The sequence below is a fragment of the Lipotes vexillifer genome, unplaced genomic scaffold, assembly GCF_000442215.2.
Source record: "Lipotes vexillifer unplaced genomic scaffold, Lipotes_vexillifer_v1.1 scaffold1067, whole genome shotgun sequence".
NCBI classification, from domain to species: domain Eukaryota; kingdom Metazoa; phylum Chordata; class Mammalia; order Artiodactyla; family Lipotidae; genus Lipotes; species Lipotes vexillifer.
The window spans coordinates 1,481,692-1,549,922 of NW_006775205.1; the positions used below are offsets into that span (position 1 = coordinate 1,481,692).

Sequence of the window (68,231 nt, forward strand, 5' to 3'; positions counted from 1 at the left end):
TCACATTGGGAGATGGGGCTAAATCAAGCAATCCAGTGTGGTTTAATGGCAGGAACACTAGAGTAAGAAGTCCAAACTCTGGCTTACATTATGTTTCTGTGACCTGCCAGCGGCATGATCCCTCTGAGATTCAATTGCCTTATGTGTAAATAGGGAAAGGCCTACTGAGCTCAAAGTACTGGTGTGAAGATTCGGTGAAATAACATAGTCTCGATCTCCCAGCACCTAACCTGACACACAGTAGGCATTCAGTAAACGTCAGTGAGACCTGAATTGGAATCAATAACCATCTCCTAGCGTGTACAGGTGATGGGAACTTTACAGGGACTCCTGACATACTGACAGGGAACAGGTCATTTTCCCAGTGGCTTGTGTACACTCTAGCAGTCTGAACTGTTGTTGTTTCTCGTGTGTGTGTCGTCATCTGTTTGCGTGGAGATTGGGCTTTTAAGACGTTGCAAGCTTGGTCATGTTTAGGAAGTATGTACTACTTTTTTAAACCTGACCTTCCACTTCAGTGAAGAAAGTACACAAGAGGATGCAGGGGAGAAAGGGTGAGAGGAAAGGAGGAAGGCAGGGAGAGAATAAAAAAGTCAGGATGCACAGCAGCTAGTCTCCAGTGCTTGAGGTTATGTGTCTAAATAATTATCTAAATAATGAAGCTTATGGTCCTGTGGGTGTAACAGGCAATAATCACACCAAATACTGTTTTAGGGTTTTGGATTTTGTTTTTATTGAAATATAACTGACATATAACATTGTGTAAGTTAAAGGTGTACACCATGTTGATTGATACACTTAGACCTACTCAGAGAGCTGAGCAGAGGCCCCACAAGGAAAAGAAAATTGAACCAGTTTCACACGCTGGTTTTCCACACCAATATTCCCATCTATTGCCAACGCCTGCCCCCTTGTGGCCGTTCTTCACACTGCTTGGATTTTCTAAACTGCAAGGAAGCGGAAAGCCTCACAGTGGAAAAAAGTGTTTTAAGCTTTCAGAGGTTCCCCAATGCCTGCAAGACAAAATTCACTGAACAGAGATCCTTCATGATCCAGCCCCTGCCAACCGAGACAGCCAGAATGGACTAAGACAAGAATGGATACGAAGCTTGGACATATCATGTTCAAGTTACCTCTGGGACACCCAAGTGGAAAGGGTGAGGCAGCTCCTAGGAAGCTTTAGCGCGAGAGTATGGAGAGATGGAACAGGATGTTGAAAGGGACCTGGTGTGTCAGTTTTTCTGTTGATGCCCACAGGTGAGAAGGTGATAGGTACTAGGTCCCCACATGCCCAGACACAGCATTAGATCATTTATGCAGGGCCCATCGAGAGCCTGGGAAGTCATTGCCAGAGTCCTTGACACCCACCTCCAGTCTGGGACAGAGGAGAGACTGCAGAGGGGGAGACAATGTCTTGGGTGAGAACTACTGCAGAGCTATGGCACTTCCCTTCCCTTCTCTGTAAGTGACAGGAGGCAAAGGCTTATGTTTTCCCACAGGCCAGATGTGGGCCATGTAAGAAGGAGCCAACCTCGAGGCATCTTGTAAAGGACACCGCCCAGGAGAATGGCCTGGAAGGACAAAGTGGCCCAGCACAGAAGGGAACCATGGCAGGTTAGCAGCCGAGGGTTACACCTGCTCAAGGAACAAACTATATTCAGGGTTGCTGGTCAGAGGACTCCAGCAGGGACGCACCCAACAAAAGAACCAGCATTTAAAACTCTGCCATTCCCAGACAGCACGTGTAGCTGAATATATCTGAACTAGTCCAGCACATCCTTCCTGTCCTGTACCGTTCCTGGGACCAACTTCCCAGCACTTTTGGAAGTGGATACTCCAGCCCCACTCAAGCCTCCAGATGACATCTGACAGCAACTTCATGGGAGACCCTGAGCCAGAATCCCCAAATTAGCCCCTTCCAAATTCCAGACCCACAGAAACTGTGGGAGATAATAAGTACTGTTCTTTTAAGCCACTATTTGTTATGCAGTAGCAGACAACTAATACATGACTCTACCCTACAACTACGATTCAGATCTGGGGAGGGTCCCAGGAATCCATTTTTAATAAGCTCCCTAGATGGTCCTTTTGACAACTAACTAAAGTTAGAGGAAGAAGAGGACTGAGGCAGTATCTGGGAGCCCTGACATTCAGTGCCCCCATGAAGCTTACAGTCCTGTGGGTGCAACAGGCAATAAGCACACCAAATACTGGTTTAGGGCTTTGGATTTTGTTTTTATTGAAATATAACTGACATATAACATTGTGTAAGTTATAGGTGTACATCATGTTGATTGATACACTTATATACTGTAATATGATAACCACTATAGCTTTCAATGATATCTCTATCACATCACAGAATTATCATTTCTCTTCCGTGGTGACAGCATTTAAGATCTACTCTTTTAGAACTCTGAAGTATATAATATAGCAATATTGACTATAATCCTTATGCTGTGCATCAGATCCCCAGAACTTACGCATCTTCTTGTTGCACGTTGTTTAGTTATAATCGTAGAATGTGGGTTTGAAGGAGCTAGGAGTTGTCTGGGGCATCAATTTCCAAGAGTCATTGAAACAGCACTGAAAATTACTTGCAGGTAAGCAAGCCAATCACACTTCCACCTAAGCTGACAGCTCCACCAAGTGGACATTTCAAAAACTCCTCTCATCTGAGTGTTTCCCTTTTCTACACTCGAAGTCACAAGCAGCTAAAAGCCCAGCGTCACCACGGGCTGAAATGCTGATTCAGAACTTGTTTGCCTCTCTGCTGCTAAACAGCTATTGGCCTCCTAAACTGCAAGCCCCTCCATCTGCCTCCTGAGAAGTCTGCTTTAGAAGATCAGACAGGAAAACTGTGAATTCAGAACAAACACTACAAAAAAGTGATGTTGCAAAAGTATCTTCAAAATATTGGGTCTGCTTCTGCCCATGGAAATAAATATGCTTAAAAAAAAAAAGCATTCTGCATGAAGTCTTTATTAACCAAAAGTCTATTTCTCCACAACAGACAATTTTCACATTCCTTGAGGATTGCCTCATATCAATAAGAATTGTTTGAAAATGTGGTCTTTGATAATGGTGTTATATTTGTTATTGGCATAACTAAATTGTGCTAATCATATGGCTTATTTGCAGGCTGCTGTAGTGTAGTGGCTGAGAACACAAACGTTGAGTCGAAATGCCTGTTCAAATCCTGGCTCTCACTACCTCCTAACTGTGTAAACTTGGGTGAGTAACTTCTCTCTATGCCTCATTCTTCTCAACTGTAAAATGGACTTAAAAATAGGAGTTTCTTCAATAGAATTGTGAGGATTTGTTAATCCTTGTAAAGCCGTACCTACAGCATAGAAAGTGCTCAGTAAATGTTAGCTACAGTGATTACTTAACAATACTTTATTGTTGGTCTTTTGAGTTGTTTCAAAGATTGCAGGAATTAATATATTTGTTATATTTCTTGCCCTTGTTTCTTATTTTATTGAAGTATAGCTGATTTACGATGTTATGTTCATTTCTGCTATACAGCAAAGCGACTCATATATATCAATATATACATTCTTTTTCATATTCTTTTCCATAATGGTTTATTACAGGATATTGAATATAGTTCCCTGCGTTATACAGTAGCACCTTGCTGTTTATCCGTTCTGTCTTGTTTCTGATTATTTCATAGAATCTAAGAGATGGGATTACTAGATCAAATGGTGAAAAGTTTTAAGAGTATTGATAGAGTATCAAGTTACTCTCCTAAACAGTTCTATGTGGCCCTCCCACCAACAGGGTTCAAAAACACATGTCAGCACATGCTTTAAAAATAGTTGCTATGGGCTTCCCTGGTGGCGCAGTGGTTGAGAGTCTGCCTGCCAATGCAGGGGACACGGGTTCGAGCCCTGGTCTGGGAAGATCCCACATGCCGCGGAGCAACTGGGCCCGTGAGCCACGACTACTGAGCCTGCGCGTCTGGAGCCTGTGCTCTGCAACAAGAGAGGCCGTGGCAGTGAGAGTCCCCCGCACCGCGATGAAGAGTGGCCCCCGCTTGCCACAACTAGAGAAAGCCCTCGCACAGAAACGAAGACCCAACACAGCCAAAAATAAATAAATTTATTTAAAAAAAAAAAAAAATAGTTGCTAGTTTGTGCCGGGGGGGTGGGGGGGAAGAAATTTTCCTCTACCCTTCTAGGCTCTTCTGGCTGGTCTAAGAATGAAATTGACATGAGACACATTAAAAGGAGAAAATCAAATAAAAGCTTAATAACATGTATGCATGGGAGAGACCCAGGAAAATAGTAGTAACTCACCGAAATGGCCGAAGCCCTCACCTTAAACACCATCTTTAGCTAAAGACAAAAGAGGACATTGAGGGTAGTGGTTGGGGACTTCAAAGGGGAGAAAGACAATTCACATGAAGATGAAAAAGAAAATGTTTGATAAACAAATGTTTGCTAGGCCCTGCAGAGACAAGGGACACAGAGTGGACTCTGATCTCTCTCCCACCACGCCCGCCCATATTCTGTGCAGATATCTCTGGTGGTAGCTCTATTCTGGGAACAGTCCCTTTATCTAAATTCTTTAGGCAGCTAAGGGAGAGGTCAAAAGAAGGAATTCCTGAATCTTCTTCTTAAAGATAATCAGCCTAAAACAATCCTCATGCCAAAGATATACATGTTTCCGTGGCAAATTTGCTCCCCTGCATTTACCTAGTACGACTGCCATCTCATTGTTTCAGTTTGCATTTCTTAAATAACCAGTGAAGTGGGACATTTAATTTTTCTCAGTCAGACTTCTAGTCCAAATTACTTTATCCAGAGATAACGTAATTGGCAAAAATTTTAGTAAGAAATTCTCCCTGAAAATGGAGCAAATGTATCTCTAGGAAACTGAGGCAGAGGCCAGAAAGGGACTGGCTTAACTTGGGAGTATTCCTCAGGACACAGTCTCTCCATGCTAAGAACATTCTAGAAACACAGCAGGTTTCTACCCGTAATCCCCTGCACACAGGCTGGTCTGGACCCCAAGACAACAGAAGCCTCTGGCTGAGTAGGATTCTCTAGCTAATGTGCTTCCCTTAGCCTCCGTGGAGGTTCTTCCCCCTAGAATGTCCCAGATGGTATTTATTTTATAATCTAAGTGATAGAGTGTCACAATAGAATTGATCTATGGAGAAAAAGTTGGACTCAACCCCGACTTTTTTCCACCAACAGAGACCCAGAAGCAGAACCTTCCCAGCCCTCTTTCCAAGCCCCCAGAGAGGCTCTCGGCTGCACTTTGGATGAAGCGTCTGCCTTCACGTTTTCCTTAGACACAACTTCAGCCTTTCATTTTCTAGGCTTAGAGTAGTAGCACTGCTCTCCCCAGGTCCCCGGCTGAGCTCACCTGCCACAGAAGGAACATGGGCACACTGGGAGGGTCTCTCTCCAGTCCCAGGTTGTTCGGCTGCACTGATCCAGCCCCTCAGGAGTGTCCGGAAGGGTGAGTGGTGATACTGCCACCACCTCCCTTGAGTGAGAAGTGAACTTGAGGACCAATGACTTTGAGGCAAATTAAAAAGTCAGAAGTCAAAACATACTCTTTCCTAAAATAGGCCCACTATTTCCCCCTGAAGTATGATAATAAGAATAAATAATCATGTACTATTTCACTGAATCTCCGTAAGGCAGGTATGATCATTCCCATTTCACAGACGAGGACCAGCCAGCAAACAGGAACTACTCAAACGGGGGGGATTTAATAAAGGAAATAAGCCATATGGGAGGTGGAGAAAACCAGAATCCAAACGTGGGATGGTGAGGTGACCCACAGGGGAGGGGCTGGCCAGTGGGAGCTGGGGCTGTGGAAGTGATACTGCCATGGCCAAAGATGCCACTGCCCCCAGAGATGCCACCAGAGGCAGGAGGGGACATGGAGATACTGTGGTTTCTCCCCTCTGGCCCCCTTCAGTATTCCACAAGGGACCCCACTGCCAAAACCTATAGGAAGACAGTTGGCAAGGGAGCCTGGGAAAGGCAGGTCCCTGCAATACAGAGCAGGACAGAGAAGGGCAATGAACGGGGCTGAGAAAAGAGACCAGTTCTGGCCCATTGCTCATGGTCCTTCCACTACCATGTGGCAGAGCCAGGCATGCAAACAAGTTGCACTTGAGTCCATCAGCCTGGGAGAGACAACAAGGGAGATGAGAGGTGGACAAAATAGCAGGTGGAAGAAATAAGATGGTTTAAAAACTGGCTGTGGGAAGGGAAATGACAGTCTTATGTCTCTAGCCAGGGTATCATACAAGCAACAAGGGGTGGGGACCTGTGGACACCTGGCTCCATCACTTACTTGCATCAGGTACTAGGAGCACACTGTTTAGTTAACTTCTCCAAGCCTGCCTTTCCTCCCCTCATTCAACATTTACTGAACACTGAGGATGGGGCGATGCAAAATGGAAAATAATGCTTTAGGAGTTCAGGGGAATCTAACCTTCATGCCTGTTCTCCTCTAAGTTCCTAACCTTTGGGAACAGGCAAAAGGAGACAAAAAGGCAAGAGAGAGGGCAGGGGAGTGGGAGACCTACACTGCCCACAATCCATGTGGTGGCCTGGCCCCTGGTCCACATGGCCAGCCAGTCACTCTTTATGCCCAGTCTCTCCAGTCGGATAAATCCCTCAGCCCCCTGTGGCATGGACCTCAAGAGAGGAAAAGATGTGTCCCTGCAAAAACTGCCCCTGGATGTGGACCCCTTAAGAATCCATGAGGAAGAGGAACCAGGAATGCACAGGCTGACCTCCGAGCTGGTGAGAGCCCACCTGTGGAGGGAGCAGAGGCCGACCTCTGGAGTGTGGCAGGAAATGAGCACCTGGGACAAGGGTGCTTCAGGTGAGCTCAGGTGAAGGCAATCAGAAGATGCCATAAACCAGGCTGCAAATTACATGCCTCAGATCAGCTCCCCGAGAAAGGGCTTCAGCAATAAAGTAAATCTATGAGAACAAAGCAGACCCAAAAGCCTGGTAGACTTTTTTAGATTCTGTTCAAGGATAAAGTTTAGAAGACTCTAACAACGCTAACTCCTCTAACTGAGTTAAAGGCGTCTGTACACCCATTCCTTTTCTCCCCTGCTCTCTTAAGCTCACTCTAATCTTTGACCCCCACTGAGCTACTGAAAGTGCTTGTCAGCACCATCCTTGAACTCCCCACGGCTAAGTCCAATGGTCAGTTTCTAGCCTTTATCTTCCTTCACTTCCCAGCAGCATTTGGCATTGCTGTTCACTCCTTCTTTCTCGATACACTTTCTTCACTTAACTCCCAGGACTGCACGTTCTGCCTTATTGGTTGCTCCTTCCAGTGTCCTTTGTTGATTTTTCCTCTTCCTCCCCATCTTAGAGAGCTCAGTCCATGGTCATCTTCTCTGCACACATTTAATGTTTTGCTAGTGTCTTAGTTCAGGCTGCTATAACAAACTACCATGGATTGGGTAGCTTATAAAAAAACAGAAATGTATGTCTCACAGTTCTGGAAGCTGGAAGCCTGAGATCAGAGGGTCAGCATGTCTGGATCAGGGGTCCTGATTAGGACCCACTTCTCAGCTGCAGCATGCTGACTTCTCACTGTGTCCTTCCGTGGCAGAGCAGAGTACTGGGAAGCAAGCTGTCCCGTGACTCTCATAAGGGCACTGATCCCATTCATGAGGGTTTCACCCAATGATCTCGTCTCATCCTAATTATCTCCCAAAGGCCCCACCTCCTAACATCATCACATTGAGAGGGTAGACTTTCAACATATGAGTTTTGGAAGGACACAAACATTCAGCCCATAACAGCCAGTGTTTTGCCACACTGCTCCAAGGTCACCTTCATGGGCTGCTCTGCAGGGATGGTGGTAGACCCTGTGAGCCTTCCTGCGCAGTTGACATCACACAAAGTTTTGCCAACAGAGAGTGTTGGAAACCCTGCAAGAAGAAGGGGCTTCTCCTCCTGGTTCTGGCGTGTTTCCTTTCTGCTCCTGCCACATGGATACCACATGCGTGTGGGAGACATGAAGCAGCACTCCCAGGGACAGCTTTGCCTTGAGGTTCGGCAGCACCCCATGGGCAGGATCCCCAGGGAGTCTCAAAGGCACCCCAGTGGGAGTGCTTCTAGCCTCGGTCTCCCTGCACCTTAACGGGGTGTTTCCTGTTTCCCCAGTGACTGTAGGGCAGCAATGGCCCAGGAAACCCAGCGAAGCCACAACCAAGCGGCATGTGGCATGTGCCAGCCACGGAGCCACAACCATCCTGGCTCCAATGAGGTTCAGATCCCAGCCTTGGGGAGGGGTCTGTCTTCCAAATGCGTCTTTCCTTGAGTACCCTCCCCCAGCCAAAAGGTATTCTTTGGGGTTCTCTTTAGTCCCTTATAGTTAATCTCTTGTTATTCAATAATTCTTTATGTTAAACTTGCCCTGCTTACATCACTGTGTGGTTTCCACCTCCTCGATGCCACTGACGCACTCCCTTAGTGACCTCAGCTAGTCTCCTAGCTTTAAAGCTGTGACAAAGCAAGAGAGAGGCATGGACATATACACACTACCAAACGTAAGGTAGATAGCTAGTGGGAAGCAGCCGCATAGCACAGGGAGATCAGCTCTCGGTGCTCTGTGACCACCTGGAGGGGTGGGATAGGGAGGGTGGGAGGGAGGGAGATGCAAGAGGGAAGAGATATGGGAACATATGTATATGTATAACCGATTCACTTGGTTATAAAGCAGAAACTAACACACCATTGTAAAGCAATTATACTCCAGTAAAAAATAATAATAATAATAAAAAAAATAAATGTCAACTGTATGCTCATGACCCCAAGTTTTCATCTCCATCCCAGTTCTCTCTCTTGAACGCCAGACTCAAAATACAATTCGACATCACCACCGGGAGAGGAAAGAGCAAACCTGTAAGTCCAAAACTACATTCCTGATATTCCCAGCAAAACTTGCTCTATCCACAGCCTTCTCCATCACATTTGGCAAAAAACTCAATCCTTCCTTCTGCTCATGTCAAAAACCTTGGGAGTCATCTCTGACTCTTCTCTCTCACCCTCACATTCAGTCCACCAGGAAATCCTGTTGACTCTACCTTCAGAATACACTTTCCTCTCACCACCTCCACTGCTACCACCCTAGCCACCATCATTTCTTGCCTGGATCATCACAACAGTCTCAGGATTATCTTCAGCGTAACAACTGGAGCAATCTTTTAAAATATATCATGTCACGCCTTTGCTCAAAATCCCCACAACGGCTGCCAAAAGCCAAAGTCCTTAAAATGCACACCACCTTACATTTTCCATTTTCAAACTGCACCAGGCACCCCAGGGAATTCACAGGGTCACCACAGGATAGTTTCCATCTCCTAGGTTAACATAGCGATATCTGTCCCACTGTGACTATTAGATTGTTAGGATCTAACTACTTATAAAGCCACTGTTAGGTATTTCCTTTGATGTAGGGGCACCATGAAAAATTGCTAAGACACTAACAGCACCACGGACCTAGGAAGTTTGGGAACCTCTGCGCCACACGATCACGTCTCTGGTCTCATCTACAATGGCTCCTTTACTGACCCTACTCACTCCACTCCAGTGCCCAAGTTCTCCTTAAGCTCCTCAGCCATACCTGGCACACTCATGTGGTGGGGCTTTTGTCTAAAACACTCATACTTCAGATATCCAAGGGGCTAACTTCTGCACCTCCTTTAAGATTTGCTCAAATGTCATCTCTTCAAATGAGGTCCTCCCTCACTGTCTTAGTCAGCTCTGGCTGCCATAACAAAATACCACAGACTGGGCGGCCCAAAGGACTGAACATAATTTTCTAGAGGTCAGAAGTCCAAGACCAAGGTGCCAGGTGATTTGTTCTTATAAGGACTCTCCTGGCTTGCAGATGGCCACCTTCTCACATGTATCTTCACGTGGCCTTTCCTTGGTGTGTGCACTGAGACAGACAGATGGAACATACTCTCTGGTGTCTCTTCTTATAAGGACACTAATTGTATGAGATCTGGGCCCCACCCTTGTCACCTCAATCAACCTTACTTACTTCTTTAGAGGCTCCATCTTCAGCCACACTGGGGCTTAGGGTTTCAACATAGGGATCTGCAGGGGGGACACAAACATTCAGTCCATAACTCTACACTGTCTGAAATTGCAACCTCACCTCCTCAACATTCCTTAACCCCCTTACCTTGCTCTTCTTTCCTCACAGTTCACACCTTTTTCACCTACTCTAACTTATATTCAGGCTATATTTCATTGTTTATTGTGTCTGCCCTCAGTGAAACTCTATTGAGGGCAGACAGAGGGCTTTGCCTACTCCATTCATGACATGCCATACATTAGCGCCTATTACATAGCTGGCACTCAAAACTTACTTGTTGAATGACTGGCTAAAGCATAAGAGAAAAAACATCCCACCTTCCTCATACCTGATCCCATTGCATTCTCTTGGCATGTCACCAGATTGCAAGGCCTAAGGAAAGGAAAAGAAACACAACTAAATAATCAATGATAAGGTCTGGTTTCTAAATGGAATGAAAACGTCTCCTGAAATTAATTGTATCCTTAGCAAGTCACTTAACTTATGGGACCGTTTCTTCATCTGAAAACGGCAACCATCTATCTCAGGTATTTTGGGGAGGATGAGATGGAAGAGTGGGCATGTAAGATGCTGTGACTTCCAGCTGTACTGCTCTCTGGCTGGGGGTCTTGAGCCACTCGGGATGCTATAACGAAATACCAAAGACTGGATGGCTGATAAAAAAAGAAGTTGATTTCTCACAGTTCTGGAGCCTGTAAGTCTGAGATCAAGGTGCCAGCAGGGTTTGGTGAGAGCCCTCTTCCAGGTCACAGACTTCTTATTTTGTCCTCACTTGGCTACAGGGCTAGGGATCTTGCTGGACCTGCTTTTAAAAGGGCACTAATCCTATACATAAGGGCTCACCTCCCAATGGCCCCACCTCCTAACACCATCACATTGGGCATTAGGATTTCAAGATATGAATGTACGAATTTTGGAGGGGACACAAAACATTCAGACCACAGCATTGGGTGACTTTGAAGAAATGAGTCCTATCTTTCTGAGCTCACATCTTCTTTCCTATAAAAGTTGGATAATATCTCCTTGAAATGCAGTGTCAAGAATCAAAAGACTCCTCAAATAGTTACACACAGAATTACCAGATGACTGAGCAACACCACACCTGGGTACATATCCCAAAGAACTGAAAAGAGGTACTCAAATACCTGTACAGGAATACGCACGGCAATACTATTCACGGCAGCCAGAAGGCAGAAACAACCCAAATGTCTATCAACAGATGAATGGATGAATGGAGTGTAGTATATACAAACAATGGAATATTATTCAGCCACAAAAAGGAATGAAGTGCTAATAGCTGCTCCAAAGTAGATGAACCTTGAAAACATGCTAAGTGAAAGAAGCCAGATGCAAAAGGCCAGAGAGTTCATGACAGTATTTACATGAAATATCCAGAACAGGTAAATTCACAGACAGAGAACAGATTGGTGGCTGCTAGGGGCTGGAGACATGCGGAATGAGGAGTGACTGCTTAGTGGGTATGGGGCTGGATTTTGGGGTGATGAACATGTTTACAGAACACTGTGAATAGACTAAACGCCACCAAATTTTTTCATTTTAAGATGGTTAATTTTATGTTATGTGAATTTTACCTCAATAAAAATTTTTTTTTTAAGAATTGAAAAAGAAAACACATGGTAAAAGGCTTTATGAATAGCAGCCATCTAGTGACTGGGTTCTGGGCTTCGTTCTGCCACTTACTGGCCATAAGGATGGAAAGTCATTGCTCTGGGTCTCAGTTTCCTCATCTGTAAAATGATGGGGTGCACTAGACCACTAATTCTCAATCAGAATGGCCGGTATCATTCACGTGGGGCACTGCTTCTAAATGCACAGGGCCATCCCCCCAGCTTCAGATTCTGATACGCACAAGAAGGAAATGTGCCTCTGTCACTGTGCTGAGAACACTTACTTCAGGATTTGAATCCACCCCCCTTTTCGAGAACATCAGGCTAAAGACCACTAGCAGCCTGTGATTCTAGTACTTTCATCTATGACTGTTTATAAGATGCGTTTTGATTAAAGAAGACAACACAGTAAATGAAGTCCATTTATTAAGAAGATAAACTCCAAACAATCACAAGTAGTTCTCTTGCGCACTTGGCAAATGCACAGGAAAAAGGTACCTTAACAGAGTCCACAGGATTTTGCTTACACTACAGAAGGAGTTTTATGGCAGTTTAACTCGAGGCTACAAAAACTACAGCTGTGACATAAACATAACATTCAAAAATAACTCAGGGTCCAGATGTCCCTGACCCAACAAAGCTCTGAACTAGTCAGGTCGACACAGTCACTGGCAGGGACACAGAAACTGAGCCTCAAAATCAATTCAACATGACACTGAGGCGGAGGGGGCCATCCTGAGACCTCCTAAATTCCGTGGTTAACACAGACTGACAGTGCTATCTATCTGTGGGCTCCACATGTCTTTATTTCACATAAACCTGTTACACTGTCCTAGGAGAACAAATGCACATTAGATGAGAGAAAGATAGGACTCACTGTCTCGTACCACGAACAGGATTACAGAAAATGCAAGGCTGGATGTGGCCACGCTAATAGATTAATGACTTTTCTGACAGGCACCTCACAGGCAATGAAATGTAGCTTAAAAATACGCTGGGGTAAGCTCCGTCCTTCCCTTTGTGGTTACCACCTGGATTAGGCTTCCTGAGCTTGGTCGGTTTTTCTCTGTGATCCAGTCATGGAAGGTTCTAGAACAAAGAAGAGAAGCTATACATTTTAAAAGGAAAAATCTGGATACATGCTTAGAGTCACATTACTGGTTGGGCGGGTCGGGGGTGAGGGCACAGCAGCAGCTGTAAAAAAGTCTCTAAAGTCTCATGGACACAAACCTAGGCCCCTGATGATTTCAGAACTTTACTCCTAATTCCTGAATGGCTAGATTTGGCAAGGTTTTCATTTTGCTATTTTTCTGCATTGTTGGAATCCTTTATAACACGGTGGTATGATTTTGTGATTAAAAAAAGATTTTAGTTAGTTCATTCTAAGAGACAGACATAGGCACAATACTTGACACTTAGCTTATATCACTTCCCAGAATTTAAGAAGAAAGAGAAAAAATTTATTATTATTTTTTTAACAGATATTTATGGAGCGCCCACAGCTGTGCCAAGCAATGGAAAAAGATGAAAGAACAGACTATTACAATAAAACGCGTTCGGTGTTGGAATGGGGCATTTAATAACCAACTCTGTGTGGGGAGGGGCAACCAACCATGCCTGCGGAAGACGGGAGACCTCGTCTAAGAAGAGAGGAATGAAAAAGGGCACAAGGAATTCACAAGGTTTAACAAGTAGCTGATCACTTAAAATATTTACTCTCGGTGCTGAGTATACCATCCCCTCCAACAAACCCCAGGTGGGACCTTGGCCCTTCCTTCGCCAGAGAACTCGCAGGAGCTCCCGGGATCTTTAATGCCGATAAGCAACCTGTTGGACCACAGCAGATGTTCAGCTGTCCAGTCATTCGAGCTCCCACTCTGGGGGTTGAACACGTGCAGGCTCAAAACTCCAAGCGCTGTTCCAACTCCCTAAAGTACTGTCATGTGTCCTGAGCCGTCTCTGGGGGTAGGGCTCAGGGGACAGCTCTGAAGGAGACCAGTCGCAGCTGGATGTGCAGAGGCGTATGTGTTACTTAGGCAGGTTAATAAATGGTCTTACTTCTCCCTCCTCCTTGTCAGCCGTCTGGAGTGGGTGGGAGAGAACGCCATTCTAACCATGAACAGCCAAGAAGGTAACATGCTCACAGACATTGCAAAGCCAGCTTTATGTCAACTTGTCACGTGAGTTTTCAAATACCACAAATGGGTGAGCATGATTTCTGAGGCAAGGCATGGCTGTCCCAGCCCACCCTCTGTCAGCTGTGGCCCAGCACTGAATTACACACATGGCCCCAGATGTTCCATCTAGGGTCCTGGGTCAATGTCTCTGTCAAGAGACATTGCTGGCAGTAGTAGCCTTTAAAAAGAAACTCAAATGCAAACACCACTCAAGAGTTGTTCCTTCCACAACTTCAATTTTTTTTTTCTTTTGCAGATCCAACATTAAGCATGATACCCGGCAAAGACAGGAGTAACTGTCGGGACAGTGGTTAAGACTGAGGGCTCTGCAGCCACACTGCCCGGGTCAGATCCTGGCTCTGCTGTGCGACCTTGGGCAAGCTCCTTAGGCCCACACTCCCCATGCCTCCGAGCCCCCAAACCTTAAATAAAAGATGACGGCACCTCCCTCACAGACCTGCTATGAGCATTTAATAAGATCATGGTTATGAAGTGCTTCAACGGTGCCTAGCATGTAAGTGCTATGTAAGTGCTTGTTCCAAACACAGAAGTCCCAAATAGCTCCCAATTCCATTTAAATAAGATGTAACCTCAGGCCAGAAGCAAGCTTCTTCTCAGCCCAACCTTTAGAAACATCCTGTGCAAATAGCCGTCAAAGCGGCTCAGATACCAGCTCTGCTGGGCGAGTCCATCCCCACTCCACGAAGGCAGGGCCTGCATCTTATTCCTCGTCGCCCCCAGGCCCAGCAGAGCCCCTGGCCCGAGTGGGTGCTCAGTGAACACATGCTTAACACCCCCTTAAATAGAGGAGTGTGGGAAATTGAGATCTAGGCAAACACAAAAGAGCTCACTCTCTCTGTGACCTTGCAGTGCCACCCATACTCACAAAGGGCTGAATATGATTTTGGGGACAAAGGATGCTTCCTGTGGGTTTGTGGCCTGGCACTAATTCAGGCATGTGGGCCCAGATGTCCCACCTAGATCAGTGGCAGATTCCATGCAGCTACTCCTCTTTAACAGACAGAACACAGTTTACAGGCTCCAGGCTTACCCAGCCCTGCTATGGGTCACACACAGTGCTGAGACCTTGGCACACACTTCCACGTCTTACCCTCCTAACAATTATCACCAACCCCCATTATACAGACGGGGAAACTGAGGCCTAGAGCAGTTAAACAACATGCTCAGATTGGCCAGCTGGTGGGTAGAGGAGCCAGGATTCAGGTCGGCACCATCAACCCCTCCACCCCGTGATATTGACAATAAGGTGCAAGGTGCCCTCGGAGGTCAGGCCCTCACGAACCACCCAAGCTGATAAGCCAAGATAACACAGGCCTGTCCTTTCTCCCACAAGAGGCAGAGAATGGAAGCTGCTGAGTCACTGAAATGATTGTGATACTCACTCGACCAGGAATTCCAAGGGTGTCCAGGAGCTGAAGTCGGCCTCAGGCATTGATTTTCTGTTCATCGGTGTGTCCAGGGTAACCCTGCAAGCCCAGAGATAAGCGTGTCACATGTGCCTCCCCCTCAGAACAACAGCTGCCCGGCCCTCCTTGGCCAGGAAAGTATGTGGAGAGATCACACGAAGATAATCAGAGAGGCCAGGAAGCCGTCCACAGTTACAGAGATCACATCCCAGCCTGACTCAGCCAAGCGCTTCAGAACTCACCCTTCAGGCAGACAGGAACAAAATGAAAGGGCCATGTTTTGCCTTTTTTCTAAAACACTGTCTTTATTAAAGTAAACTGTTCTGCTATTTATGTCTCCATTCACTCCCTAAAATGTGGCAGACTCATTTCTCAGGTTTTTGTATGTGTAATCATAATATTCCTTTAAATATGGGGAAAAGACAGCCTCATCCTTCATTTTGTGGCTGTTTTCCATGAAATCTTCCAATTTTCAGCAAGGGAATACAGAATTCAGATATGTATGACTTTCCCAAGAAACTTCAGGCCTCGGAAATCATTCAGAATAGCCGTGAGACCAAGTCACAGAATTGCAGCCCACAAATGAATACGTGGACAGCCCAGTCCCCTAGCAGACAGACATCCTCTTTATAGGAGCACAGCTAAGAGACAAGCCATTTGGTCCTGGAATCCCTCCAGAAACGTCTCCCCGTAGTTTCCCATATTCTTCCCCAGACTCCCTCTCCCCCATCCCACAAACCTAATACAGTCTCTCTTCCACACCAACCTTATAATGACTTGAAAGACAGAACTACAAATAATAAAATTAAATGTGTAAACTATTTTTTAACAAGGAGGGAGGGAGGGACAGATAGAGGGAAGGAAAAAACACAAGAAAGAGGCAAGAGAGACCCATTCCATCAGCCAAGCAACCATTCTGGAAAGCCCAGGATAATCCAAAACCTAAACAGGTACCTTCAGGGCCTCTGGTGAATTTCAGAAGCCAAGGTGACGGCACACACGCACCCCTGGTGTAGAGTGACTCTAGGACACATGTGAACTCTCAGCCGTGGGGCAGAGGTGGGGGAGACTCCCCAGCACTTACGGGAGCACAGCGATGGCAGCAGACCCGGACGGCATGCCGCTGTCCTTCCCGGCCAGGCTCTGGCAAAGCTGGTGAACCGCACCCTTGGCCATGCCGTAGCCAATCATCCCTGGGAAATAAGGAGAAAGCATTTCAGTGACCACTGGCCGCCACTGGTATGTCCAAAGAACATCACGCCAGGGTCCAGAAGAGGACAGGAAAAGAGAACCAGGGACGTCCATGGAGAGAAAGTGGAAGGGACATAACCTTCTATTTGCCTGGTACTTAATATTTATCACAGAAGCCATGAGGTTAATCCTATTTTTATTGCTAAGGAAACAGAGGCTCGGACAAGGTGAGTAATACGCCCAGGCTCACACACAGACTCGCACCGAGGCCAATGGAGAGGTTAAAAGCCAAGCAAGAGTTCTGAACCCTTGTATCGACAACTGCTTGTGAGCGGCCTGCACACACCCACCCTGGGTGCCCAATGGGTCAGCAAAACCGAGCAGTCACTTGAAGCGCAGGCTTTAGAGTCAGGCTGAGCAGGTTCAAAGCCCACCTCTTCCACTTACCACTAAAGAAATCCAGGCGGGTTCTCAAAACCTTTCTAATCCTCAGTTATCCCATCTGTAAAATGGGGATAAAGTACTTAATTCTAGGCTCAGGACAGGGTAGGACTTCCATAAATGTTTCCCACCAAATTAACAGAAGTGCTATGGCCTGGAGTCCAACTCCTTGTTTAAAGTATACCATCTGGGGAAATTCCTTAGCAGTCCAGGGTTAGGACTCCACACTACCACTGCATGGGGCACAAGTTCGATACCTGGTCCAGGAACTAAGATCCCACAAGCCACGCAGCACAGCCAAAAAATAAAAAAATAAAGTATACCATTTGAGCAATTGTGACATATTGGGCATGCAAGCCACCTATTAGCCCTCCTTTCCTCCCATCAGTCAGCAAATGCTTGCCGACAGAAGTAAGGCATATGCCTTCTTTTACTGAAGTATAGTTGATTTACAATGTTGTGTTAATTTCTGCTATGCAGCAAAGTGATTCAGTTATACATCTATATACATTCTTTTTTTAATATTCTCTTCCATTATGGTTTATTACAGGATGTTGAATAGGGTTCTCTGTGCTTCACAGTAGGACCTTGCTGTTTATCCAGTCTATATATTGAATACAGTAGCTTATTAGGACAGGGTTCCGTCTGAACCCCCAGACACATGGCAAGCGAGATCTCTCTCCTCTCCAAAGTTCCCCACAGCACCCAGCTGTAGGTGCACTAAATGCAGCTATCACAGTAACAAAGAATGGTTAACTGCTGGCAACACCCCTCCACCTTCGGAAAACCACTGCTTCCAAAGGTCAGCAGTGCCCTTAAAAACCCCAGCAGGCATGCTGTTTAAAGAATAACAACTGAGGAGGCATCAGAGGTCCAGGCGGAGGTGGGGCTCATAGACCAGCCAAGAAACCAATCACTGAACCGCTTCCACAGTAACCTCAAATTGCAAAAGAGGGTCAAGGTTTCAAAAAGTTATTTAGAAGTACGAGAAATAATATATTGAGGCTTCTTGCATTGTAATCACATAAAAATAGCAAAATCATCTATAACAACAACCACATCAATCAAAAAGTTATTTAGAAGTACGAGAAGAATATTTCACCAAACCTGGCTTCTCTGTTTAATTAGGGGCAGGAGGCCAACAACGGCGGGAAGATCTAACAGTAATTAAAATAAACCAGTGCATGAATCTCATTCGTTCAGCCCCTGTCCCCAGCAAACTCCTAAGGACTCTCTCTTCATTCCACTCAAACAGCATGAAAGCAGGGAATCGGATGAAGAAAGAAACAAGCAGCCAGCAGCCAGCAGCCCTAATGGTTTAATTCCACAGAATTCTACACAATGCGGGTAAGGGCATCACTGGCAAGATATGGAAAAAAGTACATTTCATTAAGAAGATAAAAACTGTCATTCCAATTACAAAATGATCAGTGTAGTCCCTAAGGGCTGATTTCCAAACATAAAACAGATCCTTAAATGGTAAACAAAAGTGATCACCATCACTTCGATACAGTTTATGCTCCAGTGGACAGTCTACAAATACAACCTTGGACATAGGAGGGTGAGAGTTTTCTCAGTATCTTTCCAAGTGAAAAACTTGCTATTCTTGAACAACTCTTCTTGGGTTTGAGGGACTCTTAAGCCTGTTCATCACCTGCTTTCACCGATTTCCCCAGATTTTTCTGGGGTCCGAATCAGTTAAAAGATTTCATGACTCAAATAAGTTTAACAACATCTAACTAACGAGCTGAAAGATGAACAAATTTATTAACATCTGAAGCAAGAGTAACTGAGCAAAAGTAAGCCTGGAGTAAATAATAATAATAGTTCACATTTACTACTGACTCTAATACCTTTTCTAAACCATTTACATCCATTAAGATGTTTACAAGTCACAACTACCATATAAAGGAGGTATTACTTTTTACCTTCATTTTACAGATGACAAAACTGAGGTTCAGAGAGGTTAAGTAACTTGCCAAATATCGCACAGTAACTAAATGGCAAAACCACAATACAAAACCAACCCGTGTAGTTCCAGATCCCATAGTCTTAATCAGTATCTGAAACTATAAGCAAAGAATGATATTTACATACCAAAGGAAAGTAGAAGACTGTTTTGTCCTTCAGAAAAATTAGTCTTTCAGTCCTAGGGTTTTTTTTCAATGTCAAACTATTACTCATTTCTCTATTTACTTTCTAGTACCTCTGCTCTATGTCACCTTTAATAAAAATCAGATCTTAACCCAACTAGCATCTAACATATGCACAGCTTTAATCATTGCAACAGCCACGGACTTGTAAGATCACATGCTGAGAAATATGATAAGAAAATGAGTGGCAAGAAATTATTAATTTGTAACAGCCTCACAGTTAAGTTAGTTACATTAAAATCGAAAAAGGTGCTCAAGGTTTCCACCACTTACTAAAGAGATCCCAAAAAAGTTCCCCCCTTTTTTTTATAGAAGAGTTCAATGTAGGTAGTCGAGATAAGACAGTTTCTGCCTCCCTGTGCTAACTCCCTGACCCCCTGCTTAAATTCTTTTAGCCCGATCCCAAAGGGAGAGTGATGGGTTGAACTGTGCCCCCCAGCCAAATTCATATATTGAAGTCCTAACCCCCATACCTCAGAATGTGACTATATTTGGAGATGGGAGGTAATTAAGTTAAAATGAGGTCATTAGGGTGGGTCCTAATCCAATATGACTGGTATACTTCTAAGAAGAGGCAATTTGGACACAAACACAGAGGGAGGACAATGCAAAGACACAGGGAGAAGACAGCCATTCACAAGCCAAGGAGAGAGGCCTCAGAAGAAATCAACCCTGCTAACACCTTGATCTTGAACTTCTAGCCTCCAGAACTGTGAGAAAATACTTATGCCACCCAGTCTGCGGTACTTTGTTATGGCAACCCTAGCAAGCTAACACAGGGAGTACAAAATGCAAAGGGAACTTTGATCTGCATGATGTAATGAAAAAGCACAGAATTTAAAAATGATCAGGGTTTCAATTCAATGTACACTTGCAACTTATTTTTTGCATAACCCAGACAAATTACTTACCCTAAGTTTTAGTTTCCTTATCTGTAATATGAAAAAGATAATAATGACCTCTACCCCAGGATTAAATGACTATATATAATAAGACTTACCATGTGCCGGGCACTTTGTACATATTAATACCTCTAACACCTTATAACTACTCTTCAAGGTAGATATTACTGTCACTATGTTACAATTAAGGAAACTACAGCAGAAATATCGTCAAAGAGAACAAATGATTTGTTCTAGGCCACACAGCTAGGGTGAAGAATCTACCTCAGCGTCTCTCGCTCTGCAGCTCACACTATCCTTGGGACACGTGAACACAATGTGACTATTACCTAGCTGATAGCTACTGCAGCACCATTCATTCCCTGGGTGCATCACAGATAAATAAACAAGATGAGAGGCTGCCAGACTACAGCGGTCCTTCACCACCGCGAACATGAGGACAATGCAAATGAAAAGATCAGGAGTTCTTCCTCTAAAAAACTTTGGGTCTAAAAGGAAGCAAAATCCATCAAACTGTAAAGCACCTGAGAGGGTAAAGGGCTTTAATAGTCCTCATCTCACGGAAGTGTCCAGCAACGCCAGCAAGCAAGTATTAGCATCCCCATTTCACAGACAGGGGAATGGAGGCTCACCTGGAGTCCCATCCAGGGCGGCCTTGGCCCCTGCCAAGGTCAGGAGGCCTCCTTCTTTGAGGTGCTTGGTGGCCAGGTGGCTGGAGATGGTCGACGTCCACATGCTCTGCTTCCACATCAGGTCACAGTTTTTAAAGAGAGCTGAGCAAAGAAACACATGAGGTGAGCATTCACAGGGAAGAAAATGACAGGTGAGCTCGACTCATGGTGCCCGACACTCCAGGAAGCCCTCACGGCCACTCTGTGTCTACAAGGAGATCTAATACAAACAGCCCAGGGCTTGCAGTCAGAGACACGGGTTCGAATCCAGGCCACGCGATCACCTGAGTCTCAACTTCCTCACCTGTAAACTGGTAAACGTCAGCCAATAAATGAGGACTGTTGACAAATATGCAGGACTGGCTTTAATTCAAACACTGTCCTACTTTATAAAGGGCATTAGATCTATAATTAGAACCTATATATCTAAGTCAGGTTTTATCTGTGATGAAAATCTCAGGGACTATTACCATCTGGACATAAAGAGGGCTTTTATGGAGCTACATTTTTTTATGGCTGTAAGTTTAATGCCAGTTTTAAAGACTCTTTAAAAGAAAGCTGAAATAACAACCATTTTGCAGTTGTTTTAACCCTCTGGCCTTCCAGAGACATGAAGAGGAATAAGTGGTAAGGAGTGTCACATCACTAGCTGAACAGTTGTCCCCTTCCTCCCTCACAGGACACACAGAACCCAGTGAAGCTGCACCCATGACCCAGAAACAGAGACCTCCTGATACAGGAGGAGGGGTCTTCAGTAGGTGACAACCAAGGTACTGCATTTCCCTGCTAAAAAGAACTACAAAAAAAAAAAAAAAAAGGATGGACCCACATTTATCACTTCTTGTTACCAAAATACACAAAAGGCCATCAGGGTGTTTTGCCAACCTGATCACCACACAAAATACCAATTTCACATTTAAGTGTGGTTCACAGAAAATCAACTCCTTTTTAAATGGCTTTGGCTGATAAATGTAGAAGGAATGACAGAATTAGAAAACTACCATTTTCCAATCTCCAATGGGATGACTGACTCAGGTAGAGATTACCAATGGATGCTTATAACATTAGGTTTTGGGAATTTGGGGTTCTCAAGGTGTTTGGGAACAGGATATTCATACACGATGCAAAAGTACTATCTCATAGGTCACTTATAATTGCAAACAGAAAAATGAACCTTTATGATGGAAATCTATCAGCTTGCCACCTTAACCAAGCATGAAATTTGGCATCACTCTGGATGGAGAAGGCCATGTGACATGGTAAGGTCCCTATGTGATGCAGTGTGAAGTCCACATCACTCAGGAAGCATTCTCACCTCAAAATATTTAACCTGAATCTAAGCAAGCCTCTAGACCTACCTTCCAGTTCACAGGAAATACCAGGGACAGAGGAACAAGGTAAATGATACCTTAAAGAAACAGTTTGACTAATTCAGTGTGGGTGACCGTCTATATGAAAACTGCCCTGGACCTGCCAAGTCTGTCACAGGAAAAAAAAAAAAAAAATTCTAGATTAAGAGACTAAAAACAACAATAAAATGCAGTACATAAACCTTGACTGGAACAAATTTAGAGAGAACAACTATGAAAGATATGGAATAAACTGAGGTAATCAGAACATAAGCTGATACTATTAAACTTATAGAATCACTGTTAATTTTCTTAGGTATGAGAATGGTATTACGATAATGTGGGAGAACAGCTTCATCTCTGGAGGTGCATGTTGAAATATAGTGAAGTGTCATTACTTTCAAATGATCAACAACAACAAAATACACACACAGAGGACACACATGTAAGAAAGCAAGAGAATGCAAGTATAGCAAATGTTAACAAGGATTGAATCTAGACGGAGGACATAAGGGTGTGCGTTGAACTGTTCTTTCAACTTTTCTGTGTATCTGAAAATGTTCATAATAAAAAATGGAAAATATACTCAGCTTTAACAAAAGCTCAGTTTTGAGTCCTTTTGACCTTCAGAATGATCTCTCCATTCTGTTCACATCCCCCAACTCCCAGTAATAAGCCCTGAAAGACTGGGGTAGAAACAATGCTGATTTCATTTTGTCTCCTTTTTAAATGTCAATCTCAGGGTCCCTCTGCCCTAACCCCCTTCTATGGGAAGTTTTTTCTTTATCTGTAAAACGGGGTGTTGATCCCTACCTCACAGCTATGGTAAAGCTTCTGGGAGACATACAGGAAAACATCTGACCTGACACCTAGTATAGACCCATCCCCACGCACCTGGACAAAGAGAAAAACAAAATGACTAATTCAGAAAAGGACTCACACTTGGACTTGGCATTGCCCCCAGCCCATCCTCCAGCCACACAAAGGATCGCATCCACCTTCTCTGCACCCAAGAGCTTTCCAACCTCAGCAGTCACCTGAAATAAAAGGGTTGGGAAGATGCACAAACAGTCAGGTAAACCTCAACAGGCTGACATCTTTACAATCACCTCCATTTATTTTTCACTCCTTTTTAAGTCAGTTCACAGTACCTGGCAATTAATACTTTGAAAATAAGATGCAGGACCAATTTATAATGGACATTTGGATAGTGAAGCTTGACTACATTTCAGTGTGATTTTTATAAAGCAACCTAGTCTTCTTCTGAACATCTAAAGGGTGAAGACATATGCATCCCTGGAATAAAACAATAAATAAAGTAGGAAAAGTTTAAAAAAAAATCACCTAGGGCTTCACTGCCTACAGCTAGCCTTCTGGTATACTTCTTTGCCAACTTTCTTTGCAAATCACAGAATCATAATTTGAAATAATCAATTCCACTCTCCTTGGAATACAAGTATCCCATTAACTGCAACTCCAAGAAAAAAACGCCAAAGAGAAATTATTTTTTTTAAAAAGCAATAAAAAATAGTCAACAGCAAAATGTTGGTAAATAATGAGTACATGGTGGTTCATTTTAATTCTCTATTTCTGTCTGATTAAAATGTTTAAAGTGTTGAAAACATATACATGTCCTTCTGTTACAATTTATTAAAACAAAAGTCTGACAAGACAGACAATCCTGGTCATTACCCATGACCCTTTTCCATATTTTTCTGGAAGGCATCTATGCTCACCACTATACCATATTTTTCTGGAAGGGCTGAAAGGACCACAGCCTCTCAATAGCTTTGTTAAGATCAATCTTCTTAAGACTTAACACAATGGTGTTAAGTGTAAATGGTGTAATTCTCCCAACAGTAACATTTCAGTCTCTGACTGCTTTCCCTAACTATTTCCGAGCCTTAAATTGCTTTTTCAAGGGACTTCCCTGGCGGTCCAGTGGTTAGTACTCCGCACTTGCACTACGCGGGGCACGGGTTCAATCCCTGGAACTAAGATCCTGCAAACCATGAGGCCCAGCCAAAAAAAAAAAAAAATTACTCTTCCAAAGAGACTGCATTAGCAATGGAAATCAATCTTTCCTCTCTGTACATTCTATACCTAAAGCTTTCATTTTAAGAAGATTCCTGAATATCCCTTGGTAAGTATCTCACCTAATCCTGATTTAGCTTTTGTTGACCTTTCACCTGTTACCCTGGTTCCCCAGCTGCCCCTCCCTTGATTTCTAAGCCACACCCTGTTGCCAAGAGCCCAGATCCCAGCTGCAGGAAATTGGATCATTTCCCCTGACCACTGTACAGGCACACAACCTGTGCTCTCTATTTTTTAGGGAAGCATGGAGCCCTTACCAACAATGCACCTGCTTGATTTGTTTTTTTACAACCTCTGTCTTTTATTTTTATAATAAAATTAAAACGAGGCATTTTAAAACTCCTTCCCCTTAAATTCTGCATTCTGCCCAATAGTCTTCTAAAGATTTAGTACTTGTCTCATTTCTTCATCTTATCATTGTCATCGTGAATTTCCAATCCAGGGGGGCCAATTTTACGTGTATTAGGATTGAACTTCCTCTTCTGGAGCTTTACAAACAAAAACTGGATGTCATGTTTTTGTCCAGAAATTCTTAATTGAGCGACTGGGGGATGAGAGAGTCTCCTACAGGAGGGGTTAAAGATTTTAAAAGCTAAGCTTATAATAACGAAGGCATTTCCCAATCTTCATCGTAAAGATGCACTGTTATGGTCAAGACTCAGATGTGGACAACTTCACATTCAAAAAGGGATACAGACATCAGAAACCTGCAATTAAAGGAGCAGGAGAGACGCTGATTACAGAGAACCACGTCTGGAGGAGCTGCTGCTATCCAAGCCCAGATGCCTTCCTAGCATTTGGTTTTAGTTTTCATTACTTTATTCACATGAAGCTATTTTGCTGAGAATCAACTTAAGGTACAATTAAGAGCACAGACATCAAACCCCCACTGCCCAGGTTCAAATCCTAGCTCTGCCACCTACTAGCTTTGACCTTGAGCAAACACCAGGGACTTCTATGCCTCAGACTCCTCATTTCTAAAAGGAAGATAAAATGAGAAACTGTTTTACAGAGATTGAGTTAATGCAAATGCAAATACGGCACTTAGTATGGTATCTAACACACAACGAAGCCACGTCAAGTTTTACTATTAGGTCCATTAAAGACAATATCATTAAATATAGAAAACATTGAGAGCATATTATAAAAAGTAAGGACAACAAAAATCTACATTTTGGAATAAGTCAGCTGGTTTCCTACATTCTAAACTATGTCAAACTGATGCTTTAGGAAGAGCAAATGAGCAGTTACAGTATAGTCATAATTTATTTGGGGCTTTTTGGGGTATTTTGTCACACTGTACAGCATGCAGGATCTTAGTTCCCCAACCAGGGATCGAACCCAGGCCCCCTGCAGTGGAAGCGCAGAGTCTTAACCACTGGACTACCAGGGAAGTCCCAGGGTTTTTAAAAAATTTTTAGATTTATATGTGTATATGTTTGGAGAAATGGACTGTCAGAAAATATAACAAAATATTAACTGCATCGTGAGAACAGAAATCATTTCCTTCTCCTTTCTGCTTTACTGTATTTTCTACATCACACATGCACTACTTTTAAAATTTTAAAAATCTGTTATAAGAAATAGCTGAGGGTTGGCATGAGAACCATATAAAGCACATCTTCATGCAGTTGGTGGGAACAGCTCTTTCAGAAAGGCAGAACCGCTTAAGAGCATCTCAGATATTTATACCAAGATACCCATCAAATTGTTAACAGTGCTTCCTTCTGGGCAGGGGGAGGTGACACTATCACAGAGAGAAAAAGGGGTATTTCACAATTTACCTATATATTTGTATAGTTTTGTTTGACTTCTTATTTTACAGTAAGCCTATAATTTTATAATTAGAAACAACCTGCTTTGTTAGTATTCTTGCTTTGAACAGGGGGAGCCCACTTTTCAGAATGTATGCTAAATAAATAATCAGAGATAGAGACGAAGAAGTTCACCACAGTATTCTTGATAATGGTAAAAAAAAAAAACCTTGCAAAAAACTTAAATGTATAATTAAGTGCAAACTAAACAAACTGTGGCCAATCCACACAAAGAAAAATTACATGTCAACACAGGTTTTATTAAGTGATCTGAATAAGTAAGTTAAAGGTTAAGTTTTAAAAAAAAGCTGACCATAACATATAAAATACGAAATTTATCTCAACTTGTAAAACTAGTAACATATAGTATGCATAGTTTGTAAGACAAGAAAATGGGCCAAAGTGTGAACTAACTAGTGAGCTAACTAGACATGAATTATGGGCTATTTATCTTTGTGGTTTTTTTTCATTTTTTCCAAATTTCCCTCCATGAGCACAAATGGCTTTCATAATTAGAGAAATAATACCTGAAAAAAAGGAAGAGCACACAGCCGGCGGAACCCTATCCCCAGCGTTCCCCTACCACATGCGCGGTAGGGCCTTCTCTAGACTTACCTGGTCAGCCTGCTCCGTAAACGAGTCTGTCATTTTAACCAGGACGCTGGCACTGGCCTCTTCATTCTCCACGACGTCGATGCTGGCGACCCACTGGATCAAGGAGAAAACAGCTTCGGTCAAGAGACAGTCAGTTGTTAAAGATCCATGCCCAGGAACTCGGGGAGTGGAGGCACATAAGAGGCTTTACATGAAAACCTCCTAGAGAAAGGATCTAGCAACCTTTCCTGGGGTAAATATAAATATTTACCCCAGGCTAGCCCAATGAGCCCCAGGCTAGCCCATTCTGCCCCCAAACACCTCTTCCTCTTCCACTCTCACCTCTGAAAGCCAAACCCTGATCGTGCAGAGACCCCCTAGACCAGGGGTCTGCAAACCTTTTCTGTAAAGAGCCAGAGAGTAAATATTTTAGGCTTTGCTGGCCATACAACCTCTGTTGCAACTACTCAACTCTGCTATTATAGCTGGAGAGCAGCCACAGACAACAGTAAATGAATCAATGAATGAGCGTGGCTTGTGCGCCAATTAAACTTCAGACACTGAATTATGAATTTCATATAATGTTCACATGTCACAAAATATTACTCTTCTTCTGATTTCTTTTCAACCATTTAAAAATGGGGAACTGGGCTTCCCTGGTGGCGCAGTGGTTGCGAGTCTGCCTGCCGATGCAGGGGACACGGGTTCGTGCCCCGGTTCGGGAAGATCCCACATGCCGCGGAGCGGCTGGGCCCGTGAGCTATGGCCGCTGAGCCTGCGCGTCCAGAGCCCATGCTCCGCAACGATGGGAGAGGCCACAACAGTGAGAGGCCCGCGTACCGCAAAAAATAAATAAATAAATAAAAATGGGGAACTATTTCTAGCTCTTGGGCTCTATGAAAAAAGGTGCCAGGCAGGATTCAACCCACGGAGAACTGGAGTTTTCTGACCACTGTCCCAGAGCATAAAGGGATGACTGTGGGTTCAGAAATCAGATCAGGCTTTGAATCCTGGTTCTGCCCTATAGCGGCTTTCTCGTTCACCCACTCTGCAGAGGTTCCTCACCTGTAAAATGGGGGGTTGTCAACAATGAACGGTGTTAGTGTGAGAAGTAAATGAAATGTAAGATTCTACAGCTGCTGGCACAGGTGACACATGGTTCTTACTCAGAAAGCTCCAAGGTCCGGGAGTCTGAAGGTCCCAGAGATAAGCATCTCCACCACAAGCTTTGAAGAACAGAGCATCCTTTCAAAACACTCACTACTTCTGTGTCACAGCCATGGGGGATACTGAGACAAAGAAAAGGTTCTATCCCCACCCTCCCGGAGCCCCCAGGAAGAAAGGCAGAGAAAGACAGGACAGTCACAGGTAAATCAGCTCCGCAGATTCACCAAGTCAAAGGGCCAAAGTGCCCCCACCGGGAGGAAGCACAGCCCTTGTATCTATAATGTAGGTGGATACAGGAGCCCTGTATTAAAGTTACAGGAAAGAGTAAAGGAAATTAAGAGTATGTAGGAGCACAGTGCTTGGCCTTTGGCTGGCAGTCCTTAAATGTTCCCATTTGCAGACCTGGGAAGATACCCCAAGACAGGTAAACGGTGGGAAGGTGATGTATTTAGAATCCTTCAAAGCATATTCCTATACCAGACTGTGAATAAGAAGAAAACCCTGGCACCCTTACTCGCTGGTCCCAGCGCACCCTTGCTCAGGCTGCTGCTAAGTAAACACCCACGAAAGCTCCCCAGAGTGGGGTCCCTGAGTAAGAAACAGCTGCAGCAAGAAGAAACTGTGGGCGTGCACGCGGAGCCCTGTGGCTGCTGGGGTCAGGGTCCCTGACCCCGCCACAAGCTCTGCGACAACCTCGTCTCTTCCTTGCTGCTTTCTGGGGAGCGGCTACTGATTATGCAAAGTAGTAGAAGTAATCTTTGCAAAACAAAAGGCATTTGCGGGGCTTCAAAGTATCACATATAACGCAAGCAAATGGAACAGAGGTATATATCAATAATATATATGTATATATATCAATAACAGATAACATTTAAATAGCTTTTACCATGAGTCAAGCAATTTACAATTTATGCACAACGACGCCATTCATCTCATTTAATCTTCATAACTCCCCTAAGGGATAAATACTATTATTCTCCCCATTTTACGGATGGGGAAACTCAAGTTCGCTGACGTTAAGCAATCCGTTCATGATCATAGGGCTAGTAACCCCAGGCAAGCAGTGTGATTCCAGATCCTTCCCTCTCATTACCTCTTTCTCCATCTCTGTTCTCTCTCGAGTCATGCCAGACTTTCCGGGCCTGGAAGAGGCCGACGGAGCAGCCGCCGCATGCCCCCGAACCTTTCTCCTTGGAGAGCAACGGCCCTGCACCTCGGGCCCCGGGGTACGCACGCACTCGGAGACAGAACAGACGTGTAGACGTGTGCATACATGTGCAAGCACCCATATCTGGGGGTGCTCGGGGGCCCCCAGCTTCCTCCCAGACCGCGCTCCGGCGCTGCACCGGCAGGCCCCTCTGGGCCCGTCACCACGGTGCCCGCCCGGTGCCCGCCCGCAGCCCGCCGAATTACCCAGTTGCGGGCGCGGAACGCCTGCACGCATCGGGAGCCCAGCGCGCCCCTGCCGCCGTACACCAGCACCCTGCGCGTCTCGCCTGCTACCGCCGCCATCCCGCTCCTCCGGCTCGGCTTCCGCTGCTCTGAAAGCCCCTGAGCACGAACGTGGCGCTCCGCCCCGGCCGCCTACCCCGCCAAGAGGGACCGCGCGTCGGCCGCGCCCGGAGCCGAGCCCGCTGCCGCCGCCTAGCGCGCAGCCACACTCGGCGAGCAGGGCCACGCCCCCTCATTCCCCGCCCGCTGCCCCGCCCCAGCCCCAAATAAACACCCACGCACGGCGAGAAGTGATCTCCAAGTGCCGTTTCATTTTAGTGTGCGCAGCAAGCCTATGACAAGTTAGGAAACTGAAACAGGAGAGTCTCAGCCGCTTGCCCAGAAGAGTAGGAATTCGAACCCAAGTCTTTAACAGGGTTCTGCCTAACCACACCTCCATTCAGCCTGGAGGAGCATGGGCTTGTTGAAGATCCGTCGATTCCCGCAGAATTTTTCGAAAGATAACTGCTTAACCCCTCAAACACCAAAAAATGACATAGGTCCATCATTTGGGGCAGAGATAGGTTGCAAAGGTATTACACATGGCCTGCCTTCTCAAAGCATGCTTCATGTTACAATAAGGATAACGAATGCTATTGGTCACTTACTAATGTGCCAAGCGCTCTCCTAAGCCTTTTATAAGTATTTTGTTGTTCATTACCAGAAAAACATTTGCTATGTCAAGGTTATTGTGATGAAGGCAGCTGTTGCCTTTCAAAGGCCTGATCTCGAGCCCCAACCCTGACATACAGTTTTCTCAGGAGAGAAATGTCTGGAATAGCACATCCCCTGCCTACCACAAAGGGTTGCCGCACCATCAGGGGTGAGCAAGCATACGGTAAGAGCCTTTGCACACCGCACAAGCTGTGGAGACACTCTTTATTTTCATTGCGGAGGGACCACAGAAGTGAACCCCCATTAGAGGGAAGAAAACTATTTCCATCACCATGTCTCTCTGCCCCTCTGTGCTCTCCAAGTGAGATTCCCAGAAGTCCTGTTGGTTAACAGGGCAACCTCCTGAACTCCCTCCAGAGCTCTGTGACCAAATAAGGAATTTCACTGCCACTTCTGCCCCACTTTGCCCCCAAAGCTACTGACAATGACTGTTACCAGTCTCACATGATGTGAAGTTGACATTCAGCAATAGACTAAAAGTTAAATTTTTAAAGCCACAGTATACGATAGAAATTGTGGAATATTTCATTCCTTGTGCCAGTAAATCAAAAGAAAAAGACAGATTTTCACCCTTAGGAGAGACAAAGACCCCAGCAGGGTGATGGGAGATTATTATTTGCTAACACATTAGAAAAACACTTTCCTTTCCCATTTCAGGTGACACAACAGGTGGGGGCAGGGGGGAAGGGTGGAGATAAAGGGGGGCTGTAAGTGTTGGGGTCCAGGTTTCCCCAACAGTCACAAATTGACTCTGACTCAGGCTGCAATTTTACCCGCAGCAGATTCACCCAGTGATAAATTTAAGAATCATAAAGCCTTGCTTACACATTTCAATTAAAAGGCTTGAGAACAGAGGTCATTTTGTGGTATTAATAACACTTCTAGGGATTCTGACAGCAGTGACATTTTAGAGAAAGAAATTCCAGGGCATGCATCAAAGAGATCAACATTTGATACGGTGCATTGTTGGCAATGTTCAAGTGCTAATCATTCCATTTTTGTTTTCCTTCTACCGTATGCATTTTTTGAGACTGGTTAGCATCTCTTAATAGTCAGATCTACCTGGTTATGCCTGCTAATAACTTCCTTGTCATTAAGAGGTCCACACCAGGGTTATTCAAATACTTGAAACGAGGAGCAATTAAGCCCTCTGCTGAAACCTTAGTCTAGTGGGGGATATAGGGTTACTTCCTTCGGTAACACACTCCTGTACACTCCAGTCAGGTGAAGACGTCTCTGTAGAGACTTCCAATGCAGTTGTAGTAAACATGGGCTGTGGAGGCAGGCGCTGAGGGAGGGCCAGGAGATGGACCTGAAATCTTGAAACACTGTGTTTGGAAGAGCTGACCCTAGAGCAGGGGATTGCCGAGTGTCTGGAAGATGTCAAGGACCCCCGCTGTTGCTCAGACACCTGGGGCATGACCTGCACCCACCAGGATGCCTGGATGGTTCAAAAAGACGTGGTATGGGCTGGCATCTTTACTCAGCCTCTCCTCCTTTATCCTGATCATCGTTGCCCTGGCGGTGCCCCACTGGCTGAGTGGGAAAATCCTTTGTCAGACTGGAGTTGATCTTGTCAATGCCACAGATCCAGAGCTGGTCCAATTCATTGGGGACATTTACTACGGACTCTTCCGCGGTTGTAAGGTGCGGCAATGCGGGCTTGGGGGCCGCCAGTCCCAATTCACGAGTGAGTATACTGGGGGGCACGTAACCTCCTTTAGAACACTTATTTTTAAATATTCGTAAGGATGCTTGTATCTAAATGCGAAATTCAAGTGCCACTACAGTCTAAGGCATAATGACTTAATCCACAGTAAGCCAAGGACGTACTCTTGTTCAGCACCCAGAAGAGACCTTTTATTTCTGTGGAGGCTTATAGAAACATTAGAAATAGGGATTTGTATATCTTTGTAGTTTACCTCTATGAATAATCACTAAAAATATTGAGTGCTTACGTGTGTCAGACATTCTACTAAGTGCTTTACATGGTTTGTCTCTTTTAAGCCTTATAACAAATTTATAAAGAAGGAATTATTAACATTCCCAGTTTGCAGAGGACTACACTGAGGCCTGGAGAGGTTAAAAACTTGCCTGAGGTCGCCCAGCGGAAAACTTTAGACCCAGGGTCACACGACTTGCGTATGCTCAGCCAGTGTGGCCTGCGGGTGTAGACGACCTGCTGAAATGAACCTTCCACTTCTATTTATATAAAAGCTTCAGAGTCTGTGAAAAAGCAAAAGGGCTGTGCGCCTGGGCTCTGGAATCAGACTACCTGGGTTCAAAGCCCAACCCGGATGTTTCCTGGCAAGGAGACCTCGGGCAAGGCTGCTGTCCACGAACGTGAGCAGGTACTGACGTAGGCGGGCGGCCATCCAGCGTCACAGCAGAGCTGCTCAGCAGGTAGATAGAGCAGGAATCCAAGACCAGCTTATGAAGGATCTTCTGGGAAGAAAAAACCGAAACAAAGAAGGCAATATTCTGCACATCTTTAGACTCATACAATTAGATTGCTGGTGAGAACAGTATGCTACAAAATCATAATTAATCAACATAATGCAGATGCAAGGGGATAAGGGATTTATTCATTATATGATTTCTATATTTCATAACTGTAGTTTTTAGAATCCTGACCAGGGTATCTTATTAAACGTATAAAGACAGAGAGCTGGAACCATTGACAAATATAATGATACAAATTGATATCATTTATATACATGAAGGATATATATATTTGTTACGTATAGCAAGAAAAAATATCGCTGGGAATATTTATATTTACCCAGAAATTAAATTGGACCAGGGATATTGAAAAGCTCTGTTAAAAACATAACATAAAAAGCTGAAAACACACTTAAAGAAATAAACAAAAAAATAAAACAAAGAAATAGGACATGCTAAAAGGGGATGATGACAGCTGTATGCAGTACTTGGTTCTGAGCTGGGTCAGTTTACTATAAAGGCTGTCACTGGGACAATTGGTGGAACTTGAATGGGGTGTCAGGATTAAACAGCAGTCATATGCCAGTATTAACCTACTGATTTTGATAGTGGTATCGTGGTTGTGAAAGACAAGGTCCTTTTTGAGGAAATTGACCCTGAAGTGCTCAGGGTTGGAGGGGCAATTTACCCTCAAATGGTTCAGAAGGAAAAAAAAAATTTCTTTGTACCATTCTTGCAATTTTTCTGAAGTTTGAGGTTGTTTCAAAACCACAAATACATTGGGCTTCCCTGGTGGTGCAGTGGTTGAGAATCTGCCTGCCAGTGCAGGGGACAGAGGTTCGAGCCCTGGTCTGGGAGGATCCCACATGCCGCAGAGCAACTAGGCCCGTGAGCCACAACTACTGAGCGTGCGCATCTGGAGCCTGTGCTCCGCAACAAGAGAGGCCTCGACAGTGAGAGGCCCACGCACCGCAATGAGGAGTGGCTCCCGCTCGCCGCAACTAGAGAAAGCCCGCGCACAGAAACGAAGACCCAAGACAGCCAAAAATAAATTACTTAAGTAAAAAAAAAAAAGCACCACAAATACACACACACAAAGGGGGAAATGACACAATTTTTAAAATAATTGTAGATAATAGGGTTTTTTTTAATTTTTATTTTATACTGGAGTATAGTTGATTTCCAATGTTGTGTTAGTTTCAGGTATACAGCAAAGTGATTCAGTTATACATATACAAATATCTTTTTCAGATTCTTTTCCCATATAGGTTATAACAGAGTATTGAGTAAAGTTCCCTGTGCTATACAGTAGGTCCTTGTTGATTACTTTATATATAGTACTGTGTAAGTTTTAGGGAATTGAAATTAACAAACCTCACGAAGGAAGTTCCAAAGCTTGAACAAGGGAGCAATAGATTCAATAGCAGCAATACTCCAGAGACTTTAATAAGCAAGCCAGTGCTCAGGGAACATAATAAAAATAACCCATATAATTATGTAATTATATAGCATGATATACCACGTTACCATCATAACCACCTTCTTACACACTAGATCATTTATTTATCTGTTATGTTTATTATTTATTATGTCTCCACCCCTTTGGTATATAGTGCCATTAGGGCAAGGATCTTGTCCATTGATGATCCCAAGCCCCTGGAACAGTGCCTGGCACACATTCAAAAACATTGGTTGAATGAATATCAATAAAGTACTTTTAAACTCATTTATACTGAATGTTCATGTACAAGATGCCAGACATGTGACCTATGCTATACTAATCTTCCACAAACCTGCCAGATAGAAGAATGAGGCTCAGAGAGGTTAAGCAACTTGATCAGGGTCACAGAGCCTTGAGTGCCAGAGCCAGTCCCCAACGCTGGTCGGCCTTACCCTAAAGTTCCCACCCTCCACTGTGTGTGTGTTGTTCCCTCAGGAATCTGTGACTGGCAACTTTCCCAAGGCGGCGTGTTACCCTAATAGTCTTTACTCTTCTCCCGGAATTCAGCAAATTTTGGATGTAGGGGAGGTGGTGGATGGATGGGAATTCTCCAGGACGGGAGGATGCAGGTGGATGGCTCCTGTCAGAAACGACTGAGGGGTCATTTGGGAGGGTGTGTTAGTTCCCTAGGGCTGCCATAAAAAGTACCACAAATGGGGTGGCTTAAATAACAGAAATATATTCTATCACCGTTCTAGAGGTTAGAAATCCAAAATCAGGTTGTTGACAGGGCCGTTCTCCCTCTGAAACCTCTAGGAGAAGGAGTCTTCCTTGCCTCTTCCAGTTTCTGGTAGCCCCAGACATTCCTTGGCTTGTGGCAACATTACTCCACTCTACACATGGCATTCTTCCTAAGTCTCTTCACATGGTCTTCCTTCTGTGCATGACTGTCTCTGTGTCCAAATTTCCCCTTTTTTATAAGGACACTAGTCTTACTGGAATAGGGCTCACCCTAATGACCTCATTTCCACTTGATTACTTCTGTAAAGACCCTATTTCCCAATAAGGTCGTATCCTGAGATGATGGCATTTAGGACTTCAACACAGTTTTTGAGGCTGGGTACAGAATGCAGCCCCTAACAGAGGGTGTGAAGTGGCAGATGGTGGGCCTAGGATAATTAAGGAGGTCATCAAGCACAAGCACTGTTTCTGGAGAAGCAGCTGAAGCAGAGACAGGCTTTGCGAAAGGAGGAGGCCAAAGGAGGGCAAGACAAGACTGGGCCCTTCCACTGTGATGCTAATTAAACCCCTGCCATCCCAGCTCACAGAAATGCAAACTACCTCTAGCCCTGGAAGCCATAAGCTAAGCAAATGAGCACTTACTGTTTGTCCACTGGAGGCACTCAGTACATGTTCCTTTCCCTCCTCCCTCTTCCTTCTCAGAGGGGTGACTATGGGAAAAAGCCCCCTGGGTTCATCTAACGTGGTCTGCTCTCTGAAACATCAGAACTGTGTAAGAATCATAAAGGACTTTTTAATATTAGTTCTGAGCAGGATAATACTCAGGAAAGTTTTATTTCTGGCTGCCCTGGGTGGGGTCCCAGAGGAGGGTGTATAACCATGATGTGATTCTTTTTGAAAACTTGCACCGGGAGCTGGGGCCAGGTTCCTCCTGGCTTTGGCTGGTTTTACACCAATGCCACCCAGGGATACCGCGTCTGTTACCACATTCTCTAGCCTCAGAGGTGAGTCTCTCTGCCTTTAGATGTACAGCTCCTAGAGCCAGTACGACCTACTTGTGTGAGGCAGCTATGGGGTGTATCAGAGCCCCCAAACCCCAAGTTGGAATCAGGATTTTCCTGCTACTGTCACTGTTGTTCCGAAGAAAGAAAGAAAAAAAAAAAAATCCCTGCTCCCAGGGCCCAGATCAGCGGAGAAGGGGGGTATGAAAGTGCTTTGTAAACTGGAGTAGGAAAGTTTGATTGGGTCTCGTGGACAAACAGCCTCAATTCGCACCTTCATAGGGGTCTCCCCTAGAATCACCCAGGAGAGTCAATTTCCAAACCAATCATGGAGAAAAGCAGAGAACTATACAGCATAATCATAATTAAGATGCTTTTTTATACCCAGACTTTCTGAAATAAAAACAAATCAAGCTAGCAGTTTGAGCGGCTGGGGAAAGAAAGGGACAAACGCTAATTTAGCAGTGTTCACATACTCAGCTGTACTGTATTTATGGGCCTGGCGCTTTTAGGAAAACAGGGATAAACTAAACAGAGGAGTGTCTGCCCTCCAGAAGCTTTCCATCTGGGAAAGAGAAAGGCAGTAAATGAGCACTGGGCAGAAACACATTAATGTCTCAAGCTGTCACCTCTTTGTTCATTTCCTTCAACCCACTCTGCGCTAGAGGAGAGATTTTATTTATGCCCATTTTACTGATGAGGAAATTGGGGATCAGAGAAATCAATAAATGAAATAATTTCTGTAAAAGCACCTGATGTGGTGCTTGATACATAGTATGTGCTTGATAATTTTTAATTCACTGGTTCCCCCCTCATCTCCCACCCCCAAGCATTCCATCAACAGCCAGACCTGGATCTGACTTCAAATCTCAGGCTTTTCTTACCATTGTCCATTTTAGATAACAGTCCTTTCTCAGATGTGTCTTTTGCAACTCTTTTCTCCCATTGCAGTGGCTGTGTTGTCATTTTTTTGACATTGTCTTTCACAGGGCAGAATTTTTTCATTTTAGTGAAATCCAATTTATCAATTATTTCTTTTTTAAAATTAATTTTTGCCTTGCTGGGGCAAAAGGGACTGCTGGACTTCTCTGGAGTAGGGAGCAAACAAATTACTTAATAATTAGATCGTTATCTAATTTGAGTTGCTGACAGGATGATTAATCACTTCTGGGATTCAGAGGAGTTAGCTTTAATACGTACACCATAAGAATATTTATTCAAATTCAAAATAAGACCTCTAGACCTCCAGTTGTACTAGGATTAAACTTTTAAATCTTTGCTTATCCAAGTTATCTGATTTTCCGGCAATAGGTCCTGCGGCAAAATCCTGAAGCCAGCACTTCCTGGCTGGGTGAACTGACTAAGCTATTTAACTTCTCATTTCTAAGACTCTAACTTACGCATCTGTAGGCGTGAGAGAAGGTTGCCGTGAGCAGTGAAAGAGAGAAAGTGTATATGTGCTGGCACACAGTCTGCGCTCAATATGTGTAGCTATTGTCACTTGTCACCATGGATCATATGCTCTTATGGTCATGGATTTCAAGCTGGAAACTTAAATGTAATCCTTAAGTCAGACGTGTCTCAAACTTTTGGAAACTGGGTACAAATATGAAAGGCAAGCAGGCAACAGGTCTTCTGGGATGGCACTTGTGTGACAAGAGCAAAAGTAGAGTCACCCCTTAAAGAAATTATTAATAGAAGGAACTGATGTATGAAAACGCGTGAGGAAAGATTTGAATTTCTAAATAATGACATATGTAAAAAATAATAAAATCTCAATTAACTGGGAGATCTAGAGCCTTGGAGTATGGCCCATGATTGTGGAGGCTGAATGAGATTCAGCCCTTTGCCAGTAAAGATTTGTTTTTTTTTAATATAGTCAATACATTTCCTACTGCTGAAGCTAAGGATTGGGTATTCTTTCACCATCCCTCTCCATATCACTCCATATGCCCCAAATCCCCTCGCCCCATCATCATAATATGGTTATTTCTCGATTTTTTTATTAAATCACACCTGGAGATGGGTTCATATCATTATATGGATATGATTCACTCTTTTTATAAGTTGCTTTGTGTGATCGTGCTTTAATTTATTAAATCAATCTCCTATTGACTCATGTTTTGGTTTTTTCTCCAATCTTTTGCTGCTGTAATGAATATCTGATATATACAGCTTTGAGCACACTTGGGAGTGCTTTTCCTAGAAATGAAATTGCTGTGATAGATGTTGCCAAATTGCTCTCTAAGGACATTGTATGGATTAATATCCCTACAAGTTTTAACAACTGCCTCCTTGCCTACACCTTCATTAACATGGTGTATTAGCAAACCTTTTGATCTTTCCCAATCACACAGGTGATGATTTTCTATTTTAAGTGTTTGGTGAGGATTATTATGCTGGTCATGTGTCCTAAGGGCTGCATGGCAAGAAAGGATTATGAAACAATTAGGTAATCAGTCATAAGCTACCATGTTTGGAATGAAAAAGTGCTGCGAGTTTGCAATGAAAAAAAAAAAATCTAAAGGACACTGAAATGTAAGGGCAGGAAATGGAAGAGAGAAGTCCTACAGAAAAAATCCTGCGGGAAGGAGTTCATTTTCTGGGGTAAAGTTTCTGATGCTGATGAGATAACCACACAGAGATAAATATACATGGAAATACAGAACTGGAAAGAAAGCTAGATCAGAACTGAAGACATAACTGTGGAGTGTCTGGACACTTCTGAGTGGAAAGGACACTTCAAAGGAAGAAGTACAAAAATTCTTGTTCTCGGGCTTGGGAGACACCAGCCTTCCATGAATAAAAATGGGCAGGTAAGCCAGCAAAGGAGCCAGAGCGGGATGGGGTCAGGGAATGAGTGGAACCTGGAAAGCTTTGAGTCCTGGCTCCCAACTGGGGCCAAAGACGGGTTGGTCAGTTGTATCAAGTAATTAAGCAGGGAGGTTGGAATTTACAAGATGGACCCAGATTTGACCAGGAGGTATTCAGTAGAAACTTTGGAGTAGTTGCAGAGGAAGGGGTTTGCCCAGGAGTTTTTTAGCTTTCATCATTTTAAATCATTCATTTACAATAACTGAAATCAGTGACTCTAAACTCTATACACCATGTGATATATAGGACTTTGGTCCTAGATAGAGTTCAGGATCACCTTGCCCAAAGACAAGGAACTTAGCGTCTCCAAGACTGTGGGCAAGGGCGTTTATAATAAAATCTAGTTCATATCCTTGTCACAAGGATTGGATGAGATAACAGACGTAAAGGGCTTGGCCCCTGACTGTGCTCGGTAAATGTTGATTACACTCAACTCCTATGCAACTATTACTATCCACATTATACTGATGAGGAAACTGAGGCTTGAGAAGTCACATGACTTTTCCCAAGTCAGAGGGTAAAATAACAGCAACAACCACAGTTGTCCATCTTGAGAACGAACTCTTTCCTAGACAATATTTAAACACGCTACTATGATATATTATTTAATCTTCACATAGAGAGAAATATAGAGAAGACAAATCCAAATTAATATTTCACTAAATTATCCTGCCACATTAATATGGCAAATTAATATTCTAATAAAGTGCAACATGAGAATTACATGCCCATCATACACAGGGAATTAATGTCTATCTTACTGAATCATTATGGGGAATCCAAAATGATGCTCCTAGCTTTGCATTAGTGCCCACAAAGTGGGGACTATGATTATTCCTATGCCCTTCACTTGACCCCCTCAATATTGTAAGATGGGTAGCAGAAGTAGGGTTTAGATGATCCTAAATATTTTATAATTGTGGCAAATCAGCAAAGCTGGGATCTGAACCTGGAACTTTGGATGCCGGATCTAGGCTTCACTTTGCTACACCCCTCTATACTCTTCATGATATACCTGAGACCGCTTCTACCTTTCTGATTTAATGAAGGCTACTCTGTGACCCAGATGAAAGCTCTGTGATCGACCAGCCTTCATTGACTGACTCTCTTGCCAGCCTCCTTTGCTAAAGCGACACCATCTGGAGCTTGTATGGATTAGCTCACACCAGATCCCAGAGCTGCGAGGCCGATTCAACTTAAATGCCCAGCTGGGGCACATTCTGATTTTGCAGCCACCCAAGGAAGCGAAGATTGTTGGCCAACTGATAAGTGGTAAATCTGGGGGCCATGAATTCATCTCAGGAAGTCTCCTGCTTTTTGAAAACCCAGCACTTGCTGCCTTGCCCTCACTCCCCTCTGCTAAAGCCTTCACGGTAAGCAAGCCTGGGACGTACGAACTGGAGCCAAGCTCTGAGGCTGACATCTTGGCTGTGTCTTCTCTCCCCAGTCTTCCCACACCTGGTGAAGGAGCTCAATGCAGGCCTCCACGTGACAATTCTGTTTCTCCTCTTCCTGGCCTTGGCGCTGGCTCTGGTCAGCATGGGCTTTGCCATTCTCAACATGATCCAGGTTCCGTACCGGGCAGTCAACGGCCCCGGGGGCATCTGTCTATGGAACGTTCTCGCAGGTAAGGAAGACCCCTGGGGAGACAGATTCCTGTCCATGCCCTCAGGAGGCTGAGTTCCAAGTAGGTGGGCAGAAGGCATGAAGGAATTAAAATGCCCCACCTCAGCCTTCACTTCCCTGGGTCTGTTACTTCCTTGATGGGCAGGAATATCCTTTTTACTAAAAGTTGAAGAATCTCTGTCAGCATAAGGAACTGAAGTATGAGCGTGCATGAGTGGCTGAGGACTTAGGGCAGTGAACAGAGGTCGGGATGAGAGAAGAGAGAAGACAGAGAGCTGTGGGTGAAGAAGAGGGGACCATGGGATGAGCGAGGACGTGGGACTGCTGCTGTGATTCTGAAGGAACCTCACAAAGGACAGAAGAGAAGGGACCTGGGGGGCTTACATGCCTTATTTCGTGTAAACCTCACAACCTCTCTATGAGGCGGTATTATTAGACCCAGATTTACAGGTGAAGAACCTGAAGCTCAGAGAAGTTAAACGATGCACCCAAGTCACACGATGATGAGTAACAGAGGCAGGATTCCAGCCCAGGTATAACTGAGTCTAAGCCTTTTGTCCTTTCTTTAATCATCTATGACCACTGTGACCTATTTTCAAGACAAAAACCAAGACAAAAGATGTGTGTGAGTGTATGTGTGTGTGTGTGTGTGTGTGTGTGTGTGTGCGCGTGTGTGCGTGTTGATTTGGGAGAGTATCTGATATACAGAAATTAATTCACATTGAGTTCGGCACTGAAAAAATCACCTGTAATGAAAGTAACAAAATCCCAAGAATGATTTCAGAAAACCCAGGTCAAATGGTCAAGGTATCCTGATGGCAATAACCCCTCACTACCTTTTACTTTATACAGGATGACCATAAAGTATAGAAACAAGTAATGTTGTTATATCATGCATTAGAATGTAATGTCAGTAAATCAATTATTATGTATTTGCCTATGTTTGCAGACTGTGGCCATCCTGTAGAATTTCTTATAAACGTGGCTCACTCCCATATAGACTTGCTTATCTCTGCCTGAATGCTCACAGTGGTTGGCATGTAGAAAGTGCTCAATCCTGCTTTTGAAATAAATGCTTATCTCTGTCAATTCCCTTCCTCAGAGAGACAGTACTCTCAAGCTCTATTGACAAGAGAATTTTTAAAAACGCAATTTGACAAAACTTTACTCTCAAAAGGCATAAAAATACGAGTATCCTTTGATTAAACAATTCCAAACATTAATTTATGCTAAGGAAATAACAGGAAAAGAGCACAAAAGATGTACATTAAAAGGAGTTTCCTGCAGCACTTTATAATATCAAAAAATTAGAAGCAATCTAGATATCCAGAAATTAGGTCACACTTAATTAAACTTAAAATAATTAGGTGTGTCGCTAGTATAAAACGTCATACACAGCTTAAAGTGGTGCTTTAACAGAATATTTAACAACATGCAAAAACATTCAGGTAAGGGAAGAAAATCAAGTGTAAAGCAGTAAGGGTACCCTAATACTAATTTTGTTAAAGAGATGGAAATGTAAAGAAATATACTAAAATGTTCAAAGTGTTTATATTTGGCTTTTAGGAAAAAAGCATATTTGTCTTTTCATCTTTGTGATTTTCTCTGGCGTCCAAATTTTCTTCAATAAGAAGTAATGATCTAAACAAAGGGCATAATAAATGTGTTTTTTAAATATTAATTAAAATCAGGGCAGGAGAAAAGTAGAGAGAAAGAGAGAGAGAAAGATGGAGAAAGAGAAACAGAGGGAACCCGGAGGGTCAAAGTCTGAAGCAATAGGTAGGGAAGGACATGAAGTTTGGAATCCTTCCCGTTTTCTCCTCTCTCCTTTCCTTTCCTCCTTCTCTTATCTCCTCTTATCATTAAGCTTGGAAAGAGGATAACTGAGGAGGAGAGAACAGTCTAGCCCTCCGTTCTGTTCCCCCAATCTGCCCAGTAAGATGCTCTTGTCTCTTCCCTCAGAAGCCTCAAGGTCTACATACACAGGCTGAAATACTTAGAGACTGAGCTTATCCAAATGTGCACACACACACCCTGCCCCGCCCTGGGTAAGGGAATAAGTGGCGGGGTTGAGACTCAAAGTAGATCTGATAGGAAGCTTATTCCCACACCTCTCGCCCCTCACACGGTGGATTATCTGCTGCTTTTAAAAGCATTTTAAGATTTGTGTTGCCCTAAGCGTGTTTTACACCGCAAGTTTGTTGCCTGTGCCACAGAAAAGCCACCTCACATCTAGTGGTTGAATTGCAAGGAAGAGAGCTGTGCATGAGGGTGTCCTTTCTGGGTTTCAGGCGGAGTCGTGGCCTTGGCCATCGCCAGCTTCATGGCCGCGGTAAAATTTCACGACCTGACAGAACGAATCGCCAACTTCCAGGAGAAACTCTTCCGCTTTGTGGTGGTGGAGGAAGAGTATGAAGAGTCGTTCTGGATCTGCGTGGCCAGCGCCTCAGCCCACGCCACTAACTTGGTTGTGGTGGCCATCAGTCAGATTCCCCTCCCGGAGATTAAGACCAAGATAGAAGAGGCCACGGTCACGGCCGAGGATATCTTGTATTAATAACCTTCTCCTGAAATCAGTTCTTAGGAGAATGGAAACCTCCTTTTTCTTTTTTTCCAGCTTGCACAGTCCTGAATGTCTATGTTTTGGCAGTAAGAAGAAGGAAGTGGAAGGGGAAAGGGTAGTTACCTGGGCCAGAAAAGAAAACTTTCTGAATTTCTGGCATCCCTGCACTTCTTTCTCACTGACCTTGGAGTTAGAGACTCTGCCACTTGCCAGCCGTGTGTGACACTGGACAATTCATTTAATATCTACTTCTCAGTTTCTTCATCTGTAAAATGGGGATATTAATGACCTCGCAAGGTTGTAATAAGGTTTAAATGGGCGATAACGTTGCCAGCCTTTGTATACTGTAGAGCACCCTACACGTATAAGGTACTGTACACTCCAAGAAATGTCTATAGACCCTTGGTATATACCGCACAATATTAGGAGGAATGCAAAGAGGAATATGATAATGTCCCTGGCCTCCAGAAACACCTAGTCTTTCCACACGACACAGGAATCAGAGAGCAACAATAACAGTAAGAATGAAAATAACTACCATACTTTGGAGTGGTTACTACATGCAGTTCTAAAAGTTTTACATATAGTAAGTCATTAGGTCCTCACTACAACTTTGCTGGTATAGTACTACTTTAGTCCCATTTCATAGATGAAGAAACTAAGGCATAAAGCAGTTGGATAACTTGCCGAGGTCAGGAAATAAATGGAGGGAAGTCTGGAGCCAGAGTTTACATTTTTAACCCTTTTGCTGATCTGATGTTTGGTGTACGAGCAATTGCAAGGCAATGTGATCAGTGTTATAACAGCGCATGGAGAAAGGACCTGAGAGGGAATTAATGCTTCAGGATGGGATGCGGTATTAAAGAAAGTATCTCAGAGTTGACAGTTGATCTGAGCTTTGAAAGATGAGGAGACTTTTTCCAGTGGTAAAGGAAGCAAGGCTGGAGAAGGGCATTCCAGGATAAGTCAGTAATGAGGAGGAAACACAAGGTATGAATTTACAAAGGGGGCTTGGAAGTATGTGAATACCCAGTGGGGTTAGAATATTGCTCTAATGCAGCTGTTGGATAAACCCAGATGTTTTGTGTTAGGTTTTCCTGAGTGGTACTGTGACAGTTAATTTTATGTGTCAACTTAGTTAGGCCATGGTACCCAGATATTGGTCAAACACTATTCTAGATGTTTTTGTGAAAGTATTTTTTTTGGACGGGGTTTATCAGTAGATTTTCAGTAAAGCAGATTGCCGTCCATAGTACGGGAGGGTCTCATCCAATCAGTTGAAGGCCTTAAGAAAAAGACTGACCTTCCCCAAGGGAGAGGGAATTCTGCCAGCAAACTTCCGCTGGACTCAAACTGCAACTCTTCCCTGGATCTCCAGACTGCCCACCTACCCTGCAGATTTTGGATTTGCCAGTCTCCACAATCATGTGAGCCAGTTCCTTATAATAAATCTCTCTCTCTCTCTCTCATACACACAGACACACACACACAGACACACACACATTCCTATTGGTTCTCCTTTGGAGAACCCTAACTCATGCAGGTCCACAACTCTTAATTCATTTTCCCACCATGTCAGCTGGGGTGAATCCTATCCCAGCTCTCCTGTCTTCATGCCGAGTAAAAGTTACCTAGGGCTTCCCTGGTGGCGCAGTGGTTGAAAGTCCACCTGCCCATGCAGGGGACACGGCTTCGTGCCCTGGTCCGGGAAGATCCCACATGCTGCGGAGCGGCTGGGCCCTTGAGCCATGGCGGCTGAGCCTGCGCGCGTCCGGAGCCTGTGCTCCGCAACGGGAGAGGCCACAACAGTGAGAGGCCTGCGTACCACACACACACACAAAAAGTTATCTAATCCCCCCAGATTGGCTTCATCTAAAATGACACTTGATTCGGACTCACTCTACTTTGCTTAACACTGAGCTTCAGAAAGTTTCCATGGAATCTCTTCTGTTCTAACTGCTTCTGCTTCCCTGCTGTGTTCTTCTGCCCCTTCCAGCCCTCTATCCCCACCCCAGACACAGCTGCAGTCTTACTTAGCAGACTGATGTCACTCATCAAATATGCAGATGCCACATGGCTGGAAGGGAGAGTTAACATGATAGGAGATGGGTCCAAAAGGTAACGATACACTGCAGTGCTGTCTTGAAAATAAGTGGAAAGGTCAATGTACTATCAAGTTTAACATAAAGTCCTACTGACAGTTTGTCTTTAAAATCAATAACAAACACAAGACTCTGGAAACAGTTTATATGATAAACATCTGAGGGTCTTAGTACATTTATTCATTCATTCAACAGGTATTGAAACTTCTGGAAGTAGAGCAGTGAATGAACAGACAAACATTCCTACCCTGCAGAGATTTCATTCTCCGAGCAGCTGGGGGGAAGGGGGGATTCATACTGAGAAATGTTATGTTATCCGAGCCCAGCCGTAGCCTGCACCTTGATCACTGCCTCAGATCTGTGCAGGCCATCAGGTGGCGTGGTGGCAGAGTGAACTGGTTTTGCTTCTAATAATGGAGTTACCTTATCAAGGTGGTAACCTTGATCAAGCTGCATACGTTCCATGGCATCAAAGTGCAAGCTTTTGTATGAGTGTGTAGTTTTCCAGTGACAGAGTCTATAGCTTTACAAAATGTTTCAGAAGCGTCTGTACACCTTAAAACTTTCAAACCCTGATCCATCAGGTAGCAACCTTCACGTTGCTGGAGATAATCAGGTTCGGTCTGAAAGTCATCTCTCAGGGATACTGTATAAGAGATTCCTATATGGAATTTAGCGAGTTTTGTTAGGCGTGAAGGGATGAAGGACGGAGGGAGAATACATATCTGGGTCACGATACACTCGCATGATACTCAAAGATATGGAGAAATTGTAGCTCATTTATTTTGACTATAGTTAATCTGGTCATTTTATGAATAAAGAAAAACTAATAATAAATGCCTGATTCAGTTTAAATTTAACCCGATCTGATTGTTTATACTTAGGGATAATGCTGAGCCTCTCTAGGATAAAATGGCTGGCTCCTCAGATAAGCTCTCTGCCCCTGCCTCTCTCCTGAAGGTCCTGGGGTTATGGGAGAGGAAGGTAGGCACACATATACTCCCGATCTCTGGGAAGCATCCCCTGGTATCCTGATGGTTCTTGTGGGGGAGGGTGCACTGGCTGGGCTCACTGGGCTTCTGTCCCCCTGGCTGCTGCTTGCCCTGCCAGCTTTCCCAGGGAAGCCTGAGGGTGGAATAATTTATGACATGTTCTTTCAACTGGTCAGAGCCCGATCACTGCCTGGAAGACTTGTCCTCATCTTGGATCCTACCAGCTGCAGACCCCCAAGTGACCAGTAAGTCCTCCCTCCGGCTCACCTGTCCTCTGGTCCACACCCAGGCTTCACTGCAGAGCTGCTCACCTGCTTTGGCAGCGTAGGAGCCTCAGCTGGTGTCAACATAGCATCCTGCCCCAGGGGTCCTGGAGACAGCTCTCCATTCACTCCCACGAAGTAACTAACGTGATTTATAGGCTCTTATTTCCCCCAAAATTGCAGACTTGAGAGGTTCCCTGCTGCTAATATGGCCTAGTCTAAATATGAAATAAACTTTATTCAAAAAATTAAGTCTCTGCAAAATATTAACAATTGTTAAACTCAGATGATGGATATTCATTATATTATTCTATTTTTCTTCATGTTTGAAAATTTTAATAAATAAGAAGTAAAATAAAGAAATAAAAAAGAGTAAACACACACACAAAAATTGAGTCTTTGTTTCTTAAAATCACCAGAAAGAGCTGTAAGTATATAATTGGTATAAAGTAAAACCTCAGACTCACAGCCCATTGAGATGGTTATATTTTTCCCACACTTAGAAAAAAAAATCACCAAACTCACTTCCTGCCTCACCAAACTCACTTAATGCTTCAAGGAGGCTCAACAGTGGCCGCAGGTCAAACACGGAAAACCTCTTAATATGCCTTAGGTGAGCCTGGCCCTTTCGAGGTTTCTATTTCCTCATTTTTTAAATGAGAAACTTATACCGCATGATAATGACCACCATCTAGTGTGAGTCAGGCATTTGACATACTTTGTCCCTAATTTTGAACACAATTATTCAAGATACATATTACTGTCTGTATCTTACAGATGGGCCGTTTTAGGTTCAGAGAACATAAGTAACTTGCTCAGGCCACATTATTAATAAACAATGGAGAAAGGAGTCAGCTTCCATCTATGTAATGTCAAGGTCACCATTTTCCCACTACAGGATTGTGCTTCTTGCAGGACTTCTAAGGCGCCTTCCCAGGGCTCCGGCAGATGGCTGTGCAGGTTGCACCTCACCCAAGGGATGGATAACAGCTCAAATTTAGCACATCCTCCCCTGGCTTCTTATGGCCTGAACCCTCCAGATGCTTCCACCCAGAGAGGGAGCCTTTTCCTCATGCTCACCAAGGTGTCAGGTGGGCTCACAGTGCCTCATCCCAGCCCATGTAAAATCAAACTGTTAACCATAATATTATTTTATGACATTGTTTATCAGCTTGTGATAATGATGATTAATTTCCATATGTCCCTTAAAGGTAACTATCATATGCATACATTGTCAGATTATTACTAACACTAACTGTAGGGACCAAAGCCAAGGAAACTTAAACTGTAATTCAGAGAAGTAAATAGTTATCCATGAGATGAAGCCCTATTCTATGTTCACTCTGTGAAATCTGAGTAATATGTGATGTCTCAGCCCATTCAGGCAGCTCTAACAAATCACCATAGACTGAGTGGCTTAAACAACAGGAATTTATTTCTCACAGTTCTGGATGCTAGAAATCTGTAATCAATGTGCCAGCAGATCCCATGTCTGGTGAGGACCCTCTTGCTGGCTTGTAGAAAGCCACCTTCTCATGGTACCCTCACAAGGCAGAGAGCAGAGAGCTAGAGCAAGCTCTCATGTCTCTTTTGTAAGGGCACTAATCCCATTCATGAGGATGCCACCCTCATGACCTAACCTCTTATAGGCCTCACCCCTTAATACCATCACATTAGGGGTTAAGTTTTGGGGGGATAACAACAGTCCACATCACATTGGGATATAGTTGTTTTACAGTGTTGTGTTAGTTTCTACTGTACAGAGAAGTGGTGTTCCCTGTGCTATACAGCAGGTTCTTATTAGGTATCTATTTTATACATATTAGTGCATATATGTCAATCCCAATCTCCCAATTCACATCACATTTTCATTAATAAAAATATACCAATAAAATATACAATTAATATTGGGATATTAATTCTTGGGATATCAAATCAGAGTAGGCATATTACAATATGCTTCTTTCTCTTTTGAGAAAAATATGAAACAGTATGAAAATTTAATTAAACAATTTTTCGTACTTCCAAAAGCATGTAATAAAAAATACTAGCTCTTCCATTCTAAACAAAATTCATTTTCTAAATCATAAGGGCCCTTTGCAGTAGTTGATAAATGAACAGGGCTAATGGTTGCTTTAACAAAAGTCTACAGCATAATCCTAATGACAATTGGACACGTTTCCTCTTCTGACTGTAGCAAATTATACAAACTTGATAGTTAAACACAACAAGAATTTATTATCTTAAGAGTTTTGGAAGTCAGAAGTCCAAAATGTGCCACTGAGGTAAATAAATCTGTGGGCAAGTCTTTGTTCCTTCTGGAGGCTCTAAGGGAGAATTTGTTTCCTTCCTTTTCCAGCTTCTAGAGGCTGCCTGCATTCCTTGGCTCCTGGCCCTTTCCCAGCAATCTCATCTTTCCACCCTCTGCTTCAGTCATACGGCGATGATTCTGATAACTGTGACCCTCCTGTCTCCCTCTCAAAAGGATCCTCGTGATTCCATTGGACCCACCCAGATAATCCAGGACATCTTTTGGGGGGCATTTTTCTACCTACCACAACAGCGTTTCTCAAATTCAGTGTTTCTTCTTCTAACAATATTCCTGAAAATATAATGTTTGATATAAAATAAAAGAACAAAATATTGTATTATTAATCATTACTAATATATTGGCACCACAATTTAGAAAATTCTTGTTGGGAGTGGAGTGTTTACCTATATCACCTACATGAATTTCAAAAAGTTATATATTATGCCAGGTATATATTTGGAAATCATAAGTGGGTAGAAGGAGGCTAGGCAAGACACAGGGAATCACAAAAGTGAAAAGCAATTTCAGGATACAATGCTGGAGAGGGACACAGCCACACAGAGAGGTCCCTGTGCCTATTTTAGACAAATTTCCAACACTGTCTATAAACACAGTATGATTCCAAATCAATCGAAATTGTGAGACTGACCTGTTTCTCTAGCAGACCAACTCTCTTAATTATCACCAATACCTAAAATAATAAATATGCACAGATTTTAAACCCCAAAATATCAATATCTCGATTTTGCTTCTTTTGAATATTTCTGTGCTTAATTCTAAATCTTGTCAGAGCGAAAGATCCTTACTCACCAAGTAAATAATTTACCACCTGTCACAATTTTAGGGATTGCCTTCCTGTAAATTTTGGGAATTGACTTCTCAGAAGACTTGAGATCACATTATGACCTTAAGTCTCACCTCCAATATCATCTCCTAAATGACCACCCAGTGTAGTACTGAAACCTGTCTTGCATCTTCCCAGCATTTCTGATTCTCCCTACTCAGCTCCACATTTTCTTTTTACTTTCATTTAACATGCTGCATAGTTTATATATGTATTATGTTTATTGCTTATTGCCTGTCTTCTCCCATGAGAATGTCATCTTTTTTTTTGCAGTACACGGGCCTCTCACTGCTGTGGCCTCTCCCGTTGCAGAGCACAGGCTCCGGACACGCAGGCTCAGCGGCCATGGCTCACAGGCCCAGTCGCTCCACGGCACGTGGGATCTTCCCGGACCGGGGCACGAACCCGCGTCCCCTGCATCGGCAGGCGGACTCTCAACCACTGCGCCACCAGGGAAGCCCGAGAATGTCATCTTAATAAGGACAGGATCCTTCTAAGCTTTTTGTTCATGATGTATCTCAGGCACCAAGAACTGTTTCTAAATTGTTTACAAAATTATTTTTCAATTACCACAAAACATTTTAAATAAGCAAAAAAGTGTTTGAAAGTTTTTCCTTTCCCCCCTCAATCCTACTCCCAAAAGGTAACCATTTCTAAAGTTTCTTTGCACATTTTCCTATATTCTTTTCTAAATATACATCTACTTTATTTTTCTTACACAATGGATTATCTGTATACATATTGTTCTGTAATTTGCATTTTATATATTTCTAGTCAAGCAACTCCTCTCCGGAAAAGAATAGGTTGGACAATATAACTTTTTCTTTTTACAAAGAGGAAATCACATATGACAGAAAGTGAGCTGGTGCTTTTTTGATCTGTAATTTGTCTATAGGAATTCAGGAAAGGGAAAGAAGGGTACAGAAAGTAGCCATAGTTTCTTCAAAAAGAATTTCTTAGGGCTCAGCTAAAATTGTCTCTTGCTAACCAGGAAGACTACAGGGTACATGCCAGGCAAAGTCAGAAACCCAAGAAAGCAGGGCAGGAAAGATGACAGGCTGTATTCTGCAGACAGTGGGCAGATGGACTGGAAAGTTTGGAAGGTTGTATATAGGAAGATACATTTATAATATTAGCTATTGTGCAGCAAGTATTTCCTATGTGCCAGGTACTATGCTAAGTACAATATTTTAACTGCTTTACTTGTACTGTCACATTTAATTCCCATGGAAATTTTTTAACTTTTTATTTTGACATAATTTTAGAAATTTGAAAAAGTGATGCAAAGTATCCCTATATATCTTTTATCTAGATACCCCAAACATTAGCATTTCACTACATTTGCTTTATCATATTCTCTGCCTCCTCTCCCCATCTCTCTTTTTTCCTCTATCTATGTGAGTGTGGAGGTTGGCTGGACACCCTGGTGATGGGGCCCAAGTACCCCACTGGCCAGGCACCCCTGAAGTGGGACCCAGGCACCCACCTGTTATACTCAGTTGTGTATATGCATTGTGTAAACAAAGTTCCTTTGTGGACACATAGTATGTCCACAGTTGTGTATATGCCTTGTGTACTCAAAGTTCTTTTGGAGAAACATTGTATCTCCACAGTTGTGTATATGCACTGTGTACCAAAAGTTCCTTTGAAGAAACATAGTATGTACACTGTTGTGTGTATGTAATGTGTACCCAAAGTTTTTTTGTGGACACATTGTATGTACACAGTTGTGTATATGCAGCGAGTACCCACAGTTTGTGGACACTAGTATGTAAACTGTCGTGTATACGATTGAGTACCCAAAGTTCCTTTGTGTACACATATTCTATACACAGTTGCAAACATAGGTGCTGTCCCGCTGGGGGTGGTGGGTGCTTGGGCTGATTCAATCAGCCCCTTGGAGAACATGACTCCTATTGTTAAATCAGTCCCCATAAATCAGGTGACTCCCATTGATTCAATCAGCACCCTTTTATCACAGTGACTTCCATGTATTAAACCAGCCCCCTAAATCAGGTGACTCCAATTGATTAAATCAGACCCATTAAATATCCCGACCCCCATTAAAGATTTCTTCTTAAATCTCCTGACACCCATTTTACTAATTAAACCTCTTAAGTTTCCTAACCCACCCCAACAAACAATCTGCCTTCTTAACTCTCCAGACCTGCATTGTCATTCTGTCTTCTTAATTCTCCTGAACCCCATTAAATTAATCACCGTTCTTAATCTCCTGACCACCCTTAAAACAAAGGGCCCCCTTAACTCATGTGTTTGCCTTTGATTCAGTCAGTCCCCTCAAATCGTGGGCTGTAAATGATTCAATCAGCCTCCTAAATCACATGACTGCCATTGATTATATCAGCTCCCTTAAACATTGTTAACCCATTTAAACCAATTGGCCTTCTTAAATCTCCTGCCTTTCATTAAAACAACCAAACACCTTAGGTTTCCTGACCCCGATTAAATCAACCAACCCCCTTAGGTTCCCTGACCCCATTAATACAATCTGCCTTCTTAAGTCTCCTGACACCCATTAAATAGGATGATTGATTAGATTAGGGTCACCATATTTAAGAAAGCAGATTGAATCAATGGGTGTGATGTCCCCCATGGTGGGTGGCCATACATGGAATACACGTATACGTGTATTCCATATACATGTCTGGAATCATTATCATGTACACTTGTAACTAAGATGATGTTATATGTTAATTATATCTCATAAAAAAGAGAGAGCTACAGTATAAAAATGGTTCCCCCAAATAGTCACAGTATTCTAAATTATCTTTGTTTAAATTTTGCCATTTAGAAGAATACATAAAATAGAATTATAGTGAGAATGTATGTAAGAGGCAGGGCTCACGGGAGGCAAAGTCTTAATTTTGACTGAGATGAAACCATGCAATGGATAAAGTTGTTCATATGCATTGCACGTGTACCTCACATCTTGGACCCAATCTAATGCCCAGCCACCTCTGATTGGATATATTACAGTCTGCAACTCTTGATTCACAGATGTTTTGCAGAGGAGATCTCTATCTGACTCTCATGAGTACGACAAGATAAGAGCAAAGAAAGTTCTCTTTAGGTTTTGACAGGTGAGCCCAGGCAAAATTAGTCCTATGAGTGGCCAGAGTGATGAGACCTTCAGAATTTATCGGCTCACAGGCTGGCTAAAGAGATAAATTCATAAGGTCTATATCACCTTTCTTCTGAATTTTGTTCTGAGCTCATCACAAAAACTGATGAGGATGCACAGCATGATAAACAACTTACCTTCCCTATCACAGGTGGACAGCCCCCTGAGACAGAGCTGAAGCAGCCCCAGGGAAACTGCCCGATTCCAAGTCAAGGGCTTTGGTCAGAGGGTAGAGAAGGTCATGGCTGGATCTCAGGGAGGCCTGCAGGGGAGCTCAGAGCCATCTCCACAAAGAAGCACCGGAATAATATATTGATCAGGCAAGCCTAGATTTATAAATCCTATAGGACCCCACTTTGACAGTCTTCATAATGTATCAGAAGTAGAAGCTCACACAATGGTATTTATAAAATTTTGTAATCTGGACCCAAGTTATTCTAGGGAGATGTTTCTATTTTCCTTTTGCCAATATCACATTCTATTTTGAACTGTTGAGAAAGTAAATATTTCATTGTTTTGTTTCTTTACTGCCTACAGATATTTTCAGTTATGCCTCAACCACAGATAAAGTTATATAAATTTTTATATTTTGACTTAATGTGTCATACCAATTGGCCTATTGACCTAATGTATAGAATTGTATTGGTTAAAAAATGTTTTACTAATATATGCATCTATATAAAAATATGTAATAACAAAAACAGCAAAAAAACCTAAAACAGCATGAAAAAAATGGCAGTCAAGAGCAAAGAAAGTAGTCTGTGAAGCTTATCTGATGGGGTCTGAACACAAATTCCACTTTCTTAGCTGCCCTACTAAGTAGCTGTGTGGCCTCAGGAAGATTCCTTAACCTCTCTGGCTCTTGGTTCCCTCATGTGCAAATGGGATACCATAGTGACTGCCCTAGGCCAAGTGGGGCACATTAAATGGCTGAGACAAATATATCCCATAGAACAGTGCCTGGTGCACAGTAGGTGCACCATAAAGTTTAGCTGTGACAACAATGACTGCTTGGTGTTGGGCAGCGTCCCCTGGGAATACTTTTCCCACTTGATGTCAAATTGAGTCTGTGAAGCAGGTCCTGTCATCATCCCATTTTACAGATTAGGACACTGAGGCTCAGAGGGTCCTAAGTCTCAGAGCAGATGAGTAGGGAGCCAGGATTCAGGCTGAGGTTTCTGTTCCCAGCATTGCAAAGGGAAAAGGAGGAGAGAGCTTGGTAGAACCTGGCGGCCCGCTTGGGTGAGGAACTGCATTTCAGGTGGGAGAGTCTGGGGGTGATCCAGGATCGGGGAAGGAGCTGGTAGAGTGGGTGAGGAGACTTGGGGGGTGCAGGGAAGGACTGAGCCACGTCTGGGATGGCTGTCTGGATGGAGACTGGCCTGGTTAGAGGTGGACACAAGTCCAGGGTGGTTCTAGGTACAGGGGCTGGACCCATCTCAGCAGTCCCTGGGCAGAGTTGAGGAACCAGGGCCTGAGACCCCCGACTTACCCAAGGCCAGAGGACGTACGGTACCTGGAATCAGGTGGCCCATCACTTCACATTGTAAACTAGGATGTCAGCATAGCATTCGATGTCACCCTGAGTGATGGATACATCCATTTGGAGGTACCTCCCAACCCTGGGTGGATCTGTGAAGACAGGTTCTCCATCCTAGTAAAACCTTTCACTGAGAGAGAAAGGAGTGTTAAGGGGCCACCCTGCCAGGAGAGCAGGCAAGGCCCTGCAAGGCCTTAGTGTATCTGAGACTGCAGACCCTGCTCGGGAGCTCCGCCTCCCATCAGTTGGACGGACAGGTCAGTGGTGGGCAGATGAGAGCCTTGTGGACAGAAGGCTCCATGTTTCAGCCCTCTGGGACCTCAGGCACATCACCCTGCCAGGCACCCAGAACCTGGTAGTAAGCCCCCACCTGGCCTCTTCTCCCAGCTGCCCCTTCATCCTGCCTGTCAACCTGCCTTGTTCAAAGAGGGGCTCACCCCCTGCCTGTGGCCTCACAGGTACAAAGGGGCAGAAGGGGATGGAACCCCGGGTCGTCCAACCAGACAGCCCACAGGAGAGCTGTTCCCGAGACTCGAAGGCCTTGGAACTGCCGCCTGAGTCCAGTTTTGCTGCCCCAAGTACCACAGGAACTTGGCTGGGTTTCTGGGCCTCAGCTGCTCTTTCTGTAAGATGGGTGCTCAGTGAGTCAGCCTCAGGGGTGGCCTTGAGCGCTGTGGCTGAGGTAATACAAAGAGAGTGCTTGGAACAGGGCCTGGCCCAAGGCAAGTGCTCATGAGCAATAGCTGTACCGGTCCAGGACGTGTGCAAAGATTTCCTGCTGTGCCAGCTGGGACCTAGACCATTGCCACACGAACTGCAGCGCCTGCAAAACTGGAGGCAACAGAGTGAGGGCCCAGGGGCAACACAGCTGCCCTGGCTCCCCTCCCTAGTCCCCACCTGAGTGTCGTGGCTGCCCGCACTCTGCTCTCTCTCACTGGTTCCTGGACAAGATATCCCCCTGCGGGATCCTCCTCAAGATTCCTCCTGACCTCCCAAAGCCACAGGGGGTTAAGGAACTTGCCTTCCAGAAGGCGCCTGCCTGCACTCTCATCCCACCCCTCCTCAAGGCAGGACTCAGTCTGCCAGGACCTGCCAGCCATTCTCTCTCAAACTCTGCTTGAATGCCCCCAGACACAGGGAGCTCATCACCTCACACTACGGGTACAGTCCATTTTTCAAGTTCTGATGGTTAAAAAGTGCTCAGGGTTACAAAGCAGGGATAAAACCCTGTTTCTATGGGCACTAGCTCGTGCTCCATACACAGTTCATCTACTCCTCTGTGATTTGGTCTCTGCACATGAATTTCCAGAAGCCAGACCTAGCTCACAGAATTATCTGCAGGAGAAACAAGCTGCCATAGGAATTGTGAGCAATGTTCAGTGTGGTACTCAGAAGGGTCTCATTAAAAAGCTACTTTTCTTGTCTACCTAGAGCCCAGATCCTCTTTGATAACTCCGGCTGGCCACCCTGCCACTGTTGTCCAGAAGTTTATTACCTGAGTGAGCGATCCTGCACAGAATCCCTAGGTTTGTGGCCTTATTTTCCCCATGTGTAAAATGAGATATTTACAGCACTACTTATCTGTTATGGGTTGAATGGTGTCCCCCCCAAAATATATATTTAATTCCTATTCTTAGTACCTCATATGACATTATGTGGAAATAAGGTCTTAACAGATGTAACACCCTCAGAAGGTGCCATGTCCCTGTCCAGGATTGATCTTGGACTTCTGGCCTCCAGACCTGTGAACAGCACATTTCTATTGTTGGAAGCTCCCAGGTTCTGGTACCTTCTTAAGTCTGCCCCAGGAAACGAATTCCCCATGTCATAGGGTTGTTGTGAGGATTAAAGGAAACCAAGAGGGCAGTGGCTCCCACCAGGCCTGGCACTTCGTAGATGGGACAGGCAGCGTCTGCTGTGGCTTTTTAGTGTTACATTCATTCCTTACTAGCTGCCCACACGTAGGAAGAGTTATTATGTCCCAGGTACCCTGAATCCCCGGCCACCTCCTCTCTGAATCGAGCATGGTTTACTGAGTGCAGGTCTGCTCTAGCCCCTTTGGAGACTCAAAGAAGAAAGCAGCCCCAGCCCAGCCCAGCTGAAGCGGGGAAGGGGACTCATAGCAGCAGGCATCTGAGCTGGGCCTACAGCTCAACCAGGAGCTAGACATGCAGGAAGCAAGGGCCACTCGTGCTGAGGGCTCAGCAGAGCAGAGAATGGGCCTGGGACATCCAATGGCCTAGGTAGCCACCAAGCATCCTTAATGCTCTGGAGAATGGCAGGGGCTGCTTTCTTCTTTGAGTCTCCAAAGGGGCTAGAGCAGACCTGCACTCAGTAAACCATGCTCGATTCAGAGAGGAGGTGGCCGGGGATTCAGGGTACCTGGGACATAATAACTCTTCCCATGTGTGGGCAGCTAGTAAGGAATGAATGTAACACTAAACAACCATAGCCGACTCTGCCTGTCCTGCGTACGAAGTGCCAGGCCTGGTGGGAGCCACTGCCCTCTTTATTTCCTTTAATCCTCACAACCACCCTATGACATGGTAAATGGGCTGTCCCCCATGGGGGGTGGCCGAGTGCCCCAGAGGGGAACAGCTAGGGAGGGGTGCTGTCCCCCGTGGGGACATGTGTGTGCATTGTGTGTGTTCATAAATTTTTGCTGAACCATTTGAGAGTAAGTTGCAGACAACTTAGCACTTTACCTCTTTAATGTGTATTTCCTTTAAAAAAAAAATGTTAAGGCATTCTCTTACATAACTACAATGCAATGATCAAATCAAGAAATTGACACTGTTCTGTTATCTAATCTACAGATCTTATTCCAATTTTGTCAATCATTCCCCTTATGTCCTTTATAGTTCTTTTTTGTTTTAACCTTGATATAGGGTCCAGGTTGCATTTAGTCATCATGTTTCTCTAGTGTCCTTTAAACTGGAACAGTCCTCTTTGGCTTTCCTGGCCTTGATTTTTTTTGAACACAGGACATTTACTTTACAGAATGTCCCTCCATTTAAGTTTGCCTGATGTTTCCTCAAGATTCGATGCAGCTGTGCGTTCTTCGCAGGAATACCTCCAAAGTGCTGCTGGGACCATCCCAGAGGATCGTGTAAGAGGCACTTGATATCTTTTTGTCCTATTACTGGTGGTATTAACTTTGACCACTTGGAGAGTGGTATTGACAGGTTTCTCCACTGTAGTTACTACTTTGCATGTTCTAATTAGTCTGTCTCTGGATGAGAGATACCTTGAGACTGTGTAAATATCTTATCTCCCATCAAATTCTCACGCACTAGTTTTAACATCCATTGATGGTTCTTGCCTGAAACAATTGTTGCCATGGTGGTTACAAAATTTTTTTTTTTCTAATTCCATTATTCCCTCTACTTGGCATTCCAATGTTAAGGAAGAATTTATTTGTGTTTATTCATATATTTATATCAGTATAGAGTCATGGATTCCTATTTTACTCCAGGGTTTATTAATCATTACTATTTCATTATTTATTTTGATGCTCAATTGTCCCAAACGTGGCCAGTGAGAGGGCCTCCTGACTAGCTCCTCCTCCTTTAACATGTCCACACTGTTCTCTGAGCCCTTCTTTATGGCACAGCAAGATCTCATCTTGTAGTACTTTCCCCACCCCAAACCCTGGAATCAGCACGGCTCTGTTTTGAAGGAGCTACTACCATTGTACCTATTTTATAGTTGAGACACAGAAGCTCAAGAAGCTGGATAGGCGGTTACAGGTATCAGGAGAATGAAGGCAATTCAGCAACATTTTGCCACCAGACGAAACCTCAAGGGAACAGCTATTACAATAGTGACTGAGCTGCTGTCGTGATTTGGGGAAACAGACTTAACTCCCATTTGGGATGAGGGACTGATCATCCACCCTGGAGGACCGCCTAGCATGAGAACTCTACTTGCCAACCTCTTCCTTGACAAAGCAACAGAGGAAAGAGAAGGTGGCTTCAGCAGACTGTACAGCATCTGCTAGTAAACCAAACACGAGAGCTGTGAGAGATGGGTCTGCACCCGGCTGCTCCAAGCTTTTCTGCCATTTGAAGCTTGTGCTGGGAGCCAGCTGTGACCAGAGGAATAGCTCCAGCCATCCAGGTAAGTTGGATGGCAGCTGTGCCCACATCACTTGCTCCTGCATGGATTATCACAGGGTCTCCAGGCTGAACAATTCCTGTGACAGAAAGTACAGGAACCATTTTCTTTACTTTGCAACTGCTACACATTCTCCACATAGGTTTATTCTACCATGATCACCTGACCCTGGGACCACCAAATGTCAAATCTCTTGCTGTTTTAAGAGAACATATTGACTTTTTGTCTTATTGTCTCTGGCCAAAGTAGGAAACAACTTTTGGAAACAGAGTTATTGGCAGCCACATCCATAATCTCTGTTTTACCTATGAAATAATACCAAAACATATCTCTGACCTATACCTGAATGAGTAAGAATAAGCACCATTCCCGCTGTCGCCACCTGAAGCCAGCCCCTCTTCAGTCTGAAGCTGGCCTCCAGCTAGTCTCACAAATCCAGGCACCACATCCAGCCACCAGGCTCCTGCTGAAATGGAGATTTCAATATGTCACTTTCTCCTCAAAATGTCAACTGGTTCTTTTTCTTTTTTTTTTTTAATTTTCTTTTTAAATTTTTTGCGGTACGCGGGCCTCTCACTGTTGTGGCCTCTCCCGTTGCGGAGCACAGGCTCTGGACACGCAGGCCCTGCGGCCATGGCTCACGGGCCCAGCCGCTCCGCGGCATGTGGGATTTTCCCGCACCGGGGCACAAAACCGTGTCCCCTGCATCGGCAGCCGGACTCTCAACCACTGCGCCACCAGAGAAGCCCCGTCAACTGGTTCTTGATTGGCTTTTGTGTCAAGTCCAGATAGCCTGCCATTCAAGGCTACCACAATCTAGTCCCAGCCTCATCTTTCACAAATTATAATTGATATCCTTCACTTCTGAGTGAAGCAGCCAATCTCAGCTTGACCCTCTTAGGCCACCTTGGTATGCCATCTGTCCATCACAGCTCTACCACCCTTCAAGGCCTTCTGTTCCAGAAAGCCTTCTCTGACCACCTTTGCCCACACCAACTTTTCCCATCTTGAGCTTCTGTTGTAGTTAGAGACAGGGCTGCCCTGCCAAACACTATGGTTGTCTTGTCAGTTAGGCTGAGTTCCCCAAAGCCAGGGACCCTCACGTAAGCTCTTGGCTGGCCTCAGTGGGATTGGGGAGGAATTAAAGAGTTGATTGAATGGCTTCTTCTTTTGTGCTAGGGCTCCCAGAGAGAAGCTTAGCATGACTGAGAAGCTGGCACTACCACTGGGCTTACGGTGTGACGACGCTCACAGGTCTTCTATCCAGCGCTTTCCAGGTTTTCTATCTGCTAACCGTGATTTTCAGCCTCTGTATTGCTACATAGTATGAGGACCTGATACTACTGGTGGTACAGTAAGCTGAGGTGCTGGGGTTGGGCGTGGCTCAGTGGCCAGATCAAAGCTGCACTGCAGGACTGCTGGGTTTTCAGGTGGCTGAGTCGTGAAGAAATTGAACCATGCTGTATGGAGTGAGCGTAGGGTGGGGTCGGGTGGCCCTCACCCAAGAGATGTAACAGCTGGAAGGCGGTGAGCCAGGCCTCTGGGATGGCGGCAGCCTGGGGCATGGCCAGTCCTGCCACGATGGGCATGGGGAGCCCTTCAGGGACAGGGACATACTGAGCTTGGCCCCCACTAGGCGGCAGAACCGTGGCTGGGTCCCCGATCTACAGTGTCCCTGGCAGCCAGGCCCCAGCTCTGCCATGTGTCCGGATGCCTCGAGCCCCCAAATGTTGCTGGCTCCTGGGGGAGGGGCATACTGGCCTTGTCTCTGCAGAGAAAGAGTGCACTAAGTAGTAAACATGATCAGAAGTCTGTGTGTCACCATCCCTGGCCCTCTTCCCATAGCCCCTTTTTTTTCAAGACAAAGTTCAGGGTAAATTTAGGTTTTTTTAATTCAAGAAAAAAGAGAGGAGAGGTAATTTGTTTCATGCAAATAAGAGACTGTAGGCCCCATAATCAGTGGATGTCTAACTGGTAGAGTCCTTAACTGTTTCTCTCATCTAAACCCCTTGTTTTACAAATGAAGAAACTGAGACTTGGGCAGGGAAATGCCTTGTCCAAAGCAAATTAATAGCAAGACTGGGAATAAAACCGTGGACTCCTTTTGTTGTTTTATTGAATTTTGTTTTGTTTATGTTTTTTTATACAGCAGGTCCTTGTTGGTTGTCTATTTTATACATATTGGTGTGTGTGTGTTGGTCCCGGTCTCCCATTTCATCACACCACCACCTGCCCACCACCCCTCCCCTGCTTCCCCCCTTGGGGTCCATGCCTTTGTTCTCTACATCTGTGTCTCTATTTCTGCCCTGCAAACCAAACAGTGGACTCCTTAATGATAGTTCTCATATATCAAGTGCCAGGCTCTGTACTCACTCATCACAATCCTCAGAAGCCTCCAAACAGAGGCTTGAGACCAGGGGGACTGAACCAGGAGTGTGCATCTGAACCACTGAGGAGTTTTTTCAAAGTACACATGCCTAGGTCTTGGTCTTATTTATTTTGAATAAGTGCCCCCTGTGATTCTGGTGTACATTTCTTAATTATTTCAAAAAATGCAGCTGGCCCAGTTTAGTGCTTCAAAAAGAAGTCAGAAGAAAATTCTTAGAGTACTGTCCCCTGCCAGCTATGGAACCCTTAAAGTGTAAAGAATACAGACTTCGGAGCCTTAAGACAGAGACCTCAGTTTGAATCACAGCTCCCCTGGTTACTAGAGTGTGGCATTGGGGGGTTTCCGTGGTGGTGCATTGGTTAAGAATCCACCTGCCAACGCGGGGGACACAGGTTCGAGCCCTGGTCCGGGAAGATCCCACGTGCCGCGGAGCAACTAAGCCGATGCGCCACAACTACTGAGCCCACGTGCCTAGAGCCCATGCTCCGCAACAAGAGAAGCCACTGCAATGAGAAGCCCGCACACCGCAACAAAGAGCAGCCCCGCTGACCTCAACTAGAGAAAGCCCGCGTGCAGCAACAAAGACCCAACGCAGCCAAAAATTAATTAATTAATTAATTAAAAATAAAATCTTTCTTTAAAAACATAAAATGTATGACTCAATGGTTTTTAGTGAATTTACAGAACTGTACAAACATTACTACAATTTTAGAACATTTTCATTACCCCCAAAAGAAACCTCGTACCCGTTAGCAGTCAGTCGCCCATTGTCTTCCCAGCCTAACCCTAGGCAACCACTAATCTACTTTCTGTCTTATGGATTTACCTATTCTGGGCATTTTATATAAATGGAACTATACTATATGTGGGTTTTGTGACTGGTTTCTTTCACTTATCCTAATGTTTTCAAGGTTCATCCGTGTTGTAACATAATGTCCCAACCTTGTAATTTTTGTATGTCATCATATACTTATTTTCATCCCACTTTCTTCACATAGAAATGTCAAATCTCTTCTTTTATTTCTATGCCACTTTCTTCTTTGTGACTTCTAATGAATATATCAGTGTCAAGTCTCACGGCATCCCCCTGCAATGAAAGATTCCAGTCCTGACATTTCAGACAATCCCACCAGTTCCTGTAATCTTCCACTCACGCCATCATTAAAAATGAAGCTGCTTACAAAATCTGAGCCAATAACAGCGATCACTATATTACTCAACTGTTCCCTTCTACAGCTAAATGAAGGTTTTATTCTCAGGAATTAGCAACACCACCTCAAGGGCTGACTAGCCACACAAGCGACATCCTGATCTGGCTTCTCCCCAGAAGAGATGGAAGTCACTGCCTTGTTCCTCAGCTAAGGACCATTATGACAAATCCAAAAAAGAAAAATAAAAAAGCTTTCTTTCTCATGCTTATTTATAAACAAACAGGTCTTTCTTGGGTGTTTTTTTTTCTGTTTTTTTTTTGTTTTTTTTTAGGGAAAATTTCAAATATATTCAAAAGCAGAGAGACTACTATAATGCAGTCCCATTACCCAGCATCAATGATGATCAATTCCTAGCTAACCTTGTTTGATTTGTACCTTCACCTCCACTCCCCACCTCCTTTACCAAAACCTTCTCGCTAAAACTCCTTGGAAATATTTACTTGGACACCACTGTTCTCCCATAGTTCTGGTTATGTTAAATTTATTTGCAGTAGATATTTGGGGAACATTACTCTGTGTCCAGCGCTGGGTCCTGAGGACACAAAGATGAATAGGACATTGTCTGGGCAGTTTACACACCAGGAGCACGAAATACAAATATTCCATTTAATTATAGCACGAGGCTGGGGGATGGACAAAGTTGGTTCCTGACACAGCTTCACGCGGGTGGTAGTGGGGTTTGTAAATAAGATCATTAATAGTAATCACATGCCGGAGAGGGGGTAACGTTTCCGATAAAGTTGCTGGTGTGGAAGTGCTTACATGATATTATTTTAAAGGTTATATGGGGTTAAAGGAGCTACCAAAATGAGGTAGGAGTTGGTTAAAATGTGAAGGCAGAGCCATTTCTCTGACTGAATGCTTGGGCATGATTCACAGCCTGCAAAACCCCCGGACTGGAAATCCACCCTGATAACTCTCCTGTGTTCCATGTTGTCACGATCCACCCCTGAAGCCAGGAGATCTGGGGCCTGCAATCGGCTGCAAAGGGCAAAGAGAAAGGGTTGGGGAAAAGGAAATATAAATTAATATCTCCACAAATGAGTACCAACCTCACAGGTATAAGTCTAAGTTAAAATGTATATAAAATAGAAATACATATGTAGCCAGCCATAAATGGGAAGAAACTGAGGTGTCTATGTGAAACCATGAAGAAGCCTCACTTGCCCAGAGGCTCATACAAGTCACCTGATCCAGGGCAGCTGTCACCTCCAGAAGTGAGGAGGACAGCTCTTTGGGGCAGTGAGTTCCCAATGTCAGACCTGGATCATCATTTCCTTAACAAACTGTTCCAACAATCAGTGATATTGATCTTCCCCTATTCAGTCACTCATAATGCACCAAGGGGCGCTCATGCCCACAGGTTGCTCTGGGGGCCAGAGCTTTAATCGGCCTGAAGGAACCAGAAGAGGCTTCCATTTTCTGTCCATTTTGAAGGATGAGGAAGAGGCAGGCAGGTGAAGAAAAAGGTCCTAGGGTGAGGGCATAAATATAAGCCAAGGTGTTGAGGCATGAAGGAGCATGGCCTGGTCACGAAGCATTTTAGCATCAGTGGAGGTCAAGTGTGAGACAAGAGGTGTGGAGAGAGAAGAGGCAGGTGACAAAGGCAGGGCCAGGTCCAAGAGGTCTTCTCTTGTCCTGTGAAAGAATGGGGCTCGGTTGAAGGATTAGAAGCAGGGGAACTTGCACGATCAGACCTGTATATTGGATTGATCCCTGTGGACAGTGAATTGGGGCAGAGGATCCAGGTGGGAATATGTTGCATTGTGCAGGGATGAAGGGAGGCATCCCTCAGTCACTCCAGAACTGTAACAGGGTCGTTAGGGGCTGAGTTGCACCCCTCCCCCAATTTCTTATGGTGAAGTCCTGACCCTCTGGATGTGACCATACGTGGAGATGGGTCTTTAAGGATGTAATTAAGTTAAAATGAGGTCATTAGGGTGGCCCCTAATCCAATATGCCTGATGTCCTTTTAAGAAGAAGAGATTAGGGCTTCCCTGGTGGCGCAGTGGTTGAGAGTCCACCTGCCGATTCAGGGGACACAGGTTCGTGCCCCGGTCCGGAAAGATCCCACATGCCGCGGAGCGGCTGGGCCCGTGGGCTGTGGCCGCTGGGCCTGCGCGTCCGGAGCCTATGCTCCGCAACGGGAGAGGCCACAGCAGTGAGAGGCCCAAGTGAGAGGCCCACATAAAAAAAAAAAAAAAAAGAAGAGGAGATTAGGACACAAACACCTATGGAGAGAAGACCACGTGGAGAAACAGTGAGAAGGTGGCCGTCGACAAGCCAAGGAGAAGAAACCAACCCTGCTGACACCTCAATCTCAGACTTCCAGCCTCTAGAACTGCGAGAAATAGATTTCTGGTGTCTAAGCCACCCAGTCTGTGGAGCTTCGCTATGGCAGCTCTAGGACATGAAGGTGAAACAGGATGTGGACGAGGGTCACGAAACTCAGCAAGACTTGTTGATTACAAGTGGGGACGGAAGAGGAAGAAGGCCAGGAGGCCTCCCAGACTTCTCATTTGATGAGATTAGTGGAGGCAAGGCCACTCAGTGTGACAGACATCCTGGAGAAGGAGCTGCTCAGGCTGAGTTACATCTGAGAGCATGTGAGTGGACGTCCAAATAAAAATGCACAGCTGAACACTGAATGTTGAGTCTGAAGCATCTCACAAAGAGTGGGACAACCATGGTTCTTATTCTTGTCTCAGTTCTGAGACTGTTTTGTTGTGTGCTCTCTGAGCCTCAGTTTCCTCAATCATTAAAAAAAATAAGGTAGGATAGTAATACCTTCCCTTCTATGTTGGAGAGTTGTTGAGAGTTCAGATGAAAAGGACATCACCGTATGCTAACACATATATATGGAATCTAAAAAAAAAAAAAAAAAAAATGGTCCCGAAGAACCTAGGGGCAGGACAGGAATAAAGACGCAGATGTAGAGAATGGACTTGAGGACACGGGGAGGGGGAAGGGTAAGCTGGGACAAAGTGAGAGAGTGGCATGTATACATATACACTATCAAGTGTAAAATAGATAGCTAGTGGGAAGCAGCTGCATAGCACAGGGAGATCAGCTTGGTGCTTTGTGACCACCTAGAGGGGTGGGATAGGGAGGGTGGGAGGGAGGGAGACGCAAGAGGGAAGAGATATGGGAACACATGTATATGTATAACTGATTCACTTTGTTATAAAGCAGAAACTAACACACACCACTGTAAAGCAATTATACTCCAATAAATATGTTAAAAAAAAAAAAAGAAAAGGACATTAAAGGATGATTTAGAAATCTTACTGAGTTCATTGAGTTTCTTAAGAGCAATTTGTCTCAAAATGACAAAGTGTTTTCTAGGCATGAATTGTTTATCAAATCCTGGATCTGGTAGTAAACTGTCACAATCCTTCTTTTGTTTTGTTCTGTTTGTCACCAAAGGCTATAACCACATGATGGCAATTTGTGTTTCTAGAAACTTAATCATACTGACTTATAATGCTGTCTAGTGATAAGGGCTGACTTAGAACAATTGCACGCATTTATGTAAGATTTCTTAATAGTAGGAGTATTATAAATCAGAGATAAGTTGTTTCATTTGAAACAATTAGTAAGTCAGAAAGAAAGTAGAGAACAGGCTACGACTTCTTAGATGTTGTTGCTTTGGTTGTTAAAATCATGAGCTAATGGTTTTAGCATAGATATTATGTGACATTATCACAAAAGCATAGATTGCAATCATTGTCATCAAAGAAATCCATGGTGTAAAATAATTTATAAACTATGTGAGACTAAAAACTTTAACACTAAAATTGAAGTGGTATGACCACCTTTCACCACTAGAGGGAAGCAATCCACTGAAATAAATAAATTGTGCCCTTGGGGTGTTACTACTGGTTGGGCAGGGAGCCTTAAATGGTTCTTCCAACACAGATTCCAATGTGCTAGATTACAATTTCAAATTCCAGTGTTTTGTAAAACACTGCTGGCTGAGGATAATATGCATCCTTCCTCCAGGGGTGTTGCAGAACCCTAAAGAACAGAAAATGTTAGAACTTCAGAGGTCTTCTGCCTTACCAGGAATCTGTAAAGTAACAGGTGTGAAAGTTTTCCTATCTAGTCCTCTGGGGAACAGACAGTCCTAAAAATTAAAATACTTGATTAGCTGACAACTCACTAAGCATAAAATAGTACACAAGCAGGGCAACCCTGATAAGTAACTGAATCAATTTTTTAATCCATAAAAAATTCAGTCTTTTTAAAAGTTATTATTGCTATAATAATACATGGCAAGAAAATTTGGAAAACATAAAACTATGAGAAAGTAGATAAAGATTAAACTATTATTGATCTTTTTATCTATTTTCTTAAATGGTTACTTTCCTACGTGACTATATTAATTAAGACAGTACCTTAAATCTTTTTTAGAATAAGGAAAGGAGGATAATGGATGGATAGATAGAGAGAGACATAGATACACAAGAAACCATCTCAATAGTTTCCAAAGCTAGCTGATAGTCAAAATTACCTAGTGAGCTTTTAAAAACTAAATCAGAATTTATTGAGGGAAAGGGAAAAGAATAGGACAGTGGATCCCTGAGTGTGTGTGTGTGTGTGTGTGTGCATGTTTGTTCTGAGTTCCCCAGTTGACACTTTAGAGTCGGCATGTGGGTGATGCCATGGAAAATATAGAGCACCTGAATGGTTAAGAACTTAAATTTAATTGACCCAACTAGTTGAAACCAAATTGGAATTAAACTACTTTTCAAAAAAATCATTTTCCAATAAGAAAAATTGTGAAAGGCATACAGTTGACACACTGAAAACTCGAATAATACATTTAAATCTATGATATTTTAAAGAAAAAAGTTTATTTGAAACTACTCAACTACTCAGAACAGTTTGTGTCTGGAAGTGTATAAAGATGAACAAACTGTTGAACAAAGAAATGAGAGTTCTTATTCACTAAAGACCCTCACAGTAAAAACAAACAAACAAAAAAATGCACCTTACAGCATCTCACAGGACTGTCACTTATATTACAAAGGAAGATTATTCTCCAAGAAGATAAAGTTCTGGGGTTACTGAAGGAAGATCTCAGACCTGATAGATATGAGAATACAGAAAAGGATTAATCTTCTTTACTCTTAGCTCATGGAGGCAGAAGAATGCAAGGAAGTTCTTTTTATTTATTTATTTATTTATTTAATTAATTTATTTTTGGCTGTGTTGGGTCTTCGTTGCTGCATGCTGGCTTTCTCTAGTTTCAGTGAGCAGGGGCTACTCTTCATTGCGGCGCACAGGCTTCTCATTGTGATGGCTTCTCTCATTTCAGAACACAGGCTCTAGGTGCATGGGCCTCAGTAGTTGTGGCTCGCGGGCTCTAGAGCACAGGCTCAGTAGTTGTGGCGCATGGGCTTAGTTGCTCCGCGACATGTGGGATCTTCCCGGACCAGGGCTTGAACCCGTGTCCCTTGCGTTGACAGGCGGATTCTTAACCACTGTGCCACCAGGGAAGTCCCAAGGAAGTTCTTTAAAAGGCATGTGGACACACGTTCAAGTATAGAGAACTTGGGATTTGGTTCTTATAAACAAACCATAGGACTGGATTCCCTGCTAAGGCTGAATGACAGCGGCCATGGAAGGGAGGCCAGTTGCCCAGGTGAGAGTCCTGGCAAAATAGATAATTAAAACCAGAGTTGTCTGAGGCATAGAAAGCTCATTAGGACTGAAAGCTGAGGGAAGAATTGGAAAATAACAACCAGAAAACAACTAACAAAATGGCAATAAGTACATATCTATTGATAATTACTTTAAATGTAACTGGACTAAATGCTCCAATCAAAAGACATACAGTGGCTAAATGGATTTTTAAAAAAAGAGGAAGAAGAAAAGACCCATATATGTGTTGCCTACAAGAGACTCACTTCAAATCTAAAGACACACAGACTGAAAGAGAGGGATGGAGAAAGCTATTTCATGTAAATAGAAATGAAAAGAAAGCAGGGTTAGCAATACTTAACATCAGACAAAATAGACTTTAAAACAAAGACTGTAACAAGAGACAAAGAGGACATTATATGATAAAAATCCAACAAGACAATGTAACAATTGTAAATATAAATGCACCCAACATAGGAGCACCTAAATACATAAAGCAAACATTAACAGATATAAAGGAAAAAATTGACAGTAACACAACAAAGTAAGTGCTTTAACACCCCACTTACATCAATGGACAGATAATCTGAACAGAAAATCAATAAGGAAACAATGGCTTTAAATGACACATTAGACTAGATAGACTTAGTAGATATACAGTAAGTCCCCTACATATGAACGTTCAAGTTGCAAACTTTCAAAGATGCAAACGTGTGTTCTCGTATCCAATCATGTAAGGAGTGAGTGAAATTGCAGCTTGCCCTCCATCTCCTACTGCTGACAATCCTTCAGCTCTACCATCTCCCACCTCTCCCTCCTCCAGTCAGTAACTCTTCTTGCCTGTTCACTCGATGCCAGCCCCTGTATGCCAGCTGCTATACTGTACTACTGTACTTTTCAAGGTACTGTACTGTAAGATTAAAAATATTTATTTTTTGTGTTTGTTTGTTTTTTATGTATTTTTTGTGTGAAAAGTATTATAAACCTATTATAGTACAGTACTATATAGCAGATTGTGTTAGTTGGCTACCTAGGCTAACTTTGCTGGACTTACAAAGAAATTGGACTTATGAACATGCTCTCAAAATGGAACTTGTTCATGTGTAGGG

The 68,231-nt window shown here is 43.9% G+C and overlaps 3 protein-coding genes across 3 annotated transcripts in view; 1 reads left to right on the top strand and 2 right to left on the bottom strand.

Moving 5' to 3' along the window:
- Positions 1–12,715: 12,715 nt before the first annotated feature.
- On the bottom strand, positions 12,716–29,395 carry QDPR (quinoid dihydropteridine reductase). Its single transcript, XM_007449819.1, has 7 exons — positions 29,126–29,395; positions 26,567–26,659; positions 22,984–23,080; positions 20,656–20,796; positions 16,421–16,529; positions 15,313–15,396; positions 12,716–12,821 (listed from the first exon to the last, which is right to left on the bottom strand). The coding sequence occupies exons 1-7, from the start codon at positions 29,222–29,224 to the stop codon at positions 12,716–12,718; spliced, it is 729 nt and encodes a 242-aa protein (XP_007449881.1). The 5' UTR covers positions 29,225–29,395.
- A 1,818-nt stretch (positions 29,396–31,213) lies between these two features.
- CLRN2 (clarin 2) lies at positions 31,214–42,573 on the top strand. Its single transcript, XM_007449820.1, has 3 exons — positions 31,214–31,568; positions 39,825–40,004; positions 42,295–42,573. Exons 1-3 carry the CDS (start codon positions 31,316–31,318, stop codon positions 42,558–42,560), a joined length of 699 nt encoding a protein of 232 aa, XP_007449882.1. The 5' UTR covers positions 31,214–31,315; the 3' UTR covers positions 42,561–42,573.
- Positions 42,574–54,490: 11,917 nt separating this feature from the next.
- LOC103085670 (quinone oxidoreductase PIG3-like) overlaps positions 54,491–68,231 on the bottom strand; it is a 24,784-nt gene continuing 11,043 nt past the window's right edge. Inside the window, 5 exon segments of the mRNA XM_082930868.1 lie at positions 54,491–54,591; positions 55,709–55,773; positions 57,799–57,955; positions 59,378–59,542; positions 59,545–59,644. Coding sequence (XP_082786994.1) covers positions 54,491–54,591; positions 55,709–55,773; positions 57,799–57,955; positions 59,378–59,542; positions 59,545–59,644 — 588 coding nt within the window.

Bases quoted from the DNA above. Each gene is read 5' to 3' on its own strand.
- QDPR (XM_007449819.1), bottom strand. From the start codon at position 29,224: ATGGCGGCGGTAGCAGGCGAGACGCGCAGGGTGCTGGTGTACGGCGGC. The intron at 20,797-22,983 runs GTGAGTCCTTTT...TTCTTTGCTCAG, and splicing joins GGGCAATGCCAAGTCCAAGT to CTCTCTTTAAAAACTGTGAC. The intron at 15,397-16,420 runs GTAAGTGCTGGG...CTGGGCTTGCAG, and splicing joins GCTGCCATCGCTGTGCTCCC to GGTTACCCTGGACACACCGA.
- CLRN2 (XM_007449820.1), top strand. From the start codon at position 31,316: ATGCCTGGATGGTTCAAAAAGACGTGGTATGGGCTGGCATCTTTACTC. The intron at 31,569-39,824 runs GTGAGTATACTG...TTCTCTCCCCAG, and splicing joins CCGCCAGTCCCAATTCACGA to TCTTCCCACACCTGGTGAAG. The intron at 40,005-42,294 runs GTAAGGAAGACC...TCTGGGTTTCAG, and splicing joins TCTATGGAACGTTCTCGCAG to GCGGAGTCGTGGCCTTGGCC.